General features: G+C 37.7%; 11 protein-coding genes and 3 long non-coding RNA genes across 17 annotated transcripts in view; 7 read left to right on the top strand and 7 right to left on the bottom strand.

Annotated features, from left to right (window-relative positions):
* Positions 1-694, top strand: part of LOC110861027 — a 1,038-nt gene extending 344 nt beyond the window's left edge. Inside the window, exon 2 of the mRNA XM_022110140.2 lies at positions 192-694. Coding sequence (XP_021965832.1) covers positions 192-624 — 433 coding nt within the window. The 3' untranslated portion in view covers positions 625-694. The remainder of the gene's footprint in view (positions 1-191) is intronic.
* A 693-nt stretch (positions 695-1,387) lies between these two features.
* On the top strand, positions 1,388-2,657 carry LOC110861111. Its single transcript, XR_004837467.1, has 2 exons — positions 1,388-1,579; positions 2,106-2,657. It is a non-coding gene; the product is annotated as an uncharacterized LOC110861111 (long non-coding RNA).
* Positions 2,658-3,702: 1,045 nt separating this feature from the next.
* LOC110861026 (myoneurin-like) lies at positions 3,703-5,281 on the bottom strand. The gene is made up of 3 exons (XM_022110138.1): positions 5,022-5,281; positions 4,667-4,937; positions 3,703-4,113 (listed from the first exon to the last, which is right to left on the bottom strand). The coding sequence occupies exons 1-3, from the start codon at positions 5,279-5,281 to the stop codon at positions 3,703-3,705; spliced, it is 942 nt and encodes a 313-aa protein (XP_021965830.1).
* A 3,977-nt stretch (positions 5,282-9,258) lies between these two features.
* Positions 9,259-13,235, bottom strand: LOC110861030 (nucleolar and coiled-body phosphoprotein 1). 2 transcript variants are annotated; one of them, XM_022110143.2, is made up of 10 exons: positions 13,076-13,235; positions 12,726-12,760; positions 12,456-12,650; positions 12,078-12,395; positions 11,633-11,792; positions 11,445-11,552; positions 11,280-11,372; positions 10,422-11,197; positions 10,045-10,140; positions 9,259-9,959 (listed from the first exon to the last, which is right to left on the bottom strand). In XM_022110143.2, the coding sequence occupies exons 3-10, from the start codon at positions 12,648-12,650 to the stop codon at positions 9,717-9,719; spliced, it is 1,989 nt and encodes a 662-aa protein (XP_021965835.1). In that variant the 5' UTR covers positions 12,726-12,760; positions 13,076-13,235; the 3' UTR covers positions 9,259-9,716. The 2 variants fall into 2 exon arrangements, with proteins under 2 accessions (XP_021965835.1, XP_035716751.1); XM_035860858.1 differs by having other exon boundaries at positions 12,726-12,757.
* A 9,590-nt stretch (positions 13,236-22,825) lies between these two features.
* Positions 22,826-25,490, top strand: LOC110861032. Of its 2 annotated transcripts, XM_035860841.1 has the most exons (4): positions 22,826-23,178; positions 23,239-23,297; positions 23,386-23,488; positions 23,853-25,490. In XM_035860841.1, the coding sequence occupies exons 3-4, from the start codon at positions 23,408-23,410 to the stop codon at positions 25,266-25,268; spliced, it is 1,497 nt and encodes a 498-aa protein (XP_035716734.1). In that variant the 5' UTR covers positions 22,826-23,178; positions 23,239-23,297; positions 23,386-23,407; the 3' UTR covers positions 25,269-25,490. The 2 variants fall into 2 exon arrangements, with proteins under 2 accessions (XP_035716734.1, XP_021965838.1); XM_022110146.2 differs by having other exon boundaries at positions 22,826-23,297.
* Positions 25,364-28,290, bottom strand: LOC110861036. 2 transcript variants are annotated; one of them, XM_022110151.2, is made up of 5 exons: positions 28,065-28,286; positions 27,815-27,895; positions 27,495-27,745; positions 26,988-27,231; positions 26,239-26,789 (listed from the first exon to the last, which is right to left on the bottom strand). In XM_022110151.2, exons 1-5 carry the CDS (start codon positions 28,153-28,155, stop codon positions 26,449-26,451), a joined length of 1,008 nt encoding a protein of 335 aa, XP_021965843.1. In that variant the 5' UTR covers positions 28,156-28,286; the 3' UTR covers positions 26,239-26,448. The 2 variants fall into 2 exon arrangements, with proteins under 2 accessions (XP_021965844.1, XP_021965843.1); XM_022110152.2 differs by lacking the exons at positions 26,239-26,789; positions 26,988-27,231 and adding an exon at positions 25,364-26,080 and having other exon boundaries at positions 28,065-28,290.
* A 1,514-nt stretch (positions 28,291-29,804) lies between these two features.
* LOC118439517 lies at positions 29,805-30,993 on the top strand. The gene is made up of 3 exons (XR_004837466.1): positions 29,805-30,178; positions 30,263-30,356; positions 30,886-30,993. It is a non-coding gene; the product is annotated as an uncharacterized LOC118439517 (long non-coding RNA).
* A 2,633-nt stretch (positions 30,994-33,626) lies between these two features.
* On the bottom strand, positions 33,627-36,077 carry LOC110861038. Its single transcript, XM_022110153.2, has 6 exons — positions 35,944-36,077; positions 35,534-35,824; positions 34,838-35,052; positions 34,660-34,776; positions 34,495-34,595; positions 33,627-34,026 (listed from the first exon to the last, which is right to left on the bottom strand). Exons 2-6 carry the CDS (start codon positions 35,816-35,818, stop codon positions 33,689-33,691), a joined length of 1,056 nt encoding a protein of 351 aa, XP_021965845.2. The 5' UTR covers positions 35,819-35,824; positions 35,944-36,077; the 3' UTR covers positions 33,627-33,688.
* A 292-nt stretch (positions 36,078-36,369) lies between these two features.
* LOC118439509 lies at positions 36,370-39,120 on the top strand. The gene is made up of 5 exons (XR_004837461.1): positions 36,370-36,618; positions 36,710-36,784; positions 36,968-37,225; positions 38,286-38,432; positions 38,501-39,120. It is a non-coding gene; the product is annotated as an uncharacterized LOC118439509 (long non-coding RNA).
* Positions 39,121-39,234: 114 nt separating this feature from the next.
* Positions 39,235-40,056, top strand: LOC118439515. The gene is made up of 2 exons (XM_035860897.1): positions 39,235-39,458; positions 39,594-40,056. The coding sequence occupies exons 1-2, from the start codon at positions 39,269-39,271 to the stop codon at positions 39,971-39,973; spliced, it is 570 nt and encodes a 189-aa protein (XP_035716790.1). The 5' UTR covers positions 39,235-39,268; the 3' UTR covers positions 39,974-40,056.
* Positions 40,057-48,697: 8,641 nt separating this feature from the next.
* On the top strand, positions 48,698-54,220 carry LOC118439513. Its single transcript, XM_035860892.1, has 6 exons — positions 48,698-48,871; positions 49,378-49,669; positions 50,161-50,504; positions 50,913-51,181; positions 53,202-53,497; positions 53,575-54,220. Exons 1-6 carry the CDS (start codon positions 48,746-48,748, stop codon positions 53,718-53,720), a joined length of 1,473 nt encoding a protein of 490 aa, XP_035716785.1. The 5' UTR covers positions 48,698-48,745; the 3' UTR covers positions 53,721-54,220.
* LOC118439512 lies at positions 53,768-56,649 on the bottom strand. The gene is made up of 2 exons (XM_035860891.1): positions 56,418-56,649; positions 53,768-55,979 (listed from the first exon to the last, which is right to left on the bottom strand). Exons 1-2 carry the CDS (start codon positions 56,457-56,459, stop codon positions 54,327-54,329), a joined length of 1,695 nt encoding a protein of 564 aa, XP_035716784.1. The 5' UTR covers positions 56,460-56,649; the 3' UTR covers positions 53,768-54,326.
* Positions 56,650-58,134: 1,485 nt separating this feature from the next.
* Positions 58,135-59,902, bottom strand: LOC118432973 (zinc finger protein 425-like). The gene is made up of 4 exons (XM_035860808.1): positions 59,843-59,902; positions 59,740-59,772; positions 59,380-59,425; positions 58,135-59,040 (listed from the first exon to the last, which is right to left on the bottom strand). Exons 1-4 carry the CDS (start codon positions 59,845-59,847, stop codon positions 58,633-58,635), a joined length of 492 nt encoding a protein of 163 aa, XP_035716701.1. The 5' UTR covers positions 59,848-59,902; the 3' UTR covers positions 58,135-58,632.
* A 746-nt stretch (positions 59,903-60,648) lies between these two features.
* Positions 60,649-65,959, bottom strand: LOC110861025. The gene is made up of 2 exons (XM_035860821.1): positions 64,745-65,959; positions 60,649-64,677 (listed from the first exon to the last, which is right to left on the bottom strand). The coding sequence occupies exons 1-2, from the start codon at positions 65,957-65,959 to the stop codon at positions 60,649-60,651; spliced, it is 5,244 nt and encodes a 1,747-aa protein (XP_035716714.1).
* Between the last annotated feature and the right edge of the window lie 2,212 nt (positions 65,960-68,171).

Below are 68,171 nucleotides of genomic sequence, written 5' to 3'. Positions count from 1 at the left end.
AAGTTACGAAGGTTACGAGATTTTGCAAGCGTCGTAAAAGTTTGTCATTGAAAATCAGAGGCTTGATCACTTTTTTTCTTAGTAAGTAATATTTTATGTACGATACTACGGATACCAAGAAATAATGAATATCCTCAACATACATATGTTTACATGTTTGTAGTTTTCAATGATTCTTAATGTTTTTGCAGTTGGCAGGGCTTCGAGGGTCAGAATTACACTGGTCGTGTGCGTTTTACGTCGACCAGTGGCGCAGCTATGAATTGCCAAGAAAAATCCTTCAAATATTCCCCAATTAAATCCCTTCGGTACCTCGGCCAGTTGGAAACGCTCATGCCATCAATTTCAGTCAACAGCGGGTCAAACGATAGCGACACTGGTGGCATCGAACGCACTTTTACGAACTTAGCAGCCAACAATTTCGGCTTCATCCCCGCCCACCTCGTCCTCACGGGGGGGTCAAATTGGACTGGATTTTCTAACGAAGATTTCACTGGGGAATCGACCTGCTTCTCGACATCCGAGCTGCACGTGGGTATCAGTCCGCACCCAAGCGTTGTAAGATCCTTGTTTCAGGGGTGCGATGCAAAATATGGGAGCGAGATTTACGAGTCGGCAGAATGATGCACATTTAATTTTATGACGTAATTCTCTTTTGAAATCAATGATTTATAAAATTTGTTCGGGAAGTAAAAAAAATTACGAAAATTTCTAAGTCGTTTACATACATACATACATACTTGTTATTGTTCGTAAATTGCATAGGGTGACGTTCAAAGATTATGTAATGGAAAAATCACGATTTTTTAGACTTCCTCCACCTCCCTTAACATCATTAACGTGTGTGTATCATTGGGGCCTTATACCTCCCTCGTGTTATATAATTTATGAAGTTCCCCTAATATGTTAAATCATAACCTACATATTCTGCTTCAAGATATGACAATAGCTTTTCACATTTTTTTAAAAGAAAGCCATAGACTTTTACGTTTTGAAGAAATATTCACATGCATTTCACGAATCGCGTACGTGACCTATGCCAAAAAAATGTGTCACCAATTTGAAGAAAGCACTGATAAGATAAGTTCACAAATTTGTGACCACTTTACATCATTATTGTTACATAATTTGTTGTTCGAGATCGACTCAGGTATGTAAAAAACATTACCGAGAACTTTACTATCAGTCGCGTATCGCTATCAAAAATATTAATTAATTTACCATGTCAGCACTTAAGATTTAGTAGTTGAAACCATATTTTCCTCCGTTACATAAATTTATAAAATTTAGTACCTCTATGCTTGAAAACTTATAAACCAACTCCCACCTGACCATAGCGACCAGTCAGTGCCCCCACTAAACCACGCCACCATGTTCCTCCGCCTTTTCATCTTTGCCGCCTGCATTTATCTGGCACCTGGCTTCGTTCAAGAGATAACATTCTACTCAGGGTCTGACCAGGAAGGTGACGCACTACGGATCCGGAGCAAAAAGGTGGATCTGTCCCCGTACCATTTTCACCTGTATGACGTCAAATCTTACTGCGCCACAGGACGATAGGGACTAAAAATATTTAAATGTAACATCACAAACTTGTGAGGCCAAAACTTCATTGAGGGACTTGCTAAATTTTTCATCATATGCAACAATTTTGCAAGATTTGCTAGATTACTTTTACTGGCAACAATGGGGTCTCCCAGCTTATGCTCCCCTACTTTGGCCAAATCAGTGTCCATCGATAATAAATTGAATTAATCTGAAAATTGCAAAAGACATTGTCTGCCAGTGCGCAGCTTGGTGGAGATTTGTACATATTTGCATCGGAAGAGGCGAAAACGAGCAATACGTTTGGAAATTGTAAAATTTGTCACCTTGAAAGTGCGGTTTATCCTCTCTGGATGCAATTAAATATCTCGGCTAAATCTTCGAATGGGCAGATAATATCTTTTGTAATTTTCATATGCATTAAATTCGTGATCGATGTGAACTAAAGAGTTTCGTCCAAATCGGAGAGCATAAATACGACTGGGGGGTCTCCCTTGTAAGTATTTCGTCCGTGTGAACAAATGCACATAATTACACAATTAATTTCGATATCTTTCCAGGTGGGAAGGATTCAGCGCGACAAATTTCACTGGAAGACTGACATTTTCATCATATGACTATAACGGAACTATGACATGCGGCGATTTTCCGGAAGTTTCGAACGAATTGTCGCTAAGGTATTTGGGCCCCTTGGATGCAGCCAGGCGATCCTTGTCGATCTACAGTGGAACTAATGACAGCATGTCGGGCGGCACAGAACGGACTTTCACAAGCGTGGCAGCCAACAATTTCGGCTTTACGCCCACCTACCTCGTTATCACTGGAGGGTCAAGTTGGACTGGTTTTTCCAGCGAAGATTTTTCCGGACTGTCGACCTGCTTCGGAAGAGCACAGCCAATTGCGGCTTTCCCACTGGCTGGACAAGTAATAAGATCCGTTGCGCAAGGGTGTGGCTCTGATCTGAAATATGACAGTGTGAAGTACTATGCTGATAATAGCGCTTGTGGGGATTGACAGAAAATAATGTGTATGCATGCTTTCAGTATTTTCATGAAAAATTATGTTTCTGAATAAAAAAAGAGATTTGATACGAAATAAAATTTGATTGTTAATTATTACGTATGTACGAAGTACTGATTTTTTAAATAAAATTTCCAATTCTTAGTACTTTAGTGATGAATATGTATCAGAGACTTATCTTTACAGTATCACCATGTAAATACACTTTATTAAATTATTTGTAAGCATAGAAATGTATTCGCAGAGAATTGAAGTGTAGATGTTACACGCAGAATGTCTAGTACATATGCATGTACATACATATGTGCATATGTTGTATGTACGAGAAAAATGCCGACACCTCATGAAATGCGTAAAAGAACACCTACATAAATTGATAGTAACAAGAAAACATAATCTTCGGTGGCACTACCCATTTTAGAAAACACATTTTAGACGCTATAAACCAAGACAATGCAATGGAACGAACCTCAACCCCACATGGGTGTCGTTAATATAACTTAATCGAATATAATTAAAGCAAAAGGACAAGGAAAATGTGCAAATCATATCTATGAGAAACTAGATCAACGTTTTTGTCAGTATCGCAGTTCCTTCATTGCCAAAATATAGGCACAAATTGCTGTCATTAGTGAACACAATGTACGAATATGTACAAGCAGTCTTTTAACTTTTGGTGGAAAAATTAGAAATTTTTAGTTTTAGTCACATAATCCTTATTAAAACCTTCTTCGTATTCGTACGCTTACATACTTAAATCAATAATCTGACAAACTCCTACAAGAATTTTGCAAAAGTCGAATAAAGTTCAGGTACAAAATTTGTACAGACTACGGGTACCTTTTCATTTGGTGAAAAGTTTGTAAGCTACTTAAATAATTTTGCAACATTTGCGGATTTTAACCTTAACAAAAAAATTCAATCTTCAAATTGCAACACAACGCATTCTCCATCGATCTTGGCAGCTTATGTCGTCTCCGAAGTGACGCCATGGACCCCTTTCAAATGCAGATTTAGCGATATCTTGTGGGATTTTTGGTAGTTGTAATACGCGAAAGAGAGCAAAAATATGTTTCGAAGAGTGGTGCGAGGAATCGAACCCCGCGTCTCCCGTTTCCCGGACGGACACCTTTACCACTAGGCTAACCGCCCTTCTTCACATCTATCACTCTCTTTTACAACTACCAAATTCCACGTATTCTCTCCTACAATCTTGAGGGCGAACCGTTTTCCGCACTGGTCGCAAACGAAGGGCCGCTCTCCCATGTGTACCTGGCGGATGTGACCCTCCAGGATAAAAGGGTACTGAAATCCTTTATCACAGTGGGGACATTTGTGGGGGGTGGGGACGACGTAGCCTTCAGTGTGGACACGGGTCACATGTGTATCCAAATTTTTCTTGGACTTGAAGCCTTTTTCACACTGGAGGCAACGGAACGGTCGCTCTTTCGAGTGAGATCGCATGTGATCCTTGAGTTTCCCTGGCCGGAGAAAACGGACGTCACAAAGCTGTAGATAAACCAATTCGGGGATTAATTTAACTTCTGACTGACAATGAGTATGAGAATGAAATATTAAATTCATTTAAATTCATGACAAACGACAAGAATAGATCGGTCAATCACGACACGAAAAAATTGGTATTCGCCATTTCTTCGTATCCTTAGTACCGTAAAATAGTTTATGTAGACAAAACAAGGCGTCAGGTTTCGTAAAAATCGTAAGCGTAGTAACGCGTTTTTCGATGAAAAAATCTTACGACGCTTACAAAATCTCGTAACCGTCGTCTCGTAAGTTATTTTATGATACGAAGAATACTAAGGATACGAAGAAATAATGAATACCTCTATGTAAACTTATTTACGAAAAAAAAGATATGAAAATAAAATTTGATGTCTCATTTACCTTGCATTTGTACCTTTTCACTCCCTCGTGAATCATCTTATGTACTTTGAATCCTTCCTTGCTTGCAAATGTCTTACCGTTTTTTCAAAAGAGTTAAAAACTTATTAGGCTACTTAAAAAATTGTATTAAAAAATCTAACTAATCAAGTCAATACCATTCATCACAAAAGAAGGGGTCCTTCCCATGCACCCAAACCAGGTGGGATTGTAAGCTACCCGATGATGCAAACGTTTCGCCACATGTGTCGCATTTTGCTAGTGATTTGCCCTCGTGCCGATCCACGTGGACCTTAAGATCGGCAGGAACATGAAATCCTTTCCCGCAAATGTGACAAATATGCGGGGCAGGACCGTCTGAATGGACGCGTGCAATGTGACGCACCAAAGTAATCTTGTCGCGATACTTTTTGTCACAGTGGGTACAACTCTCCGTTTTTTCCTTAGGATGAGTGTGGTTACGAAGGTGTCTGGAATATGAAAAAAAATATTAGACGAAGGGACACATTGGTTTTGAAATTTCAAAATATATTTCCAACAACAATGGATTTTACCTCTCCAAGTGCACCTTGCTGCGACACGTTATCACACAAAGGTGACACTTGAACTGGTTAACATGCGTTTGTGTCGTTAAGTGTTTCTGTAAACGCTCCTCGTCTTCAAATCGGTCATCGCACATGTCGCAAACTAGCGGTTTGACCTCTTCAAGGTCATGCAGTTTTACATGTCTCTCAAAATTCTCCTCGAGACAGAAACTCTTGCCGCATTTGACACAAGGGAACTTCTTTTCTCCTTTTTCATGGCGAATTACCATATGACAAGCAAGGTCATTTTGGCGACGACACCTTTTCTTGCAAATTCGACACTGATAAGGACAAAGGTCATGGACACGCTGCATGTGGACGTCTCTCTCCTTTAACACTTGAAATATAGCGGAGCAAGAGGGCGCCAGGCAAGGAATACCGTGGGCACGAGAGACATGAGTGATTAGCGAGGCTTCGGTTTTGAAAGATTTGGGACAGATGGTACATTTGTATGGGCGGATGATGACCTTGTATTTGTCGTCGTTTATTTCGTCGTCAGAAGCTGGGATGTGATCCCCTTTTTCGGGAGCTCAGTCCTGGTCCTCATCGTCGTCAGAGTTATATTTCGTGTCGTCATCTTCGGCTTCTGATGATGATTCTGACTTTGAAGGTGCAGGTGATTTTTTAGTATGGGTTCTTTTCAGCGGAACGACAAGAGTTTTCTGTGCTGTGCTGGCAGTTCGGGGTGAGGATCGTAAGGTCGTTTGGACGCGAGAATTATTGGGCTCAGGCTTGATGCGTTTTGATGTTTTTAGTTTTGCTGGGGGAGAATCACCTCTTTTTCGTTTAGTTCTAAAATATGTATAAATTTAGATGGCAGATTAGTAAATATTTTTGATTTGCGTGTTATGATAGCTTTTTATCAAATTTTTAATAAAGCTTTACCGACTTTGTTACCTGGGTTTTACCTTCTTCTTTGTCGATTTAGGTCTCCCCCTCGACCTCTTATTTTGGGTAGAAGGAACAATACAAAAAGCGTCATCGTCGTCGCCATCATCGTGGAATAAATCGCATTTCTCGTCATTTATTTCGCCGATATTTGTCGGGGAGTAAAATTCCAATACAGAATACAGAGAACCAGAATTTAATACAGACATATTTAAGTATTTAGTTATCATACAAAAATTATATAATGTCAACTAAATTCTTTAAGCGAACGTTCATGAATTATGTAACGAAAAAATCGCGATTTTCTAGACGACATGTGTCACATGGGCACTCGTTTCATTACATAATTTATGAACGTTTTCTTAGTTAATAAATGTAACATTTAAACAAGTTTTCCCAAAAAACTAAAAGAAAGTAATCAATATTGTAATCGTATTATCCACAATAGAAGCCATGAAGGTCTTAAATGTCGACATTTTAATGAAGTATACCGACCCAACCTGAATCCTCAAGCTTCTTAACGACCTCCCAATCGCTCTATTCAACCTATTCGCATGACATTCATACATCCGTTTGAAACACTGCGAGAGATCATAAATTTCCGCTGGTGACTTAAAGCAGGCCTTCTCTATGTTGGTCAGTGTAATGGTCACAATTACCAAAAACATCCTCTGAGGGAATTGATGGAGTTCCTTGAACGATTTTACTATAGCGATGTTACACGTGATGTGAAAAAAGCATAAAATCGTGTTTAAAAGGGGCCAAGCATCTGGCGCGTATATTTGATTTTCAATGCAGTTGAGAACCGCCAGGATTTTGTACAAGGTGAGATCAATCTTGCGGTACTCGTACTTCCTCGGAGGTCTAAATTTGCATATGTGTGGAAATTAGATTAAAGTATGTAATCAAGTGCAATTATTTCTGCCAGTCACCTCATTTTCATATTTTGACGCATTCGCGTTTATTTTTGCTTGTACGTACCGAACAATGTCAGTCAACCAGTAGCGTGTGGTTAAACAGAACAGGATTATTTGCATGATTCCATAAAATGTGGCAAACATTCCTATCGCGGATGTCACCATTTCGAGAAAGGCAAAAGCGAAAATTCCTGGTAAAAAATTGAAGTGAAATTAGTATTTATTGCATAAAAGAAGGTGAAATTGAACCGGAAATATATTTGGCAAATCGTTGCAGACGTCAACGCCGCAGATAAATCTGAGTTCCTCTTCTTGCAACGCGTCTCGCCCCCCATGCACCACCAAAAAATTAGTCGGCGCTGACCTCTCAATTGAATTGGATCTTGCTATTAGTTATTAATTGCTTCAATTACCTATCCATGAGTCATAGATGAACCCAGGAATTAATTTAGCAAGTAGAAAGCGAGGTCCATGTCGATCCTGAAGGTGTTCAAAGAACTGGAAAAATGGAAATATGTGGGTAATTACCACGAAAATGGTTAAAATTGAGAGACCATCGTTCATTTGTGTTCCCTCGAGTCTGGTATCTGTGTGTAATTGGACAACAAATACACACAAATTATGTACATGTTCCATGCTAATACAATTATATATGGTGTCATTTAACATTTTACTTTAATATTGAGGTGGTTTATTTATTATGATTACAATTTCTAATTCGCATTTTGATTTAGGAGCACATTTGCGCAAACAGTGGAAATATTTGTGCGGGTCACCTCAAAGGGTCAAAAAATAATCTGGGATGAACATGGTTTGTGCCCCATTACATAACTTACGTTTCAGACGCTTATGCAGATGATACACTAGGTTGAAAAACGTAACAGTGTCCCGAATTTTCCAAGCAGTCAATGTCATGACAAGAAGGCCGTACACGCGGGACAAGCTATCCAACAGAAATTTTGCGGTGGCATCCGTCCCCAACTTTTCGTAAGAAACGGTGCACATTTGCACCACTGCCCCCACAGTGCAAACGGCATTCAATCCCAGAATGGAGGCGCACACAGCAAGCTGTACCTTGTTCTTTGTGAATTCAAGGGAATCAGATTTTGTGTCCCAAACTGTTGGTAGGAAGCAGAACTGTTGACACGTCCGAAAAAATACATGCAGTGAATTTTCCCAAGATTTTAAGCTGTCAAAATTTATCCATTTTTTAAAGGGATGTTTGACCACAAGTTGATTGAAAATTTTGGCCATTTTTGTGAAGAATAAGTACGGCGAGATATTGTTTTGCAAAATTTTTATGTGATGGACGCAGACGATCAGAAAATAAATCATGTTCTAAGACGATATGCACTCTCAAAATAAGACCAGTATGCATTTTTAGGCGAATTTGGTAGTTATTGAATTTGGTAGAATTTGGTAGAATAGACCGATTGCAATTCTTTTAGTACTAAAATACGCTTTTTTATCGATTTCCTATTCTTTATTACAGATAAAAGCAATGTCCGCATATTATGTACATATGTAGGTCTGAAGGGTTTGATGTAATAAAACTGATCAGATATAAGTTTACGATTTGATTACTTAGGGTACTTCAGACAGGAATTATTTATTTTCGCCGATGTCCTATTTAGATTGATTCGAGAAAATAGAATTTATATTCCGCAAATTTTCTACAATTATCTGGGCTAAGGATTAAAAGGCAATATTTAAGGATTTTAAGGATCGGATGTATTTAAGGATTAGGCGATGAATTTCATGAGTATGCACATACATATGTACCAAACATAACAAATTTTTGCCTTGAATGTGCTAAGCACATATTCATGTAATGTATGTATGTATGTATGTATGTATGTATGTATGTATGTATGAGCATGGGTGTGAAAAATCAATGTGACTTTTGTATGTATGTATGTACTTGAGTAGGTCTTTCTTTATCATAGATAGTGTATTAATAATTTTATTATTTACTATTATTATTTTATTATTTTAAAGTCGAAATGTATGAAACTACTTATTTCATGAAAATAATGCCAATCTAAAATTGAAATCGATTTGCTTATTTATATTTAATGTAAAACTGCATCTCTCAACGCGAACGAGTTTTGGACTCGAATCATGCTAACTCAAATATGCATACATTTTCCTGCAATGTTATCCCGTTTAAACGTCTTGCTGCAGTTAGATGGGGGTCGAATTATAAACACCGCATGTTCCACGACGAATTAAAGTTGCATTAAATTATTTATATTTCCAAAGGAAAGGAAGAAATTATCCCCAAGGAAATCGAGATGAGAAGGTTCCCTTTCCCTTGTCGCGTACGTAGCGTTGACAAATAATTCCACAACGAATACATTTAACTCCGATCAATAATGAACAACGCGATTATAATAAACATGTATTTTTTATGAACACTTTATTATGGATTACCTACATACTAAAAACATTTCATGTCAAGTTCACATTAAAAATTACGAGCCTCTTAAATATCAAAGTTATACTATTAAGTAATTTCATAGTTTGATCTGTATTAATAAGTCAGGTTGACAACAAGGCACCGTATCGCTGATCGTATAACTTAACTTCAAGGTAACTAGCTTTCCTAAATTGTTCCTACAACTAATTTTTAATATTTAGCTCGCAAAGTCAATTTTTCCTATAAAATAATTGCAACACAACCAAAAACAGCACGCTTGTAAATTAAAAATAATAAAATTATTGCAAAACCAACATTTTCAATACTAAAAACGCTCCACACAGTCAGCTAAAAATTATAGGGTTTAAACCTCTCAATTTATACGAGAAATTAAAAATATTTCGGAATTTGGTAAAATTTGGCTGCAGCTTTCTAAAAAAACTAATGCCTTCTTCTCGCCCTGGTCTCATATTCGAGCTCTTTCTGCTTTCGGAGTAAATATTCGCGATCGGATTCGACTTGTTGCGCTGTCGGAGGTCTTTGGCATCTTTCCGAACTTGAATGTCGTTCCAGGGACGAGCGTCGTTCTTCCCGATGAGGGTGATGATGATGTCTTCTATCCTGTCCGATATCTCGTCGGTCTGGTGCCGGTCTTCGATCAGGGATACGTTGTTGATTACTGGTCTAAACAGTTAAATATAATAATTTTAGTAATTTTCAATAATTAATTTATAGTATATATACGTTAAATTATTCATGAATATCTTACAATTGTGCAGGGTGGATTTCGTATAATTCGTCCACGATCCGTCACCCTCATCGATTTAGCTCTGGGACCGAGACATGCTTCTAAATCTTGTTGGAGCTGTGGTACAAATAAAAGTAATAACTGATTAGTTAATTTTGATCTTTTGGTATATAATTTACAAACATTTACGAATCATTTGGATCCCTGTACTGTGGGAGATTGTATGTTATTTTTGTAAATTGTGTAAATTTGTAAACAAAATTTTACTTAAAATCAAATTATGTAGATCAGGTAGGAAATAGTATTGACACTTGAAAAAATTAGTAGCATAAATTTTTCAAAATATTTCGTTTCCAATTTTTCTTCAAATTATTAGTAATAATTATTAGTAATATTACCTTTCTCTTCACTAATTCTGGATCTGGTCTTCCACCATTAAATGTCGGTTTTGGTTTAATATCTGACTTATTGTGATATGATTTCGGCATGGGTATCACTTCATGAAAGAGATCTTTTATTACTGGTTTGTGCTTGATTGGAGATCGAGATCTTGGATTGTGCGACGATTTATATCCTTCGCCCGAATTGGTTGATTTCGAGGACGACTTAATTTTGTCATCTTTCACTAAATAACTTGGCCTTGATAAACTCGTCTTGCTGCTGGGGACGGATCTCTTCCACTTGTCGTCATCGTCGTCATGGTAACGATTTTCAGATTTACTGGGTGGGCTTAATCTTGATTTTTTTGAGGGAATAATACTGTGTGACTCTGATTTTCCAACGGGGATCTTGTACTTTACCCCGGAACTTGTGTACCCCAGAACGGTGTCATCAGTCTTTTTTGCATCCGAATCGTCATCATAGGTTCGAAATTTTGATCTGGTTTTTTCTTTTCGAAATCTGTCCTCGTCGGAAGAGGAGGAAAACAAGCTCAAACTATCACTTTCTGACAAATCTTCTTCAATTGGAGGAGGTGTAATAGTTCGAGTACTTGATTTCGAGGAGGAAGGTTGACCAGAAGATTTGTCTGATTTTGGGGGTGATTTTCTTCCACTATCTTGAGAAGTTTTAGAGCTTGCTGTTTTGGTTTCGGGTAGTTTTGAGCTCGAGACTTTTTTAACGGAGTTTTCGCGAGGGATGGATTTTCTTGGACTTTTTTCTTTCTGGGGTTGAGCTGTAAATGTGCAATTTTTGATTACAAATTGTTATCCACATAAATTTAATTAATACGGAATAATTAAGGCTGTCAAAATTACCGGAAGTAGCAGCTTTAACGGAGTGAGTATTGTTCATTACTATGTTTTCACGAGGCATGGATTTTCTCGGACTTTTTTCTTTGTGGGGTTGAGCTGGAAGTGTACAATTTTTAATTTATTTGTATCATCAAGTCAATTTAAGTGTAATTAAATTTGCAAAATTACTGGAAGTAGGCGCTTTAGCGACGTGAGTATTGTTCATTTTACTCTCAGAAGATTGTATTCGTTCCTGTGGTAATTTTTCTGTCGTTAGTAATCGAATGACGACGGGTTCTAGGAACAAATCATAAAAAAGTATTTCAAATATGCTCCCCTCTTCAAAAAGTTTCCTTAACAATGATACTTTTACTCACCTTTTTCCACAGTTGGGACATTTTGCTTAATTTCGAACGTTTTCTTGAGAAACTCCTCCCTGTTCTCGTCCTTCTTGGGGGCGGAAATTATTGATGTTTTCTTCACCTCCACTTCCGGTTTCTTTCTACATTCCGGGACAGTTTTTAATTTCACTTCGGCCTGAAAAAATAATTAATTTGAATTTTCTACGTATCAAATTAAAGATTATAATGCATGAAGTTTATTTGAAATGCAGGGCGTATTATTTTACCACGCAACGTATTTAGTTAAAAGTTTGCCAAGTAATTTTACGAAATAAACACATGGCAATTTTCTCTGACACATGTTTTAAAGTAAAGTAAACTTAAATTCCACTTTTCTCTAACAAAACTTTTTAGCAAAACTTCCCAAATTATATTCTTGTGCAAATTTGCCGTGAGTACGCCCAATGTATAAATTGTTCACCTTAATTTCCTCCTGCTTTTGTACCGATTTAATCTCAATTTTCTTCTGCTCCTCTTCCGAATATCCAGCCAGACCTCCCAATCTGGAAAAAATGCTGGGTTTCTTGCCAATATTTGAGCCCCCACCGACCAAAATAATCGGCTTCGCACTAATTAATCTCGTCGCTGTTGGACTAGTGTAGTCGGTTCGCCGCCCTGGTCGCGATTGTGGCGCCGACACGGCGACGACTTGACTCTTGACTTTATTGTGGGTGACCGGAGGTGACGATGACGTATCTCGGTTTTGGTTGGTATCATCCTCGTACAAATTATATTTTGACTGGAAATAAATTAATATAATTATTTGAAAATCATGATTATTATTTAATTAACTCTTTACTTGTTCATGGACTTGTTTCGCGTGCTTCAAAATCGCTATGATGTCCCCCATCGCGACAATCCCCATATCTTTTAAGCACTCCTTGCTGATATCCAGCAGCATGTTGGTTCTCATCCGGTTCTCGTGAAATATCAAGGCATACTTTGACGCAAAGTCGGCCGGAATTTGGGCATCTTGGAAGAATTTGAGCCACATCTGAACCAAAAAGTGACAAATTTTCATTAATAAATGATTGCAATTAATAGGCAAGTGTTTTAGCAATGTGCATACTTTTGTCCCCTAGCTGTTCGGTAAGCATCGACCTGCTGAACATCAAAATCCACAATTATTAACAAATATTATGCAAATCACACTTATTTAAGTAATTTTCATCTCTAAAATAATCCAGTCGTGAAATACAGTCTATATTCCACGACTGGATTATGCAGTACAGATAAGGTCATCTTAAACTATCAAATTCAGAATGATATATTAATCTTGTAAATCAGAATAACCATGAAATTTTAGAATACCAATTTTAAAAGGATAAATTAGAAGTATTTACATAATTTAAGTTCAAATTAGTATCTTTGTTTAATTAATCGTTTTTTACTCAATCAAAAAATGGGTTATCATCATACCTCCTTTCAGTCCGACCTTTGCAAAATCCTTTTCGTCGCCTTATCCAATTTAGAGAACACTTTAAAAATCAAATTTGCGTTAAAAACAGTTTTGCGAAAAGAATAACAACAAAAACCAGGTGACTGTTTTCAGACTTTCACACAGTGCACAGTTGCCCAAATTCGTCCTTCACTCGCTCGTTGGAGGTTGGGGCACAAGGAAATTGAGTACATTTCATGATTACGATTAGGAGTGGCAATCCGTCGGATCGGATCGGATTGTGACGGCTTCGGATTGATCCGGTTCGGATTAAGCAGGTGTTCGGATCGGATCGGATTGTAATCCGATAATTTGATAAAATATATGTATTTTTCGGGTAACTTGATACCCTGCTTCGTCATTTAACTCACAATGCGATGGTGTGAATTGTAACCCTCCAATTTGGTTGAAATTTTGAAATTAAGTGGTCCATGCCAATACAACCAACGTGTCTTCAGGCAGTTTGTGCGATGGTCAAAATTTTGAAAAATATTTGTGGTTAAAGTTTAAAAATGTGCAATTTTGGGCACTGGAAGAGAATGGAAGTTCAGTTTGCGTCCTCCGCCTGGTGAAAATCGCCAGTTTTTGAACTTTGACCTAAGATATTTTGCCAAATTTTGACCATCTCACAAGCTGGCTGAAGAAACGTTGGTTGTATTGACATGGACCATATAATTTCGAATTTCAACCAAATCGGAGGGTTGTTGTTGTTGTTAAGCCTTTATTCACGTGTCAACAGAGATCAATTCATAACAAATTGGTTTACACACCATGACACAAGTAGAAATATATATTTTTTAAAGCATCTAATCTAACTAAAATAAAAAAATAAAATAAAAAGACGGGTAATATATATAATCAAGTGATCATAATCATAAAACAAAATACAATTCCATGTTAAAAAGTCCGCATTGTGGCCAATATACAAACAGATAGGATATGCTCATGTTCTTATCCTACTCCATATTGTTTAAAATTACTTATACATAACCCGTAGTTATGGTTGAAACAATTAATTGTGTGAACTATTTCATTGTATTGACTGCATAAAGGATTCAAAATTTTCACTAATTTGCGCATTACTTTGCCATAATTAACAAAATTATTATCATTGCTATTTGTTACGATTAATTTGCTCTTGAAAATGGGAACACAGTTAGGACACGACCAGGTTTTAGACACAAATACGTTGCAAAAAGATTTGTCAGTAAGTTTAAAATTGCAGTTATTTCTGTGAAAGAAATTTAAACAGTATACACATTGCAATACTCCACTATTCGCACAAGATTCGGCAAGGTCATCTTGAAAAAGTACAGTGTAGTTTGTTCCATTGTGTTTAAAAGGAGTTGAGACGTCGATGATTTCCTGTCCGCAGAGGTGACAGTCTGGTCCCAAAGCTTGGTCGTCGTCCCAGTATACGAAATTAAGTAGGTCGTAGATTTCGCTGTTTTCCTTATCTGCCATCCCGCCTATCAGGACTATTGCGTTGGCTGAGGGATGCGCGAGTATTACGGCTTCATCGACGGTCATCAGTTTTGTCATATTGTGATAGGGCCCGACAAAAAACCATACAATAATCAGTGAAAAGGTGAACCATAAATGAACAGATATCTAAAATAAAGGATCGGATCTCGCCTTAAGAAGGCACTTTACGTGCAACAGAGCGGCCAGCCCGCAGACAACCGCACGGTCTCAAACTCCGACCGAGTACTTGGGGGCGTAGAGGGCACTCCGTGTATAAGCGGGAATCCCCTCAGAAGAAGTACGGTGGAATAGAGTGAGCAGAATTTTGCATCTGGAACAGTCCACTTCAGCAGGAACGGGGGGAGGTCGGCAGTTGGAAAATCCAAAAGTTGCACAGAACGGTCAAACACGGTCGAGGTGAAAAAATTCATCTACCACTATCTTGTTGGGGTCAATAGGGAGAGGATGACACTAATTACAGCGTTGGGGGTGTCGAAAAAACCCCAAATTTTTTATAACAAAAAATAATAGAGAGAGCAGAAGAGAATGTGTTGCTCTCAAGTTCTTTTTTGCCACATGTTCACATAACGGGTTACACTTCACACCATCGCATTGTCAGTACCGGGTACCCGCCTAGGTAATTCATATTTTTAAGCAATTCATGAATCATATTGGAACATTGAATTGGAGCTGAAATTTATCAACTTTCCTCAACCAGCTCGGCACGAAATTTGTTATTGAAGTTACTGTCTATAATATAAAGTAACAAAGAAATAATACCAACCATGATTTGCTACAAATGAACGATTTATGAGCCTAATTTGATTATTTAGTGATATTCCAAAATAACATTAAACAATTAATTCATTTAAAAAAAAGACCCCATCAATAGCTTTTAAAGTTAATCCATTTAGGATTTTGTGCGTCTTTCAATATTCAGAAATACCCTGAAAATTTCTGTCCTTTATCTTAATAAGCAATAAATTGTAGATGAGACCTTATAAAAATGATTTCAATGACTTAAGCAATTTTAAGCAAACATGTTTAATTTCTGCAACCTGGTTAAAATTCAAAAAATTAGCGTTTTAAAAATTCCGACTTCGGCTGAATCTTTCAGCCGAAATAAGAATTTTCCAGGCTGAATGATTATTTAAAAATTATTTAAAAATGATTTAAAAATTCCGCGACGGGTAAAACATGCGCATGCAAGATATTGTTCAAACTATTGTGGATTCTATAACTAAACCGGATAGATTTGATTTTTAATTTCAACCCACCACCATTGTTAATCATGGGTACTTGATTTTGGAGTGTAGAAAATCCATCCCGTTTACATCCAGAAATCACTATATCGAATTATGAACTAGTGAAGTGAGACCCAGTTTATACGCAGTGCTAGTGTGTACATTTTGGGGGAATGTGAAATAAATTCGCCAATCCGAAATCCGATCCGAGATCCGATGACCAGTTTCGGATTGATCCGATCGGATTAAGCAGTCAATCCCAATCCGCGGATTTCGGATCGGATCGGATTTTCTCGGATCGGATTGCCACTCCTAATTACGATGCATGCAAAATATAATAATTTCATGTAAAGTAAACTGTAAATATTTCATTGTTCTCTTCTTGGTTGTTGGCAATGCGAGGAGGAAGTAGCATTCACATTAATAAAAAAGTTAGTAAACATGCCCGTTATTTCTGCATGGTAAAATTTAGGTATATAAAACAAGCTTTAATACATACTTATGGATTATTCCTAAAATTGATGTTCTAACGATTTACCATTTCTTAACACGTCAATTAAGATAATCCTAACTCCAGTTTTGTTTCATAATATTCATGCATATGTCCGTGTACTTTTTTATAATTGCTTAAAATAAATGTGCTAAATTGGAAGCGCCTAATTACCTATCACCTATTACTTCATGTATGCGTACTCTATTAATTAGCTGACTAATACAATACGTGGCTTTTTTACACAAATTTATACTTTCCAATTTCTGTCATACATATAAATTTAGGTGTGTTTGTAGCAGATTATAGAGTAAATTATAATTAATTATATACGAGTTGTACATACATACATACATACATACATACATATGTATGTATTTTTAATTGTACAAAGAGTCAAGAGCCTGTAACAATATGTACCTATGTATATGTTCATTGTGCATGTTAGTGGTTCTTTTAGCATCCTTTAATGTACATATTTGTGATAGGATTAAACCCTTCTATCCTACCCTGGAAAGGGTAAAATTTCCATGAATTCCATGCGCCACGGGCAGCAGAGCCGTGTAGAATGTTAGCAATGCATAGAAATATAGATTTTCTTATCCATGCAATAACTCTATTAATTTGTATTTTACAATGCTATTTAGTGTGGTCTGACAGTGACCGCGGAGGTTGAGGTCTAGCCTTCTGGACCACTTTTTTATTACATTTCTGCACGTTTCAGGACATTCTAAGACTTTCCGCAAATTTCTAGGACACACGGTACGCAAATTTATAGGACACACGGGTACGCAAAATTAGCCTAACCTGCTCGCTTCGCTCGCTATAACGATACGGAGGGTAGAATTTCGAAAATTTTTCGAGTTTTTTTCAGTGAAAAACTAAAAGTCTATGAAACGTGCAAAAAATGCGAAAAAAGATTTGTCCAGAAGGCTAGAATCATACCGAAAATTTAAAATTGAAATGCTCCTTTAAAGCACACGCATCGTCTCAAAAAATCTCACGAAAAAAACAGCGCGAAAGCTTTTTATCTATGTGCTGCAAGTTAGCCGTGGCCGAGATGCAATTTAGCCGTAGCCGTGGCCGATGCAAGTTAGCCGTGGCCGTGGCCGAGATGCAAGACAGCCGTGGCCGTGGCCTTGGCTGAGCCGAAAAATCTCAAATCACCCCAAAAATTTCATTTTACCCCAAAAATTTCATTTTACCCCAAAAATTTCATTTTACCCCAAAAATTTCATTTTACCCCAAAAATTTCACTTTACCCCAAAAATTTCATTTTACCCCAAAAATTTCATTTTACTCCAAAAATTTCACTTTACCCCAAAAATTTCATTTTACCCCAAAAATTTCACTTTACCCCAAAAATTTCATTTTACCCCAAAAATTTCACTTTACCCCAAAAATTTTATTATACCCCAAAAATTTCATTTCATCCCAAAAATTTCAATTTACCGTGAAAAGAGCATGCCATCTACAGGGCATGCTTCCTTCATTTTTTACGCAGTGTAAAAAAGAGTCAGTATGAGTTTGTGAATTGAGGTGTGAACGTGCGTGTGTGCAAGTTGCAATTTTTAGGTTGAATCGAATTACAAAGTTAATTGTTGCAACTATTGTTTTTGTCTTTGATTAGTTGGAATTAAAGTTGATTACTAATACTTAAAGTGTAGTAATGCCAATGATTTATTTAGTATTTAATCTGTCGACCTCGGGTCACATTTTTTAAGTTAATGAGGAGAAACTTTCCTACGGGTAGTAGCCTTTCAACATTTGGTGACCTCGACGTGATCGAGTGTCGACAAGAGTTTAAATATAAGTTAAGTGAAGTGACGTGACCTGTGTTTGAAGCCCTTCATCCAACACCCTCGAGGAAGATAAGGACGAGTGTGGAAGTAACGGATCGACAGGCATATTTTGAAGTATTTCGAGGACAAGGCTGATGCAATCAGGATTTGCCGTTTTGGTTCTTTCAGGACCCGACCCAGAGTATTCGGGGGCCGACCAGGTGACAGTTTTCCTCTTTCACTGTGACTGGACGATTTGTTGCTGCCGGAAGTGGCCTGACTCCCCCCATTTTGACGAGGAAACTTTTATATTTCACCCGTTTTGCCTCTTTGAGGGCCACATTCTGAGCATTCGGGAGCGGCTGAGGTCATTTTAGTTTAATTTGTTGATTGACGCAAAATATTAATTTTGTCTTTTGCTGACTTTTCGGTCGAGAACCACAATGGAGTTACTCAGGCAAGCCAGAGGACCGACGAGAGGATCCATCACCAAGACCGTGAACGATATGGAAGCGGAATTGGCGAATGAGAAACCAGACCGTCATAAATTAGGAGTCCAGATAAAGAAGCTGGATAATCTTCAAGTTAAGATGGCTGAGTGGGATTCTAAAATTTTGGCAGAAATGCAACTACAAGGATGCACCGATGAAGAGTACACTCAAGCAAGCACCGACATCGAGATTTAGGATGACAAGATTCTCGATATTAAATTGAAGGTGGAGGAATTCCTAAATCCCCCATTTCAATTTCCCCAGATGAGAGAAGGTAGTCCAACCAACAGTGTAATGTGGGGCTACGATTCAGTAACAAGTTCTACTTGAAAAAAGAAGAATTTTAAGTTGCGAAAATTACAAAAGAAGTTTTCTGGCGAAATGATGGACTGGCTTGGGTGGTGGTCTCAATTTAGCAAGATTCACGAAGATGACGAGATTCACACGACGGATCAATTTCAATATCTTCACCAAGCCATGACCAAAGGTACAAAGCCATGGACCCTGTTGAAAGTTATCCAATGACGGCGGAGGATTACCCTAAAGTTATCGACACCCTTACTCAGCGAATTGACAAGCCCAAGATTCTAAAGCAAGTATATGTTCGCGAAATACTCAAGCTAGTAATCCGAAATTCTAAGCAAACTAAGAAGATACAGTTATCAGTTCTTTATGATAAACTGGAAGCTCATCTACGTGCCCTTGAGTCACTCGGTGTGACACATGAACAAACAGCCGAGTTCCTGTTTCCAATGATCGAATCCAGCGTCTCGGAAGACATTCTCGTGGCATGGCAAAGGAGTCCACTTTCCCGTCAAGATGGATCGAAATGCGTCCCAGTGAAGACCGAATCAGATTTCCTGATGAAATCAGATTTCCTTTCCTGAATTTTTAAGAGGAAGTGGAGAGTGAAAGTCAGAGGGACATGGTGCGAGCAGGATTTGAGACGATGAAGATTAAAAAGGAGAAGACCGCAGTACTGGAGAAGAAAGAAGATCTTCCCACTGCTGCAGGGTTATTTTCAGGACAAAGTAAACAATGCGTTTTCTGTTTCAAGACCAACCATCAAAGTAGTGAGTGCCACAACGCAGAGAAGATGAGTTGGGACGACTCAAGAAAGAGTCACGTTTTAAAGAAGAATTAAGTGTTCCTCCGGTGCATGTGATTTGGGAAAGCCGACTGCAAGGTCAAGATCAAGTGTCTGATTTGTGGAGACTCCCATTTCAAGCCGATGTGTCCCAATCAAAAACCGCAAGATGAAAATGGCAGACGAATCGAGTTTGAAGTCCAACTGAGCCTACTCTTTCGGCAGCAAATGCAAGTCATGCATGTTGAGATGATCAATCCAACCTTCATTGCGAGTTCTGCATGGTGGGAGGGACCAGATTGGTTGAAAGGTCCAAGAGACGAATGGCCGTCTGGTCAAGAAGAAATTAATGAAGACGATGTTAGTACTGAGATGAAGAAACCAGTGATAAAGATGCTGGTCACTTTTAATGCGACACTCCCATGGTATCTTCAGATGTCTGCCTCCTTCTACAAAAACATTCGGATCATTGCTATGATAAGAAGATTCATCCGGTGTTTGAAAGGGGAAAAGCCATCTCCGACATTGGAACGATAGGAGATTTTTGAAGCCAAGAAATTTGTTTTAAGAAAGATCCAATCGAATCTTTTTCCCCGACGAAGTCGTGCTTGAAGGAATTCCAGTCGAGAAAGATGGATCGACGACACTTTAATGAACACAAGCGTTCTCATGCTAAAAATCATGGACAACACAATTCTAACTCATATTTTAAAAAAATAACCCACCACAACAACGAAGTAATTTGTCACATTTATCTATAACTTCACGAGCTAATTTATAACCACCATCGAATAATACTACCATAAAATCACTATCCAAATTATACACATTGTTCACATGAGATACGGAAGCTACTTTGTGCAAGAATAAACCGAAACGGAAAAGTAGTTTTTATAATTTGAATATCATTTTGAAATTTAAGGCAAAGTTAAGCAAAAGTCACTACAATAAATTATATAAAGCTTTTAAAAAATTTAAAGAAAGTGAAAAATCTTTAATTTCACTACATTTAATCTCCATATTTTTGTTCAATTTGTGCTGTCTTTCGGATTAAATTTCTCCAATCCAGCAAAACCTAATTTTAAATTAATTGGTGATCATTTCAATGAAGCATTGAGAAAATTAAGTTGGCATATATTTTTTAAACAGAATGGAGAAGAAAGAGAAACAATAAACCCTGCAAACGAATGTAAATAAGTAGCGTCAGACCGATTCAAGTTTCCTTTAAAGTTTCCGTATATGACCTCGGCCTAACGGTCATGAGGTCAAAAATATTAACGTCCTTGAAATCGCAGTCAAATTTCCTTTAAAATGATACCCCATAAGACAGTTATGTATTTTTTTTACCTTTGACCTCGTCCTTAAGGTCACGAGGTCAAAAATTTTAACGCCACTGAATTCGTGATGAAATTTCCTTTAAAATGACACCCCATATGAAAATTAATGTTAAATTTAATTTGGACCACACCCCCTGGCGCTGTGGGGTGTGGTCCGACTGACCCCATTTTCGAACTCGACCGAGAACTAAAAATTAAAAGCACAATGGCGCAAACGGGGTTTGATTATGTTGACTCGTTCTGGAGATATCCTGCTTACGGACGGACGGACGGACAAAACGATCACAATAAGTAGCTGACGCTACTTAATAACCAGTTTTAACCAATTTTGTATAACATCAAAGAAATTAGTGAACATCAATAACCCAAGATGTGATTTACAATCTAAAATATTTGTGAACCCGGACGTTACATCTGATTTTGTTCAACATGTAAAGTTAAAAAGGAAATTTTCGTATTTAATCCCAAACAACACCATAACAAATTGTAAACAATGGATTCAAAAGCATAATATCGTCATCAAAAATGCAGATAAAAATGTTGGTATATGTATGTATAATTTTGAAACAAGATTATGAAAATGAAATATTAAGGCACTTAAATGATGAATCCACATACTCCCCGTCAACTGCAGCCCATTACACGAAAAGCAGAAATGATTTTGAGGACCTTGTAAAGCATCTAAAAATTAAATTTAATAACGGTACCCAACTTCAAAATTTAATAATTCAAAATGACCGGCCATGTAAGTTCTATATATTGCCTAAATTACTTAAAACCTTTGTTAGAATACCACCTGGTAGGCCGACAGGTACATGTAATGCATTATGTAATGCAGTAATGTAACCAACAGAAATATTAGTGGATTAGTCAACTTAATTTTAAAACGAATAATGAATTTAATTCCATCGTTAATTCTTGACACTCGACATTTTTTATTATTCTTAAATAACCTTGTACTGCCTAAAAATAGAAACTTAATATTATTTACCTATGATATTGAAAGTATGTATACAAATCTTGATGTAAACTTATGTAAAAGACATTGTCTAAATAAGTATTTGAAATTTAAAGGTAAATCATCGGTACCATATAAATTTTCAATTTCAAAAAGTTATGCTTGGATTACAATTTTATTAAATTTAAAAATCTGTACTTTAAACAAACTAAAGGGATTGCGATGGGAAATGCAGCATCGGTGAGTGTTGCAAATATTGCTGCGGAGTGTGAATTATCTCCACTACTTGATAATTGTGAATATATATTTTTCCATGCTAGATTTGTAGATGACGGTTTCATGATTATTGATTCCACTGATATCGTTGATTTCGATGTATGGTGCATGAATATTTTTTCACATAGTAATCTTAAATTCACATTAAACCATAGTACAACAGATATTTGCTTTTTAGATGTTAATGTAAGTTTATCACACAATAGCAGAAAAGAAGCAACTTCATACTTTTATAACCTTTTGTAAAATAAGTTTTATATAGTATTTAATTCATTCAATTTTTCGAAAATAAAATCTCTTGGTAATTTATTCATGATCGCATATCGCAAATTACCCTCTATAACTTGATTTCCAATAATTTTGTTTTACCTATACTTGGAAAGAATCTTAATGTAACTATCCCGCGATAAGTAAATTAATTTTTGGGGTAAAATGAAATTTTTGGGGTAAAGTGAAATTTTTGGGGTAAAATGAAATTTTTGGGGTAAAATGAAATTTTTGGGGTAAAATGAAATTTTTGGGGTGATTTGAGATTTTTCGGCTCAGCCAAGGCCACGGCCACGGCTGTCTTGCATCTCGGCCACGGCTACGGCTAAATTGCATCTCGGCCACGGCTAACTTGCAGCACATTTTTTATCTCATTTTCAGAAAAACACCTGTTTTTTGTTGGGATGACGACGAGTTTTTTTTTAAATTAAATACGAAAAGCCTGTTCTGTCGCCGGTCAATTCCTTTTAACTATCGGTCTTATATCTTTTCACTGTTTTTGACTCTCCTCCTTCAAACCCTGGAAAAATCTGGAGTGCATGTTTTTAAATTGGTTCTGACATACAAGAGATAGGATTTTTTATTTTGATATAAATTCCCAGAACTGTGAACTGAGGAATGAGTAAAAATAGTCTGATGTTTATTTTTGGCCCTACAGGGGACGAGACACGGAATCCTACCTGATTCAGGTAACCTGAATACAAAGTCAAAAGTGGCCACCTTCCATTTCTCACTTGCACTTTGTCCAGAAAGGGTAGCGGTCCTATTTCCAAGTGACTTTAACATTGTTTCTCTGCAAATTCCAACGGTAATAAATACTTTGCATTATAATTTTCTGCTTTTAGCTTTATCTAACTAATAATTATTTATTTCTAATTCTGTCAACCAATACATAGATTTATCAAGAATCTTTCCGAAATGGATGCGGAACCACGAGGTCGACGGAGAGGTCGCAATTCTCAACCACCCCAGCCACACCTCGCCGTCACTCTACCAGAGGTGAGAGAGTTTAATTAAATTAATCCAAATAGGAAATAAGAGACGTTCATAAATTATGAAAATCACGATTTTATAGACCCCCTCCCCCCTTTTACATTATCATTGAGCCTTTGACCCCCTCTCGCGTTACATAGTTTATGAACGGCATTTATTTCAACTTGTTTGAACAGTGGCCGCGGAAGTGTGGCGACAGAGAGATAAAATCCCCACGGTTATTCGATGTTCCCATCATCTCCCCATATTTTATAAACCCCTCCCTCCCCTATCCTACAATATTAATGTCCCCACAGCTTCCTCGGCCACTGAGAGTAAATTCACTTTTTCCACAAATTCACTATTTTCCTAAAATTCTATTCATTTCCAGATCCTCCGTGAAATAATGTCCTACGTCCCCACCACCGACCTTCTCAACAACGTCACCTACGTTTCCCGTGGGTTGGAGGAAGTCGCTCGAGGAATCCTACTTTCTCGCCAACTCGTCGAGCTCACCCCGACCAACATGGCCGACTACCTTGACACTGCCAACGTCCGTTCCAACCACCACAAGCGTGTCGTCCTTTCCAAGTTCAATTTCCAAAATATGCCCCCCGAGGAGTCCACTCTTTTGGAAACTTTCACCTCCTCCGCCGCCGCCTCCATTACCGAGCTCCACCTGGACTACTTCCCCCACGAAAAGATTTCCCCCCAAATCCTCTCCTTACTCACAAACTCCCCAAAGTTAAGATCTGTCAATTTCTCTCCAGACGAGTTTCACCTCGAAATGCTCAAACCTCTCGTCATGCTCCCAAAATGGGTCAAGTTTCCATCCGTCGTAAAACTCGGATTCCACCTCCCTACCAATCTGTACCTTCTGAACGGCATGGCCGTCAACATAGCTCGTAACATCAGTCGGGAAACGATTCATGGAATCTTGTCACTGTTTCCGAAGTTGAAAATATTCCAGGGTGTAACCTTTCGACAAGATTTGGTGGAATATTTTCTCTCCGGAGATTTACCCTTCGAGGAAGTCTCCCTCAGATTGGATAATTCAAATCCAGACCGACCACTGTCAATCGTACCCGCATCCCTTTTTTTGACCCGGCTTGAATTTCAAATCGATACTTTTAACCGGTCGACCGATCACTACGCAATTCTCGCCGCATTTGCGGATAGACTGGAAAAAATGAAAATTTCCGAGGTGGATGTCATCCCGTCGAAATTTCGCAATTTAATGCAGGCCACGACAATCACGCTGCCCGAGGTGTTTCCAAAGCTAAAGTGTTTGGAAATATGGATAGGCCAGAATAATTTTCGTGATGTGGCCGGCCCAACAGATGCAGTAGCCTTGAATTTAAAGTTTTCCGAGTCAGGGGCAAATGTGGCCGATTATTCGAAGCAATTTCCTGCCTTGGAGACATTAGTAGTTTCAAGATTGGATTATTTAGATACAGATGAGGAAAAGAAGGAGTGGTTAGAAATCAGTGCGGGATTTTTGTACAAATATTTCCTGCATGGGGAATCCCGCACGATGAGAGATATCCGAGTTGAGCTACCCCCCAAGAATGTCGAGAGGTTTAAATTGCTTCGACACTTTAAGGATAACGCAGTTTTTGAAGTGGTAGATTCTTGCGATTTTTTTAGAAAAATTCTCACCACGTTTCCAAATTTGAAGCCAAGGTGGGCAATATATGATCGTTACGATGTCGAAGGTGGAGCTGGCGCGGGTGGGGGATTAAAAAAGTTGGAGGGGAAGTCACCCGAATTTGAGGTAGTGTTTCTGGGTAAAAAAAAGTGCGGGTAAGAAATGTTTATTATAATTCTTGGAGTTTGTGAAGTGCGAAAAAAATGTGGAAAAGGTGCTAAAAAATGAGACTCTTGAGGTTAAATGTGTGCTAATACGGGAATATACCTACTTAGTTTCAAGTACAGATATATATTTTTTAAATTATACTGACATCAATATTTATGAATAATTACAATGTAACTTTTTCGAAAATAAAGAGAGGAAAATAATTAATAATTATTTAGTTACGTAACAAATCTCGCCATGTTTCTGGTATGCATATTACGTTTAAGGGACATTAATACAAGGCTCCTGAGCTCTTGAACATTTTTGATTTTTTTAACCTTAAATTTCTTAAATATCCCCATCAGTTACACATTACTTTTAGCAATTCCTTCAAGTGCAGAATTTCGAGTAAGCTTCTTCTTCCGACACCGGATATTCCTAATTGTCCTCGTGATATTGTTCTTTAACGGGGCGATGTCTTTGCCCGCTTGAGAAAACGTGGAAGAATGCGTGGCAACAATTTGAGTCGGTGGAAGAGTCGAATTTTTCGCAGTGTCCCTTATTTTATGCAGGGCGAGCTGGACTTCACAAAGTTTTGGATCCGGGGCGTGATTATGAGTTGCAATCTGGGTCAGGATTTCTGGATTGGTAACACTATTTGTCGTATGGACTCGTACGGGACATTTATGGTGACGGTGGTGCTTGCATCGCCAAATCTTTTTCTTGGCTCCATTCCTTTCAAAATTGAACAAATATCCACCTTTGCTAATCATGGGACGATTCTTACACGAGGTCAAGGTGACGATAGGGTCAGATCCAGAATTCTAGATTAGGGTGAAAAAGGTTTATGAAATTTTGTTAGTCTTTGATTTTTTGCATCGTTTTGGTACATTTCTTGCACCGATGACTATATGCAAAGAGTTTTTTGAAAGATATTATGCTTGCAGAAAAAATAATTCAGTACAGTAATTTCACGCAGGTGTTATTGTGTCAACGGCAAATACTGATTATGTATGTACATAATTTTGGGTTTATTTTATACGAAAATATTCCAACCAAAATTAATAATTTCGCCAATCATAAAATGTGCAACCAATTTACATATTGATTTCGTTACACTTCCACAGAAACAAGATTGTACGTAGTATCGGTATGCATAAGATTACTTTTGCTCGAGTTTCTTAACAGCTTATCATGACACAGAAGGCTTTTTCTCCGGCACAGTTAATTCTTTTCCCGATAAAAGCTGGTCACTAGGAATTTCATCATTTTCTTCGAAAACTTGGCCAATTAAGAGGGTTTGGGGTCCACCTTTTTTCCTTAAAGCGCTGAGGTAGTTATTGAGCTGGACTTTCGAGGGGGCCAGCACTCCTTCGTCGGTCAGACATGAGATAATTTGGTTAGGTTTGGTGAGCCCACTATTGAAGAGCAGGTCGATTTTTAATCTGATTTCTTTATGGATCCCAACCGTTTTAGCGCCCTCGTGATTATGCTCTTGCTTGGTCTCAAATAATTCAACTTTCAAAGTATTATCTGCGTATAAGTATGTGAAACGTGGGTTAGTTTTGCATAAAAAGTAAAACAATGGGAGCATTCATTACGAGTTCATTATATAATTTTGAAAAAAATGCTAACTAAATACAAGTTCGCAAATGAATTTGCAAGTCAATTTTTTTTGCTGACATTGGAAACTCGTAATAGATACCCCCAAGAAAAACTTGATATGCTTACTTCTTTTGAGCAGATACATCTTGCGTAAACAATTGTTGATTTTGCAATTGTAATACAGCTTGCGACCGTCGCGGCCCAGTCGTGTCGACTTATATATAAAATGCTGAGCATTTTTTATGTGTAATTTCGCCTCGTCGATGTTATTAAATATTTGGGTCCTCTTCCATTCGTGCATGCGTCTGTGCCTCTTTGTGGGGGGTTGTTCACCTGAGTCTTCGGAATTAGATGGACAATTTCTTAGTCGCTGAAAATTTGACATTGTAGAGTTAATTGTTTCACGAAATGACAATAAAATGGGTGGTAAAATCCAACATAAAATTTCTATGATTGGGTTGGATTCCTTTATATTTTCGTTGGATAAAAAAATTAAACGCGACCATTGCACATTTCATGATTGGCGAAATTATTAATAATTTTGATTGGAAAAAAGTATATTTTCGTTGGACTGTTAAATTGGCACCAGCACCATAATTTTGCAGAAAAGTGGACATGATTGTATTAACTTACATTGCTTTCCTCTAGTCCCAAATTTTTGGACGATGACGAAGGGAGAGAATCTGGATCTGCTTGAAAGCTGTCATCGTCACTTCCGGTATCAAGGTCTTGAGGAAATATGACGAAATCGGGGTCATCGTCGGGCAGCATTTCTTCGTAGGTGTCGGCGTCTTCAGTCTTGATAATTGTGTCATCTGAAATAATATCAGGATTTGTTACTTCTTCTTCCGGTGAAAGAGCGGACCGAAGAGATCGTCGTCGACCTGGTAAATACAGAAGTTAGATAGATTTAGACTTATTTTTTTATGAAATTTTGAAATTATGTTAAATACCTCGCCGCCGAGGTCTGGAAGATTTTGGATTAATCTTTTCATTTTCATCTTCCAGCGAAATTACTGCAGGAGCAGGAAATTCTGTGAATGGAGAAGTTTTTCTTTAAATTGTTCGTTTATAATTATGCATTATTCAAAATAGTTCAAACGTCATTACTATATAATAATTAATATTTATACAATATATAAATATATTTTCTATCTTTAATTAATGATGAAAAAGTAATATTTAGAAGTAACTTGAATTTACCAAAATTAACAATTTCCGAAAAGTGTGTCCATTTCGCCAATTTTGTAACGATATTTTCCAAATAATCCACCCTCGCGAGGAGCCCTTCCATAGTAAATTTGTAAAAATTTTCAATTGACTTTATTTTACCAAAATATTTATTGAAAATGAAACATCAAAGTTTGTGTGCATTGGATTTTGCGTATTTTTAACTCGGTCCCACTTCCCACTTTCACTCGTCTCACGTACAACGGGCTCGTTATAAACTTTGCATATACCGAGCGATGCAAAAAAATGTGTATGTTTAAATGCATAATGTGTATTACAAATAAAATGAGTTGGTGAAAGCAGAGTTATTTGGCGTATTAAAAATGTCTAATTAAGCAATATTAAATACTTAATTCTTTACGTATTTATGTAAATGCTCATACAAATCTGGGTGAAAGCATGCGATTTGTACAACTTCGAATTTCATTTTCCAAAACAATACATTCTACGGTTTTTTACCATGTGTATCTTGATAAGTACATAGATATGTATGTGTCAGTATGTAAATGTGTTTATGGTAATTTTGGTACGAAAATTTTCAATTTGCTTGCATATGTATGGATGTATGTACATATGTATGTATGGAAATATTTAGATATTTGTAAGCAGAAATACACACGTACAAACCTTTTACTTTACATATGCAAGGGGTTTGCATTTTTTGTCAAATCTTCATACATCACATAAGAAGAGGTTAAAAATTAGAATTTAAAAATAGGAAGAATGAATATGTATATATTTGTAAGTCTACATATTTATAGCCCACAAGTTTAATTGATTTCCGGCATGAAAGTGTTACATGATTGTATAGTAATAGTAGTAGTAAACCTTACTAATCTAACCCAAGAATGCTGTCCTTTAGCGAAGGGTCACATTTCCATTCTTCCTCCACATACCTCGCTGGAATATAAACACATATGTACATAAAAATGCATCCAGTTATGAAAATGGGTTAACTTCCTGGTCTTTGCCTTGTAAAAAGGTATCTCATCTGAAATATATAACATGCGCAAATTTCCCTCGTTCCAACCCTTCCAAGCAGTTTTGGCCCTTTATGCGTATGCATTCCCAAGCGTTGTATTATTAAACATAGTGTTTCTCACGGGTTCGGGTCCTTACTTCGGGTTTCAGGTTCGGGTTCGGGTTCGGGTTCGGGTTCTGCTTCGGATACGAAATTTAAGAACCCGAAACTTTCGGGTTCGGGTTCGGGTCCGAAAATTGTCATGTCAAAATTTCGGGTTCGGGTCGGGTTCGGGTACGGATTAAGAACCCGAATCAAACTTTTTTGGATCGATATCACAAAAAGATATTAGAAAAATTGTTGAACTACATGTGCTTCAGCGGTTGCAATACTGAAGTAAGTAATTCCAATTTCTAGTTGTCTTAAATTCGTTTAATTTCAATGGTTTCCAAAAAGGTAAACGATTTACAAGAGCCCGATTCAATTAGTGTTATGGTGCGAACTATAAAAGAAATCGAATTTTTATCCTAATTTTGCTATGCAATTACCTGAATCATACCTAATTACATAAGTAATAATATTGGAAACGTCAAACTGGAAACAATTATCCAATTTTGGACTGATTTTCAAATTTCTAAAGGTCTCGGAAAGCCACTCTGGGGCAGTTTTTGAAATATTATAAATATTGTTGATTTTTAAGCTTTTAAATAATTTTAAAGTACAAATTCAGCCCATGCCTTAAAATTAAAAATATTTTCGGGTTTTCGGGTTCGGGTTTCGGATTTGAACCGCCAGTTCGGGTTCGGGTTCGGGTCCCTGCAAACGGGTACGGGTTCTTCGGGTTCGGGTTGGCCTCGGGTTTCGGATCATTGGTACCGGGTTCGGGTTCGGGTTTCGGATTTGCAAGAACCCGACCCGTGAGAAACACTAATTAAACATTTGATTTCCTGGAAAGTTATGACTTCACTAATGTCCCATCCCAAGTAAAAATGAACTTGACAACTGGCTTTTCATAATAGCATCACGACTTCTCACCGTCCAGTTCTCCCTTGAACTTTGTCCAGCAAGAAGGCGAGTGATTTTACCAAGTGACTCCTCTAACATTGTATATCTGCAAATAGCCCCGGTAATAAGTATTTCGCACTACATGTTTTTTATTCTTGGCGTTATCAAGTAATCATTTAGTTCATTTCTAATTCTGGTAATTCAGATCTGTCAAAAATCATCCCAAAATGGATTTGGAACCCCGAGGTTTGGAAGGCCATATTTCCCAACCCCCACACCTCGCCGTTGTTCTACCAGAGGTAAGATTTTGGGTTAAATTATTAAGCAAATTAAGCATTTATCTAGATATTTCTGTTACTTACAATGGAACCTTTTTTCAAGCTACACCGGGATCAACTAGCGAGTTTATGTCAAAAAATCAAGCAGAAATTATTAATAGGAGTCACGTGACAATTTTCTTCATTGGTTCCTTTGAAGAGAAATATTTAGCGATTAAGTTCAATTTTTACACAAATTCTCTTGGCTCTTCCTCCTTGGGGCGAAAACCAGGGAGGAGTGCGAACTTTGACCCCCAATATTTTTCTTCAAAGAGGCCATTCAACGGAAAGATTAGTGTCATGTGACTCCTAATTTTTGGCTTGATTTTTTGACATAACTCGCTAGTCGAGCCAGGTGTAGCCTGAAAAAGAGGTTCCATTGTTAGTTTAATTTTTTCTAATTTACATAAGTTGATTCCACGAATTTCCATTAATTTCCGATATTTTCTTCGAATTTCCAACAATTTTAACTAACTTTCATAATAATTTCTCAACATTATGTAACTTCCAGATCCTCAGCGTAATCCTGTCCTACGTCCCCACCACCGACCTTCTCGACAGCGTCACCTTCGTTTCCCGCGGGTGGGAAGAAGCCGCTCGAGAACACCTTGTATCCCGCCCCCTCGTCGAACTCACCCCGTTCAACACGGGGGAATACCTCGACCCGACCAATACCCGGTCCTACCCCCACAAACGTGTCCACCTCTACAATTTCAACTTCCCCCAAATGTCTCCCGAGGCCTCCCATCTTATTCAAACATTCATCTCCTCCTCTTCCACCACCCGCATCACTGAGCTCCACCTGGAATACTTCCCCCACGGGGGGGAACCCATTCCCGCCCAAATTCTCTCCTTATTCTCATCTTGCCCCTTCTTAAAATGCGTACGCTTCTCCCCACAAAAATTTACCCGTGAAATGTTCCTCCCTTTTGTCATGCTCCCAACCCTTGTCACATTTCCGAACATTACTAAACTCGGGATTGACCTGCCTCAAAGGCTGTTTTTGGGTAAAATGTCGCTCAACGTGGTTCGTACAATCAGCCAGGAAACGATCCTCGGAATCGTGGCATTATTCCCGAATTTGAAAATTTTGCAGGGTAAAACCTTTCCACAAGATTTAGTGGAATATTTCCTCTCGCAAAATTTATCCATTCAGGGAATCTCACTCAGATTGGATAAAGCAATTAAAAGACGACCACTTTCAATCGTAACGCGGTCAATTTTTCTGACCCGGATAGAATTTCAAATCGACATTTTAAACAAATCTAAGGATCACTACGTAATTCTGGCCACATTTTCGGATAGATTGGAAAAACTGAAATTTTCCGGGGTGAATATCATCCCCCCGAAATCATGTACTTTAATTCGCGCCACAACAATCACGCTGCCCATGCAAGGTGTTTCAAAAATTAAGGTGGTTAGAAATTTCGATTTGTCGGCACTATTACCAAGTTGAGGCTGGGACAGGATATTCCCCCAAAGTTCCAGGGCTTAACTTAAAATTTTCAAAATCAGGGAGGCGTGTCAAGTATGCCAAGCAATTTCCCGTCTTGGAGAAATTCGTAGTTTCGAAAGTTGAATGTTTTTATGACATGTTAAATGATGAGGAATGGTTTGAAATGTGTGCGTCTTTTTTATGCAAATATTTCCTGCATGGAGAATCCCTCACGGTGCGAGATGTGCACGTTCCGCTACCTCTGAAGGGTATGAAAAGGTTTAAACTGCTTACTAAATATCCGGATTGTCAGGATAAATGCGTTACTAATATGGTAAGTTGCTCCAAATTTTTAAAAAGAATAGCGACAACGTTTCCAAATTTGAGGACAAATTTGGAAAATATTTGGAGGAATGACCCCATAATAGAATAGGGGGAGTTATAGTTTATGTGCATACATGCATATCGTCGCTGTAGATCCATAACCTGCCAAGTTCAAAACCAGTTGGAAGCATAAAATGCCAAGTTGAAAACCAGTTGGAACCATAACCTGCCAAGTCTGTTTTGGGGTGTATTGCGATTTTAGTCTATAAAAATTTGGCATTTAGCTAGCGATAAAATGGCTATTTCAAAAAAACTATTGACCACCTAGTTCCGGAGATATTAAAGATCAAAAACTGACAAAATTTATAACATTTGGCTTTCTCTTGCTCGAAAAACTCGTGGCAAGATGGCTAATCTATGCGATCTAGGAACTGTTTAATGTTGAATGCAAATTTAAATTGCATCCAAACAATTTCAAATTTGGCATGAACATGCATAAATATATTGTTAACCATAACATGGCATCAATTCCCGCTCCGATCGCTATAAATTTTTCAGGAAAAATCAAAAACCGTAAAAAATTTGGTTTTATATTTTTCCTGAAAAATTTATAGCGATCGAAATGGGAATTGATGCAACATTATGATTAAGAATATATGTATGCATGTTCATGCAAAATTTGAAATTGTTTGGATGAAATTTAAATTTACATTCAACATTAAACAGTGAAAAAATCAATTACTGCGATTCCTTCAACCAACAATCATGTGGTTCGGGTTTTTACGCTCTCCTGAAAAATCACGAAAACAGACTTGGCAGGTTATGGTTCCAACTGGTTTTCAACTTGGCATTTTATGCTTCCAACTGGTTTTCAACTTGGCAGGTTATGGATCTACAGCGACGATATGTATTTATTTATGTATGTTACACGGCAGTAAGGAAAACAATGACATACAGTAAATTTGGTGTAAGACCTCGTGTACTTATTTTAGGGAGGAAAAATCCTGGTAAATTAATGTTACGAAATTGCATTTATAATATAAATAATCTAATTTCTATTATGAAAATTTGGTTAATTTTGTTACGAAAATTTAATTAATTTTAAATAAACATACTGTCAAGACAGTTTTTATTATGAGAATGTATGTATGCAGGTAGTCCAATCTTTGTTATGAAACTGGGGTTAATTTTAATTAAAGCATTGTGTACATTATTGTTACATGAGTTAATAAAAATAGACCAAATATGTCATATCGTGTATGCAAAAAATCCGCCACAAAATTCATATGATATACCGTTGACCGTGACCACTGCCCCTTGAGGACCAAATACATACATACATACGTTATATCACGTATTCCAAAAAATTTAGATTTGTCCAAATCCTTGAGGTTAATGATTCGAAATTTTGTTAATAACTCATCGACTACATACATACATAGTTAAACTATGTACGTAGTCGATGAGTAAACTATAGTTTACACTTACGATCGCAAAGGAAAACTCAAGTTTATTACATATCTATGTACCGTACACATCTGAGTAATTGTGCATCTTACGGAAATGCATAAAAAGCAATGCCAACATAATTATAGTGTCTATCTCTAGTTTTACACTCGTTCCAGTCTTTTGTGTAAAAGTGATTTTTGTCCACTGCGCTATAATACTCGAAAACGGGGACAGTGCCAGTCTCAGGATTCGGGTAGACGTAGCCCACGCTTCCTTCGTACTTTGCAGTGGTCATCCCTTCATATACAGAGGGGACGGTTGTGTAAACGTTGTCGTGGTCGGGTTGAATATAGAAACGGTGTAAGGCAACCGTGCGAGGGGGTCGGGGAGAAGTTTTTTGGTGAAAGAGTTTGCAGCAGACTCCAATATAGGTGTAATGTTCAACTAAATAAAATTTAAAAAGTTAGAAAGTTAAAGAGGAACAGTCCATGCACATATGATTAATAATCATGATTAGGATTAATCTGGATTAGTAATCCGTAATCACGATTATGGATTAATGACGTTCAATGGAATTATTCCCGGATTAATTCTAATTCCAGAAAAATCGGGATTATGGATTAGGATTACTCTTGGAAAAACTCTCATTGCCGGATTAGGGATTAATAATCCATAACCCGGGATTAAAATCCATAACCCTTAATTAGGATTATCCCAGCTCTGTGCGTATATTACGTCATCAAAGAATACCGAATTTTACACCACACACCCACCCCTTCCCCATCCCACTCATGTTAAAACGAGTATGATCGTTGACCAAAAACCACCCACCCATCTTTTTGATGCCGTAATATATGAACGTTCCTAGTTAGATTTTAATTGATTTTTAAAAGCATTTTTCAAATTAATTACCCGAAGTTGTGTGATTATTGTACATGCTGTTGGTTCCGGTTTTGCAAAGGAATCTGTGCAAAGGAACGATGTTCTTGGAATCCGTTTTAGTGTTACTTCCCCTAAAGGCAAAACCCAATTTAAAAACTACAATTGAAATTAATTACTTTAAAATTTAATTAAAACCGAAATAACGCGTCAAAAATGTTTGCCGTGTGGATGGCATTGGCGGCTCTTTCCTCGGCTTGGTGTCGCAGGCCCAATTTTACGAAAGGGTTTAACGGAAGTATTTCTTCTTGGTCGCTAAATATTTAAACAATTTTACCACATTTTTAAATTACAATTATTCATTCCCATTAATTACCTAGCCAATGCATAAAGTATCTTTGTGACAAGTTCGTCATTTCCGGAAACCAAACCCTGATGCATTAAGGGCATAATTGTGCTAGTTGTCATAGGAACCGACATTTGCTCACACCACTCTGCCAATTCAAAAATTTCATAGTCCTTTGCAATCTGAAGCAATGCTGATACGTCTTCCTCAGTTGTTTCAGAACCGGGGGTTCCGTTATAGACCCACTAATTAAAGTACAGACGTAAATTTATTGTAAACTTGATTGAATTGAATTGAAGTACATACATGTAATAACGTAAGGGAATATTCATAAAATATGTAACGGGGGAAGGAGGGGTCGGGCTGTTGCGTTACCTATCAAACTGCGTCACATGTTAAAAAGTGGGTGTAACCCGTTACGAGGGGGGAACGAAGGATAGAAAAATTGTTAATGTCGCATTACATATTTTATGAACGTTTCCGAACAATGACCGAGGGGCCGTTCATAAATTATTTAACACGAAAGGGGGAGGGGGAAGGTCAAAGGTTCCAATGATAAGCACACGTGACACATGTTAAGGGGGCGATTGGGGTTTATCGTGATTTTTGTTAAATAATTTATTAAGGGGCCCCAAGATTAAAAATTAACTCTAACCTAGCATTATGCACATTTTCCATGTAAGGAACATGCTACATCGATCAAAATAAAATTATTTAATTACTCACAGCAAGAAACTTTTTGAAGGAGATCAAACTTATTTTACTGGGCCACTTAACCCACTCAATTTCCTCTTCGTCCATTCCCTTATTCCCGTCATTTTCCAGAGCTTCCAGAAGTTTTGGGGCTTTTAGTGCTAGAAGCATTTTGTGAAGGGAGATCCACCCACCGGCATCCTCCGTTATGCGGATGACTAGGTCATATTTCGCCTCCGAAATTATGAGTTCATTCAACATGGAATTTTTTGGGAGTTGCGACAATTTGCCTAATTGGCTGCAACCGTCTTGATCCATTTTGACCTGGAGAATTACTTGTTTTTAATTTATTTTAAATACTTTTTTAAAGGATCAATATGCATGTACATAAAGGTTAAAAATAGTTATTATGAATACAAATGTATGTATGTATGTATTACCACCTTAGTAATTTTGAAGCTTAACTTTATCACAAAAAATTATTGTTAATTGCAACAGTTGCGAAGGCAGACTAAATTAAATTTTATTCAGCTGCCACATTAATTTGTACATGCAAGGAAAGATCCAACGGTAACAGCTTTATAACGAGCAAGAAAACTTGTATACATGACTTTATTAAATGTGCATATGTATGTATGTATGTATCACTGGATTTGGATTAAAGAAAGGAAGGATTAGCCATTCTTCAAATGCTCATGGGTTTTGCTAGGAGCTCATGAAAATCCACATTTTTTGTTACTAGCTACATACATACGTATGTAGTCTTCATGAGGAGTTCATGAGGATTTATTTCATAGACAGAGTAATTTATTTTGCATCAACCTTTCAATCCTAAAGATCTCATTCAGTTGCTCTCTCATTGCATCTTCGTCACTACATCTGCTAATTTTTTTGTACGAATGGAACGATCAGCAGATATAGCAAACTATTGATTTGGTAGCAACGTTTTGATCCCTCTCCAACAATATTCGACTTTTAAAAATTACGCACCATCTCTCAAAGTAGCGGAACTACGCAATTTTATAATTTAGAAATGACTTGGCGTGGCAATCTTCCAAGCCTTGGCTCAAGTTCTAACTATAGCCAACCAACATCTTCGTGGAGCTGTCAATTTACTGGTCAGTTATAAAACTTAAATTAATTATTAATTATTCGAGGTCCTTGCATGCATTATGTTAAAAGGGCAAAATCGTAATTAACTTTATTTAGTTTCGGATGGATACCGGTCAGCGACACACGACTTTGCGACAGGTCAATGGGCATCTTCTCACACGCCTGTTCCAGGTAAGACAAACAACTTAAGAGAACGTTCATAAATTATGTCACGCAAAAATCCCGATTTTTCAGACCTCTCTTACACTAATTGCACATGTCACAAAAAATGTTATCCTCCTTCAGCATGCCATAATTTATGGACATCTGCTAACTTACTTTATACTTTTGGTTAATCTAATTAATATCCATTAGCATTTCAAGAGTTTCAAAGAGACGTAGCAGCCGCAGAACAAAGGCAACAGCAACTATCTGCCACTACAGCTAAAGAAATTGAGAAATTAGCGTGGGAGAAGAACAATGCGAAAATTTTGACCAATAGCTATCAACAACGAGAATACTTAGCGCAAGGGACACTTTTGTGGGATAAGACTTCTCAAGAGGAATGCAAACAAGATCGGATTGAATCAAGCTAAGAGTTTTGTGTTTCTCAACTAAAATCTGACGCTATAGGTGAGAAAATAACAAATACGAATACAAAAGGGTGATTACGTAAGTGTAAACGTTTTTTTTTGTAAACGTAAAATCCACCGCCCCAAAAGTAAATTTCCCGTAAGGCTGGGGTGTCTAAGCCTTGAGTAAAAAGAGAAATTAAGATTTTGAAGAATCGACTTCGTCGGAAAACTCGTGTGCATCAGCTGACCGAAAAACAGGAAAAAAATCTCGTCCGTGTTTGCTAAAAATTTTATTTAAATTTTCTGTTGAGGATAGGAGTGAGTTATTGCTGGCAATTGACGAAGGACTATTTTCCGTAGAAGTTACTAATTGGTTCGAAGAGCATACTACACGACAAATGCCGAAAACAATTCATGCAAGTTGGTGCTTCCCCGTGAGGAGAACTTTTTTAAACAGTTTATGGTGGTGGGTGCAATGTCGGGTCGTGGTCTCCTCCTACTTATCAAAGTCACGTAAAAAGTGAAGATATCTGCAAAGTATTATGTGGACCGTGTATTGAAACCACTTTTAGAATAATATTTTCCTAAATGGTATGGTAAATAAATAAATAAGGTGATTTTTCATGATGACGCAGCGTCTTCTCAGACGGCAAGATAATGCAAAGGACCTTGAAGCTAGATTTGGGATAAAAATCATTTCGAATAGTGAAATACCTGTACAATCCCCCGATGTAAGTCAAATGGGCTTTTGGGTCGGATACGTGAGAAGAAAAAAAATTCTGCGGAGACCGAATTTTTTAGACGGAGTTTGGAAAGAGTTGAAATGACTGTTTCAACTTCAACTTCTGAGGACTGTGGCGAAGGCAATTTTGGAAGTACTTCCAAAATTGCCTTCGCCACAGTCAATTCAACTCTCTACTTAGAGAGTTGAATTTTTGCACACACCAATCTGAGGATAACATGCTCCTCTGTTCAAAATTTTGACCCGCTACGACAAACCGTTTCGGGGTTATTCAACGACAAAAACGTTTACACTTACGTAATCACCCTTTTGTATTTATTATCATTAGTTAGTAACCACTTTTTGTATTTTTAAATCGTTTTGTAATCTAATTTAGTCTCCCTTGATGGTGGCGGAGACAATGAAATAGATTCCAAATTTCGGGAACGTTCTGCAAAAATTGGCGAGTTGTTGAGTTTGTCAGCCAATATGCAGAAAGAAAGGGAAAAATTTATAGATTTGGCAAAGGAAATTCAATCAAATGGTACGCAAATTAATCTGCAACAATTAGTTCAAAGTTATCTACTGAAGAGTTTTTTTGTTTGATCAAAGGCAACTTTCCAAATACGATTGGTTTACAAAGGAATTTGCCTGAAGTCAAGGCATCAACTTCTAAAACAAGTTAGTATGTATAACTAAAATCAAATAAAAATCAATACGCCGTCGCAAATAAAAATTAAACTCTTTCTACAAGAATATGTAACTATACACCTACTGTTCATGTGAAAAAAGTATGGCCTCAGAAGTTCTAAAAGGTTACCTGGCGGAATTTGTTATTTTTTAAATAGATTTTATCCATTACCAATTTATACTTTCGCCGTGCGTCACTCAATAACATATTTGGGATAACAACAATTAGCCGGGTAATTATTGCCCAATTAAACAATTATCCAAGTATAAACCGGGCGTTATACAAATTTGTTCCGGTGTCAAAATTCAGATTTGCCAAGAAATTATGTTATGCACATGTTAGCTGCAAGGTAACCTTTTCGAGAAACTTGGCTCGGGGAAGGCCATACGACAAAATATATCTTGGAAACAGAGCTACATTTCTTATCGTGTGGGGGAAGGCTATGCTTTTTTCATATGAGCAGGAGTTTCATACATAATTATCTGCATATCGTCGTACTAATTCAGAAAAGACCTAAGTGCAGTGGATGCTTTATTCAGAAAAGACCTAAGTGCAGTCGGTGTTTAATTCAGAAACGACCTAAGTGCAGTCGATGCTCAATTCAGAAAAGACCTAAGTGCACAGAAAAAAAGCAAAAAAAGACCTATGTGCAAGTATGTATTTACTTGTGGCTAAATCGCGCGATATATATGAAAAATCATTTTGGCAAGATGGACGACGGGCGTGGGGTCTACCCCGGAAAATCTTTCCCCCTAAGAGATCTGACCCCTGAAGCCATGGCGTACGTAAAGGACAGCGAATTGTACAATATTTTCCAAGGAAATGTTACTAAAAGAGATAGTGGTTTGGGTTGGAATTATGCTGGCGTTGATTGGAAAGGTAAAGTGTAAAATATTAATATGCTTTTTTACATATTATTATTTATTTTCTAAAATCGATATTTACTGATTTACATATTTATGGTTATAAAATATTCATAATTCTTCTTAAATCCTTCTTATTTTTTACATTTAGATGCCTGGGAAGTTGGTAAACCTCTCGTGAACATGGGGGTTAAGAAAGGGCTGCAAGCTGTAGGAGTGCCGGAAAACGTTGCCAAATTTGGTGCCAATGCAACCACTAATTTAGCAGGAGACAAATTAAAAGACAAGAAAATAGATGTTCTGGAGGTAGCAACGAGGGCAGTTTATGCCACACACGGAGGTTTGATCGGAGCCGTTGTGTGTGCACCTTTGGGTGTCCCAGGAATAGTGATTTGTGGAGCTGGTGGGTCCTACGTTGGAAATAAGATGTATGATAAGATGCTTGAAGATTTTAAGAAGCATGAAGAAATGTTGAAAAAAATTCCAACTGAAAATTCCAACGGGAACGATGGAGCAGAGACCGGAAATTGAATAGGTTTGGAGTTATCGCAATAAAATGCAGTAAAATTAAGGTTTCGTTTCATTAATGCCTTTAATTAAAATCCTTTACTTCAAAAAATTTTGAAAATTATTGCATAATTTAAGATGAGTAATTTCTAACATAAAATTAACTCTTGAAAAATATAATTAATATAATATGATTTATTTACTATTCCACATTCATTATAATGAATGTTTGAATTTTTATATAAGAATTCAAACTTTGTTGTAAGTGCCACATACACGCTGTCCCATAAATAGTGTGACACCTTAATTTTTCAAACATAAAGCTTCCCAAGCTACAAAACCTGCATAAAATATCGAGTCTCCCTTAGCCTCTCATAAGCACCAAACTCACCGCTTGATCGACCGTGGTTCTATTAAATTGTAGCGCGGTTGACGCCTCTAGAAAATTACCCGCCCCACCGAATTTTATTTTCGTTGGCTGCATCGATTTAACAATTCTCCGCAAGTATTTATTCCTCCCAATTTTATCGATCCGTTTAAATGTGTCGATCACAGCTACGCTATCATTGTACAGTTTTCCATACGTCGTATACATCCCGCCATGGACGAGGCAAACGATTTCGAGGACGAGCGTCAAAGAAAAAAGGGTGAGCGGGAGCGGCATCACGCTATGAAGTGCGATACAGCTGTACAAACTAAGGATTGCCAAGGAGCACATGGTGACCATTAGATTGACCAGATTTCCACGGACCAGTTGGTTATGTTGGGACGATAAGAGAAACGTTGTCCGGTAAAGGTGAAGATGCTTCTGGTAGAAATTTAGAGATTTTGTAAGGGATCCTCTGCAAATGGATTTTTTACACCTGCAAAATTAAGAAATACGGGTATTCATGGTAACAGATAAAAATTAAATGCTGTTTCACAGTAGAAATTCATATTTTGAATCAAGTCCATCTCCAACCACGTAATTGGGATATTCATTATGAGTTCGGATGTCCGCATCACAACATAATTTTGAAAACAAAATTGCCAACTTAAAACCTTCCAAGCACAAGTTCGGAAATGAAGCCAACTTTTTTGTGAACTCGTTAACATAAATTCGTTTTCTTGCTAACGTTGTTGACAATGAGAACTAGTAATGAATACCCCCACTGAGATCTTTTGACCGCTAAGGTTAAAGCGGTGCTTACTTTTTCCATAAATATTCATATTTCATTATGAAATATAGTTTTAATGTAAATAGATTCGTTTAATACGGTTGGACTTTAACACATCCATATTTCGTCCAGACTTACCCCGCTTGATAATCCGCCACGCACACCGCTCCAATAAATATGATGAAAACGCCTGTAAACGGAGTTAGCGCAAAGCCCAACCCAATCGCCCAGCTGTCCAAGAGATGAAAGATCACTCTGACCAACCAATCAATGCAACATGGATTCGTAACCACGCTATGGGTGCAATCTTCCCGCAATGAAACGAGTAATGGTCGTGTACAGGGAGCCCGCCAAATTTGAACCGACATTAGAACGGGATTTACCAGCGGGACGGAAGTGGCAGCGTGGATGATGAACTTATGAAAACTTCCGGTAAACATCTCTTTGAATTCTGTCATCCAGTAGAGCACCGTTAGCTTTGGATTTTTTGTAAAGTTTGCGTCAAGTCCTGTTTTAATAGCTTTTTCGAGCTGTTCGCTTCCTACAGAGGAAGAAAAATTGATATCAAGTTGTCAGAGTTTCAGGTGCAAGTAACGACTTGCAAGAAAGTGGTTTCTCACAGCTATTTTGACTTGCAAGAAATGCAAAGAACAAACAGCTACTTCCCAGAACTATAAAGAAATAGTTCATAGGGCGCGTGGCTTGGTGACGCATATTTCTTGCACTTTCTTACAGTTTCTGGCACTTTGCATTTCCTGCACTTCTTGCTTTGCATTTCAGGAAATTTAGCAAAATTTTAAAAGAAAGGCAACCAAACATTGTAAGTGGCATACTTATTACCAAACGTCTGGTAATAAATTATTTATATATCAACGTACATATGTACATACTTACCCTCAAACTCTTTCCTTTCAAAGTAGATCAACGTATTAAGCCAAGCCGCAATTTCCCCCTCCCTGCTAAACGACATCCTTCCGAACGAAATTCCACAGAAAACTACGATCCAAATCAGCCCGGCTACAACGTTAGTTCCGAACATAGTATCTGATCGTCCCTCCAATAAAGTTATTCCCAACCGAAGGCTCATAACAGAAAAATATATAAAAATCGTCACACTTAAGAAAATCCGGACCGGACTTTTTAGCCAGGCAGAAGGAACGAATAAGTTAACCGAGGTGGGTGTGGCTTTTGAATTCCATTTCACTGGATTGCTCCCATACCAGGAATTCACCCAGAGACATTGCCTCGCGTAGGGTATAAATTCGTGAAACTTGACCATCTCAACGGGGTCAATAATGTCCTTAATTGGCATTGAAAAACTACGCCGTAATAAAGGTGAACTGTGTCAACATAGACGTAGGCAAGACATTTTAATGTCACTCATTCCCATAAATATCCAGATGCCTAAACATTAGTTATGGTCTCCTGCTTTAATGGGATTAAATTGATATTTCAGTTTCGAGAATATGATATCCGTCCTCAGAGAATCTCGGAAATTATAGAGTCGAAATTTTGTAAATATTTACTATAAAACCGATCCGATAACTTGGAAGTTTCCAAAGATTATCATCGGATGGAAATACATATTCGACTAATTTAACTGTGTACATACATCTTAAACATGTTTGTTGTAAACGTCGCTAATTTTGTACCCAAAATATTACATGTAGGTATCCAAGAGGTAAGAGTTTCACAGTGGAACGTTTCCCCGAGTCGAATTGATGTTAACCTAGAACAAAGTTAAGAAAATATTTACCAAGACAAAACAAACAATGCATGGGCGAATTTATGTTGTACACACTAAATAACTTGGAGACACATCGCCAGTGACGATTCGTACCCGCGGAGACACTGTAATGCTCTATTTCTAATTACGGACCGGCTTGGCCACCAATGGAATGGATTGATAATAAGTCGAAAACTCATGTACCCAACAGACATGCCGTCATTATGTACATACGTTAAAAAATTGAACATTTGTATTACCTGAATATTTGGGTTGGTGGTAAATCGTCGTCGGAAGTTTGGTAGCGGACAAGTCGAGGGAAGAACAACTCGCTGGCGGACAAGTAAATAAAGAGGACAAGTCGAAGAAGAATATTTGGTCGAAAATATGGAATTGTCTTTTAGCTTTAAAATTTACACTCAAATTAAATTGTGTACAAGATTGACAAAAATTAGGTTTCTTGTTTTTTTGAAAATTTCCATGCGTTATTCCATCTACGCTTTAAGCATGGGACATCGCTATATGTTGGGGCAAAAGCAGTTGAACATTGTGCGATAAGCGCCTGAATAATAAGTTCTTGCTTGACTTATCTACAGCGTCGTTATGTCTTTTATCGACACGCGTAACTCTACCTAAGAACTTAAGTTCTTAGGTAAAATGCTAAGTAGCATTTTAATGCGACACATTCTACAAAGTCATTTAATTCGAGCGTGTAATAATCATACCCCGGGTATTTATTTATTTATGACTTTTTCATTTCGAGCACGTCGACCCCCATACTTTGTAGGGTTGTTTATCAACACTACAAAGTAATATTATTTTGATTAATATATTTTGATTAATATATTTTGATTAATATATTTTGATTAATATATTTTGATTAATATATTTTGATTAATATATTTTGATTAATATATTTTGATTAATATATTTTGATTAATATATTTTGATTAATATATTTTGATTAATATATTTTGATTAATATATTTTGATTAATATTATTTATTTTGACACTCGACCGTGGAGTTACCACGGTCAAGTGTTGCTCACTTGAAAATACTTCAGTAATCTGTTAAGAGGGATATGAGAGCTTTCACACAAAATTCTGAAACGTCTGTTTCAGACTCCTCCTACTCCATATGTAGTGCTCTAAAATAAAATTGGATTCGACGAAAATGTCCGACTACGACACTTTTCGCTCCCACGCGTTACCCTACTACGAGTTGTCCAACTACCACCCTACCCGCCTTCGAGTTATCCAACGATGATTTACCCGTAACCCGAATATTTAGCATACAATGTTTCGCATATCTAAGTGGTAAGATTTTTTACATCAAGTATCGATTTTTTTAAATAACGACGTCGCACGTGTTTGTTATTTAAGTTTTCGACTTATTTTCCATTAGTAACAAAACGTCTCTGTAATAATTATCCAAATATAGCGCACTATAGGGAGTGCCTCCGCGGGTGACGATTTGCCTCTTAAATTATTTAGCGTGTAAACCAATTAACGTTGATTAACCACCCAAAGCCCGAATAAATAATAAAGCTTGCATAACAGTTTTTTTATAATTATAGAAAATTATCGGTTAGAATGTTGTCTATGTTGGAGTTTAAAATATCTTTCTCTATGTAGATCAGTAGGGGTTTCTTCGATTTCACAGTTTTCATAGCGGGGGAGAAACTACGGGATAATGACAAGTGAGTCCTAATGTTAATTAATTTCACTGAAAATTACTGAAAATTATGCTACCTGGCAATGATGCACGACACTATATACAAATGGAATTATGACAATAATAAAATTCGGGTTTATTGGGAAACAAGTGGAGAATTTCACGAGTTACAAATTGCCGGTGACTACATATGGTAAAGCTGAATGTGGACTTCCCGGACGAGAGACACTTTCAGGCCACTAACACAAATTACTCCAGGTTCACTTTAGTTCATACCACAATAACTTCACTTCAAAAGGTTATCTAACCTTTTAAAGTGGTGAGTTCCTCTAGAGGAACTCGCCACTTATGTATAATACCACTTACACAATAAAATAGATTCGGGTAAAAATAACTTTAATCATTTAAAGTCTTAAATTGGTGCAGTGCTCCGACTGAGCTAACTACCAGCACTTACAACTTCAAGTCGCTTTGAATACATAAATAGTCCTCTCTTCAGAATCTTCTTGCATGCAATTACGCAAATTTCAAGGTTGCACACTAATAGGTACAATTATTACAATGCGTAAATCACTAATATGCATACATAAAAAATATTCATTTGACAGTAATACCAGCTTTTAATGGCAACGGACCTGTCAAAAAAGTACATTTTTACCAAACTATTCTGTTGAACTGAATGAGGGGATGATACCTGTCGTAATGACCAGGTATTTAGGAGAATGCCCTTGCCATGAACGATTTAAGCTGTAATAAGCCTTGAAAGTGGGTCAAATAGGGACATAAGCAATTTTAAATAATGGGATACACTTATGCTTATCTATTTGTGGTTCATGTTTTTTAGTCAATCAAATTGTTATTAAGGTCCAAATCCTATCTACAAAAGGCGTTAGGACATGGTTTTGACGAATTCATACCTTAATTGAGGGATGGTTTTTAGTTGTAGAGATTTCTAACATTTTTATGTGAAAGCCCATGTCTCAAACTATAGGTAAGCATATCTGGCTTCCGATTTTATGTACTCTGCGAAATGAGGAAAGGTCAAATTTGGAGAGGTGTCCTTTTTTAGTTTTCCAAACCAGTGTTCTTATAAAATGGCGTTGAACAAAATATTTTTTTCTGAGGTCCTGGTGCAAAAATCGCCTTTGCGACTATTATCAAGGGACTTAGCATGCTTTTCACTATATAAAACCACTTTTGTATCATGCTTATCTTTTAAGTCCCTTTTGTAGTCTAGCTTCATACTTGTCTTAATGGAATGCTCTCTTGAACGCAACTCCTCGACTTTTAAGGCCCCCACATTTTAGGACTTTGATGCTAAAAATCCCTAACGTGGTTTTTATCCAAGGTAGAAATTGTATGTTGCATTGTAAGTACTTTTGATAAAATTTTGATAAGTGGTTACACCCCAGGAAATGAGTTTCCATCAAACCCTATAAAATTTTTACAAAAGTTCTCCTCGAAATTGAAGCGGAACTTTAAATTTTTTTAACTAATCAAAACGCAGTAATTTTATTATTTTGTCACTTGTACCTTGTAGGTAAAATAGTTCTGCAGCAGGGAACACAAAAAAGTTATTAAAATTTGTTTTCAACAAAATTTGACCATTATTTTCCTAAATTAGTTCACGAGTTTTTTACTATTCCCCGTCAGCTGATTAGCTAGGGTCCTTCTCCAAAACTGTTTACACAAAATCTTCACTGTTTAATTTAATATTACTTGAGACACTTAGAGCTTTGCCCTCAATCTTCATTTGACCTAGTGGGTCCGCTTTAAAGGTCAGCAGGTCAATTTTCCTGTGCACGGTCCGATTGATCACTTTTCATGAAAACGTATCAGCGACGATGGAGGCCCAACGTTATGTAATTCATTGTGGATTCTTTTATTATTACATGCAATGATTATCTAGGGTTGTAATATTAACAATCATTCACCTATGACCTCTTAGGTTATCATGCTATATGAGTAATTCAGTTTGGAAAGTGTTTTTTTGGCTCCTTCAAACTCTGGGGGCACTGGAGGGGGCATTTATAAAGCTATCGGCCCAAAATTTAAAATATATCTTTTTGAGAGTATTATCTTGCAACTGACCAAAAATCAGTTCAAAATTCAACTCCCCGCCAGAGATATTCAACCGCGAATTCGTCAAAACCATGTCCTAAAGCCTTTTGTATTAATCCTTGAGAATCATTCATCCTTGAGAAATTTGGTAAAATTAGTCAAAATTTAGTAAATATTTGGTAAATTTAGTAAATATCTAGTATCTAGTATCGATACACCAGTGTACGGTAATATTTGTTGCGTACTTATCCATATGCATTTGCATACATTTTATGTGCATACAAATGTACATCCATGATTTCAAAATTATTTAGCTTCACTCTTCAAGTACATACGTACATAAATGTTTACATGAAATTGACATACACAACATGGTTATGTACATACATACAAATAATTATAAACATGATTGTTCCTACGATTTACGCAAGAATTGTATGCGTCACCAAATAATTTATTCCAAATGTTTGCAACGTGTTTAGTTTTTTTTTCTGTCCAAAATTCAAACCGGTTTTTGTCTTTGAAGTTCATACGCCCCAAGCAAACCCACGTGGTGAATTTGTTCCAAAGTGTTTCAGAAAAAACGATTCACCTTAAGGATACAACAGCGTAAATATGTGCGTTACATAATTAAATCGGGTAGTTATGTAATTTCGATACGCGTGTGATGGGGAAAACCTGTACCCAAATTATGGACAGATTTATGTACATCCATCTTTGACTACACTGTTAAAAATCTTGAAGAGTTACAGATACATACATATGTATACTCCAGACTGGTATTGATTTGGTAATAATTTCTTACCGGGTTGGTATTAGTTTGCTTTTGAGTGGCAAATTTTTCATTATCACTACAAGACTAAACGCATGAAATGCGTGTTATTAAATATGTACTCCAGTCAGTACTGATTTAATACCAGATCTCTAAAAGGGTAGCACAAAATGAGTACGAAACACGCCTTCCAAAAACCTTAAAGATGATTTTTACCATCAAATTTAGCAATTGACAAAAGTTAGAATATTAATCAACCACCTAAACTGACACGTTTATGAAAACCAGTTTAATTCCCATTAATAATAAAGAAGTGAAATCCATCCTACACTAATTAGCTCAACCTTACTTAATCATCAATAGTGGTAGTTTGTGCATGTATGTATGTAACGATCAAGATTCGGGGTGGGAATGTAAAGGTATCAACTAATGGGAGTAGATATGTAGATAACTGTAATTACCATAGCTGTAGCTGTGGGTAACTATGAACCTCATTTTAATATATATATAAAGAATGCAAATTATGATTTATTTCGCACCCAATTCATTATAAATATTTGCATAATAAATTACCTAGTAGAAACGGGTTTGAAGATACTGATTGTCATAACAGGAGGAAAGATTGTCCAGGCGAAGTACCTGAATTTGATGCCCATTCGATATCATAGAGTACGGAATGGGTAAGTGTACGAAAAGAGAACCGGCGCACCGAAAAATTTTCGGCGGCGATTTTTCCCATCGACGGCGGTCCGGCATAAAATCGGCGGCGGCGATCCGGCATAAAATCGGCTGCGTGAAGAGCCCTGCTCAACCTAATGGCAATTTGCATACATATTCGGGCGAGATAGACTTAGATAACTCCAATAAGTTGTACAATTAATAATTGTACAATGATAATTGTCAATTATCATTGTACAACTTTGCAAATTTGTACACAGGTAATTATTCAGTGCATTAGCATCTTATGTTTTACACGTATATATTTAGATAGGTAGTTAGATACGTTCGGATAAAAGGCTTGAATATATCGAAGCCAGTACAAGTTGTATGTAAATAACGATTTGCGCAACCTGTTTATTGAACTGGTTCATCCTTTTGCATAATTAATGCCATAATGCATGCATCGATGATCGGGTTGCAGGTATCTAGACGAACGATGAAGAATTACACATGTATCTGTTGACCTCCCCGTGTAATTGTAACCGCAAAAAGGACCATGTTTTTTATAGGTTATTAAGATTTATGATCATGGACGATAAAATGCTTAGGTAAGTAAAAACCCAGATTGTCATCTTCGCTACTGGTTTTTTTAGAAAGTAAGCATTTGGGTAAATACTTACCATATGTTGTAAAATTTTTATTCAGTCCTTGTCAGAATCTTGTCTGAAAAGAATCTCATTCACCATGAGCACTCGTACAGCGTTACTAATTGCGCTATATCTACCGTTATGGTTGCTTGTGCCCCCTTTAATTTTGGCGTGGCTTCCTTTCCTCCTTTATCGCTGCGTGGTCAAATTTATCGCGATGATGGTAAGAAAGTAATTAATTTTTCGTTAATGGATATTGATAAGTTTTAACCTCCATGCTACATATCAGTTTATTTTCAGAAATATTCAATTGCGTACAAAATACACATATGTAGCAGGTCATTTTCCATTGCGTACATACCAGTTACACAAATGTTTGTAATTTCAGAATTACAGATGTGTAATTAATTATGTGTAATTCTGTATATCGAGGATTTAAAAAAATATGGTAGTAAATGGAAATTTATCAAATTATATTTGTAAAATGCGAGGGAACGTAAAATTATTAAAAATACATGCGTATACAAATGCATGCACTTAATTGGTAGGCAAACTTTTGGAAAAGCGTGCCGTAGACGATTGATAAAAACTCGTTATACAAACGTGGATAATTTGGCATGGAGGTTAAATTCTCAAATTTTTTAAGTGTGTAATTCACCGTGAAAAATGAAAAACAGAGATTTTTTTTTATTCCTAGAGAAATTATTGATTTTCTTGTTTCATAAATAGTTAAAACCAGATCTAATCGCGATGCTGACACCGGGTGACACACGATTTGCATGTGATGGAATCCACACGAGTCCAGTGTGCACGATCGTGACAACGCTGGAATTGGAAGGGGACGTAGATCCGGATCATATCCGGGAGACTTTGAGGACTCAGATTCTCGACGCTACGCACGAAAATGATGATGGGAGATTGTTGTATCCGGAACTGGGGTGGACGATAAAGTATTATTTGGGATTCCCATTTTGGACTAAGGCCACCTTACTGGAGGATCCAGTTCGAGTAATTGCAGAAGGTGATTTATTGTTTACTAATTATGTTGGGCATACTGGTCGATACAAAATATAGCATAAGTAATTTAGCAAACAATCGGGGTATTCATGTTTGTATTACAACATAATTTTTACATAAATTTTCGAACTACGTAAATACTAGGCTTGGGGAGGTTCCAGTTCGCAAATGAATTTTCAGCCGAAATTTTTTTGCGAATTTGTATTATTTGCTAGCGTTGTTAAAGATGCTAACTCCTGAATGAATACCCTTAGTAACACACTAAATAAAGCAGGACTATATCTTGGGTAAAAATTTCAAAGTTATGTAAATATCTGAACAAGGTCGTATCGTTTCTCAGCAAAAATGTTTTACGAAATCTCGAAAATTTAGGTAAACTTGGCAAGGTATGCTGATTTTCAGTTTGCAAAATTTGCGATTTTGCCTTGTTTAGGCCCATTGACTTGTTAACATTTATTGTTGCTCCTTTTAGATACGTTTAAATTTATTTTGCAGATCTAACTCAGGATCAACTAATCGAACTTCAAGCCAAGTTAACATTTCAACCTTACAAATTAAATGCACCCTTGTGGGAGCTGGTGCTCGTTCGTAAGCAAAACAATTCCGGCATTGTACCAACTTCCATCGTGCTATTTCGATTTCATCACACCATATCCGATGGCACCGGGATCTTTCACCTCCTCTCGAAGATGATAATACCCCAAACTACCGAATTTACCAAGCAAGTATCCAAGAAAGCGGGGAACTTAGTGCCAATTCGGTATTTGGGAATGCCGTACGACTTTGTACAGACTTGCCGTGAGGGATACCAAAGTGGATGCCTGGCTCCAGATAAAAAGGTGACTGCTCGAATTTTTATGCGACAATCAGCGAGTAAAATTTTTCTTAATAAAAATTCTACTTTAAAAACTTTCCAATTATTCGAGTGTGTATCACCGGTCTAAATAACTTAACAAATCGTGACCCCGCGGGGGTACGATAATGTTTTGTTATTGTTTGGGCAGCAATGATTACAGAGACATTTTGTCACCACTGGAAATTGCTCAAAAACTCGTATCAAAAACACGTGACGTCGTTATTAAAAATTCAATATTTTTTAATGTCTCGTTTTTTTGGTACATGATTTTTGACCTATTTTCCGTTGGTGACAAAATGTCCCCGGAATCATTGCCCAACGTACCCCCGCGGATCACATATTTAGAGTTACATACGCATTTAGAGTTTATGTATCTCCTTTTAATCTTTAGTATTGGACTCATGTCAGCGATGCATTTTCACCTTCTGAAGCCATTTCCCACGTGCGTTTTCACATGAGCGAGCCCATCCCGTTTAACACAATTCGGAAATTGGGGGAACGTCACGGCGTGACTGGAACTGCGGTTATGCATTCGGCAGTCCTTGGTGCTCTGCGAAGCTCATTTTTTCCTAACAACGGGGGACGAATTCCTTCCACCATAACAGTGGAGACGACCGTTAACCCACCCACGGAAAGGAATCGATTTCTTGGAAACAATGTGTAACTGATAAACAAGGTTTCCCAGCGTATGCTCACCAATTCTGACCAAACTGGTGTCAATTGATCACAGATTTGATTAGTATGAAATTTGCAAAAAGACACGATCTCCAAATGGTTACGTTTGGCGGACAATATTTGCACTCGTTGAGGAAAAAACGTGCTCTAATAGTAAACTTGACAAATTTTACACGTTCCAAATTTACTGCACGTTTTCTTCCCTTCGGATCTCTGCCAAACCTGAGCAGTGAACATTGGGTGATAGTGGATTTTGCAAATTTCGTCTTACTAGGGATACCTTTTCTATGATAGCTGAAAAATGAGTTCTAATTTAACTTTTCGTATGCACCATGATATGTTTCGATTAGAAAGTGCAAAAATTTTTCTGCAAAACCAATTTGCTAATTTTTTAATGGCCTTCAAAGTTTGCGAAAGTGGGGGCGGAATAGGCGGAGTAGGAGTGTGTGGAGATGGGGGCGGTCGTGCCCCTCGCTATACACTACCACCACCCGTGACGGTCATTATGATCTGCGTGACCCAAGGAAATCCATCAGCAACTCAGCAACTTATATTTGATAAATTTAGTAACTTATATTTACTTTAAATTTAATTAATTGTAAGAAAATTTAGTTGAGTGAATGAAAAAAATTGATGCATGTTCTTCCCCGACATTGGCTCTATTGACAAACTCGGCTTCAGTTAAATATTTGGTTATTTTTCGCGACACAATTCTATGTTTAATCTTAAAATTATGGACCCAACTTGAACTAGCTTTGAATGGTAAAGATAATTCTTTAGATTTTATAATTCCCCAGCGTTTTAAATCCACTTCACCAATGTGTATTAGAGATTCTCTTGCAAAATTAAATCTTTCGAGCACAAAATTTTCTACATCTTTTAACTTCTTCAGTTTGTTGTCATTCTGGTGGATGTATGTCCTCATCCGAGAAATTGTTGCATAAGTTGTTATTTTAGGGAAACGTCGTCTAGTTTGAAACAATTTAATTGACTTAACACTGTTGTAAACTTTACAATCTTTAACATCTCTTCGAGATTATAATTATTATGTTCGATACTTTCAATCTCCCATTAATGCGATGACGATTCTTCGGAACTTGTGTCGGTTTGAGCAGCACTGTCACCGTAAATGTCAATTTCATCGTCACTGGCAATTTCCAATGCAACGAGCGTTTCAAATTACGGGTTTCAAAATTAAGTAAATTTTCGATTAAAATCAGTCCTTCACTTGCTAAATCGTTAAGATTTAAACCACTATCAATTATAGGTACCCTAGCGGTGTCGTATTTTAATTTTGGTAATTCTAGTAATAATTCGCAGACTTTAGTGATTCTCGCCATATTTAGAGTGGTAATTGCTAATATGATTATTTAATTGAACAATTTTCAGAAAATTTTTAACAACAGAGAAAGAGCAGATGGCTAAAATAACAATAGGATTTAAGTATTTGGTGCGCAAACTGGGCATACTGATCTTACCACTTCGCACAATGCCATCAACATGCATCAATTTTTTTCATTCACTTAACTAAATTTTCTTACACTTAATTAAATTTAAAGTAAATATAAGTTACTAAATTTATCAAATATAAGTTGCTGATGGATTTCCTTGTGTCACGCAGATCATAATGACCGTCACGGGTGGTGGTAGTGTATAGCGAGGGGCACGACCGCCCCCATCTCCACACACTCCCACTCCGCCTATTCCGCCCCCACTTTCGCAAACTTTGAAGGCCATTAAAAAATTAGCAAATTGGTTTTGCAGAAAAATTTTTGCACTTTCTAATCGAAACATATCATGGTGCATACGAAAAGTTAAATTAGAACTCATTTTTCAGCTATCATAGAAAAGGTATCCCTAGTTAATTAAATTTGTGATCAATTGGCACTAATTTGGCCAAAATCTTAAAGCATACGCTGGGAGACCTCCGAACTTATTTAGCAGCCACGTGACAACATTAGACAGGACGTGTCAATGATAATGATAAGTATGCTTTGACCGGCAGAACGAACGGCATGTACACCGCCCCCATTGGCGAAGAGGACGCTGTAAAACGACTACTTCGCACCCAAGATGCCCTCACCACCATGAAGGATTCGACCTTCTCCGTAACGCGAGCCCTAGTCGTGCATGCCTTCGGTAGCTTCCCGCGCCCCATTTGGAAACATGTCAACAAATATAATGACGCGTATGAAAGAATGTTTATCGGGAATCTTCCCGGTCCTGAAGAAAAACCGAATTTTGGTGGGTATTTAGTCAACGAGATGTCCGTCATGGGTGGATATTGTGTCACCCTTTTAGGTAAGTCCTTAAATAATTTGAACTTTTGAAACAAAAATTGAAAAACATGACCTCGAACCAATTTATGACCATGGTAGGACTTGGCGTGGGACTAATTACCTTTGGGGATACGATGAGAATTGGTGTCTTTGGAAATCGGAACCTTCTTTCTCGCTCTGGTCAAGCGGAAGAAATCACACGTGCGTTTATGAGAGAGTTGGATGAGCTGCAAGTTATGCAGTGAATTGCAATAAAGAATAAATGTAGCAGGCAACTGGAAGTCCTTAAATGCAGTATTTTTATTGTATGTAATTGTAAGATAAGCTCATTCCTACATGGAAATATATACGCAGAAATACAATATACCTAAATATGTACATTATTTGTACGCCATTTACATTTATTGTGGGTTCCTTTTTTCCATAAAGTAGCTTTACTTAACAGAGCTTTATAGATGCCTCTTTATAAATAATATGTAAATATGTAGCAACTATTACCCGTATAAAGTACTACATATGTAAATCTATAGAATGCATTCACTGGCAATAAGTATTTAACTATTAAAAAGATACCATGTGTAACGTACAAAATTTTCTAATTTGTGAGATGTATTTGCATATGTACATATGTATCTGTATTTGTAAATATGTAAATAAATATGTGGATAAATTTAAACTGGGGAAACTATTTGTTAACCACCAAAAGTGAAGAGTAAATATAAACAACGACAATTATTGTACTGAACTTGCTCAATTTTTCGTGCCGATCTTACAATTAAATTATTAAGCATACCCCTACATCCGAATCTGATCACATGAGAAGAATTTTAACTACATAATTTAATCCTTCTTTAAGCAAAACTTAACAAATCCCTGAACATTAAATCTACTTCATAAATTACCCCCATTATTCCAATCATCACTCCGGCCACGAAACACACCCACCTAACCCTTGTTTCTGGCCTCGTTCCTGTTTTCCCTACGTCGGGAGGGGTGCCACAAGGAGCATTAAATATCTTGGCAAAATCCGAATAAACGCATCCCTCCTCACTAAAAATCTCTAAGGACACCCCCATTTCGACAAACTTTTGGAGCCTCGCCCCCCTCACGACCGCCTTTCCTCTCATGACCACGTGGTAATCCAGGTTGGGAAAAATGGTGGAAATTCTCTCATAAAAATCCGGCACGTCTTCCTCCCACCCCCATAAATCATCTCCCCCACGCCGCCACTTCATTACCATACTTCCCACATCGAAATCCCCCGAAGGAAAGGAAATATCCAAATTCCTTAAGGTCCCACACGGCGCGACACCCTCCGCCAAAAAAGTTTCATACAAGAGAAGCATGGTCGTCTCAAAATGCAAATTCTCATCGGGATTAAGGTCGCATTCCTTAACCCAGGCGAGAATCGGTTCCCGCGACAGGCGCACGATTAACCGCTCCAAAACGGGAAATTGTTCTTTATACACTAACTTAACTTCGTCCTGTTCAGTCTCAAAATTTAAGTGCAGACCAGGTCGAAACCAATTAATTTCGTAGCAATTATAAAGAACTTTTTCTCTCAAAATTTCGAAAACTTTCAACCTGGGGAGAATCGGGATGGTGCAGAAATTCTCGGAGACTGAATCCGGGTAGGTGTTGTCCACCCCGGAAATGCACACGTGTTCGAGCTGAGGCGCGAGGAGGCGCAATAAGTCGGATCCGTTGGTTGCATCGGAAATTGAAACGTTAAATTCGAACCGGGTTATGTTATCAAAAGTTGGCGCGAGGGGTGCTTTAAATTGGAAAAATCGTAGGAGTGGACCATATTTCTCGATTTGAAACGTTCGTATGAATGAGATTGAGGTGAGGTGGGGTAAAATGGGATCGTCTTCTTGAAGCAGCCCGCTGCCAGGGGTGTCGATCATTTTGAGGCTTTTCACGCCCCTGAACACCGTTAGAAGTCGGGTGGTCAGCGAGATAAAGTTGTCGCATTGGGGGACTTGATCTTTACGAATGAGGTCGGACATGTTAAGGGTCAAAGTGGTCAGTTTTTGGGGGTTAATGCTGGTGGCGGGAAGTAGGTCGTCCCAGTCTTGATCGGAAGAAAATAGTTCTTTATGATTGACCAAAACCATTTGGAATTCGAGACAGCTCAGGTTTTTGAAAGATTCATAAATCTTGGCCGAACGAGACGCCACGTGGCGGAAAGAGCTATCGAGGAAGATATTGATACTTAATTTTGTCACGGTGGTGAAATTTATGGTGATAAATAGCTGTATTTTTGGTAATAAAATCATCTCCGCATTTTCCTCGGGTTGAGAGACTACAATGTTAAGACGTGTGGGGGATAAGTTCTTAAGGGGGATGAGGTCCTTGGAATCGGTGACGTTGTTGTGGAGGTGGACATCGACCGGATTTCGTATCAGGAGATGTCTCAGGGCTTCCTTTTCCCACGTGGAGTTGACGAGAGAGATCGATTCCAAGTCGGAAGTGAGCAAGAATTCCATAATTTTGGAAATTATCTGAAACGAGTATAATTTTTTGGGACGAGTTAGAAAAATGTATCAATAATATGTTTCTTCATTCAAAATTCATTTAGTATTCAATTTTTCAAAATTTTAAAATCAATTTTTATTCAGTAGTCAGTTTTTATTCAATATATCTCAAATTCACCTTATTTGACGGATTTTTCAATGTACACTCATGTATGCATTAAGCATAGAGTGAATAATGAATAAAATTATTCATTCATTCTACATGAATGTGAAATGAGTAAATATTTATTCCATATATCTATGTACACTCATTCATTTAAAATTTTTAAACAAATTATTCACTCATGCATTTGTTGAGTAATGAATGAATAATTTATGCATGTATTTATTTTCTAGTAAAGCAAAAAAATATGAACGATTCCAATTATTTGCAATTTTTTTCAAAATCATGAAGAAATTAATTACCTCAGGCAAACGCGAAATTAAGTGGTCCATAGAACTTTCCATTTTTATGAGTGTACAGTTTTGCAATGTTTTTATGAAAAAAATCTTCAAACCAATGGAATGTTTCACAAGGGGAGAAATAAATGTACTTTTAAACTGAGTATGTAGTCACTTTTCTAATATTTTAAATTGTTTTAATATTTTTGAGTTGACACGTGAATTTATTCGGGTAGTGCCCTTTCGGTAGATACTAAGGGACTGGTGCTGTTTAATCATTTGAGAAGGGCAGTGACTAAAATAACTAGTTTAACCTTCTCGTCATTTGCTATGAGTCATCCACACTCTTAATAATAACGCGACCCTTTTGAAGACTACATGCACTCCAATTGCACACTAAAAAATCCGCTAGAGTCACATATATAAACTTGTACTGGCATTGACTTGGTAGTAACTTCCTACCCAACTGGTAGTAGTTTTGTTTCTGACTGGTAAATTTTTCATTGCCACCATCCTATTACCAAACGGAAGTGCACTTTCTTACGGTTACGGTAAAGTCCGGCCAGTAATATTCAATACCATGGTATTAGAAAATTAGAAAATTATATTGCAGGTGTAAGAGTGTACATATGTACTCTCCATTCGCACACAGTAGAACTTTTACAGAAATTGAGATTTCTGAGAAACTACGGCACAGCCAGTCTCAAATTCGGTCAAATTATGCTGACGGGATACTTTGAGACTGGCAGTGCCGTAGTTTCTCAGAAATCTCAATTTCTGTAAAAGTTCTACTGTGTGTGAATGGAGAGTATGTATGTATAAATATACATGTTGAGTAAACTGTGTAAACTAAATTCAGACAAATTGGTGAAAAGTAAAGTTTACACTGGAGTTAGTATTGTTTATCTAATATAGAATTGAGAGTGCATTTATTTGCCAAAAGGGTCACATAATTTTTAAGAGTGCATCCCTAAACCAAATTCTGTGAAAAAGTTTATAGAAAAATATGTAGGTTTTAGTTTGTTGACAAAGATAAAATCATCACTAACATTGTGAGTCACTGCATAAATGTGTAAATACTTATGTATATGACTGATAAATAGATATGTTACATATCTATCCGAGTTTTTACGATCCTAGGATAGGATCGGTTCCGGATTAGCATCACTGGATATGTATGTATGCATGTGTCAGTGTAACGTAAAAATAATATTTTTTAAATGATCCATTATTTCATGAGAGTTTTTTTGTCTCACCATGTAATTTTGTATACACAATAACAAAATAGGAAAGTTATAGTAAAGTCATGAAGTATAAATAAACGTAGATATTTATTGCATACATTTGCCAGCACATAATAACTCGATTTCATGTGATCTGTTCACATTTACATATATACATATGTATCACCCATGGCTTCATTGCAGTATTAAACAGCACCGTATTACCCCGTACTAAATGATCAATGTACATATGTACGTATGTATGCAAGTATTTGCTGACTGGATACTTTTCTATCATGAAACCCCTCAGCTTAAGGAACTTATGTTCAAAATTTCAAATCTCTATGTCAATGCGTTCATGAGTTATCGGGCCAGCAGACGGACAAAACGATGTTATAAATAAATAACTCACTCCTTAATAATGTGCTTTCTAAAGTTTAGTGCAGATTTAAGCAGCCCATGGTTATCTCTTGTCTCACAATTCATTTATTTATTGAATCATTCTGGTTAATAAAAACCATGCAAAAACTAAATTATACATACAACATACATACATATTTATTCTTGCATAATCAAAAAACTTGTACACTCAAACAACCTAATATTTAATATTTTATGGCTGAATTCGACCATGTTTTGTCTGCGTTTTTAGAATGATTTTTAGAATTAGAATGGCAAGGAAGATCTCTCAACATATATTCACAGAATTTGACCCAATTAGTATGAATCGATCACAAATTTAATTAGTATGTAATCAAATTTTGCAAAAGACAGTCACTTTTGGCGGAAATATTTTCATCCAAAGAGGTGAAAAAGCGAAAAAAGGTGAAAAATTTACTGCGCTTTTATCCTCTTCTGCTGCAAATATCTCTGCCAAACCTAAGCATTTACAGTTAGTTCCTTTTGCAAATTTCATATTAATTAAATTTGTAATCAATTGACACTAATTAATTTGTTCAAAAATTTTGAGCATACGTTGGGAGAACTCGAATGAACGTCATTTAAAATTGACAACTTTAAATAGAATTATTGGTAAACGTGTCCTCAGTCGGTGCGGGGGCAGAGGGAGAAATGGACGATTTTGAGGGATGGCCAGCTTCCAAATGTTCGTCCAGATCTCCTTGATCATCGAACAAACTATTGCAGTGGGAGCAGCGGTACAGAATTTTAAGATGGACGCTGTTCAGATGTTCGACCAACTGCAGCCTGGTATCGAACTTTTCCGAGCATTGGGGGCAAGGAATGTCCGTCGTCTTCTGGTGGGGTAACATTTTATTGGGGCCCCCAAAAAATCTTGCCACGCTGGCCTTGTTGTGGCTTCTTTTGTGCTCGATAAAGTAACCTCTGGAACGGTACTTTCTCCCGCACTGGTCACAACAGAAGCGCTTTATCTTCCTTTCGGTGACGTTGGAAGTTTTCGAGGTCTGAGAAAATATTTACGAAATATGTATAATGAGACAAATCATGCAGACCTTGGTAACATTGTAAAATCCGTAAATTCACAACTTTCAGACCTTTGCAAAATTTTACAAATATTTCTAAAGAAAATTAGCTTTCAAATTTTTTGTAAACTTATTGAGGTCTAGGGCGTCTCTTTATTTGAAAAAGTTTGTCAAAGTATTTTACAAAACGTACGGATTTTACGAGTTACCAATGACTGCGTGAATAGCGTTAATTAATCGTTAGAAAGTATAGAAGCAAAAAGTTGCAATCCTTAGGCATACATCTCATTAAAATAATAATTAAATATAATTCAGTGGTACCTGGGGAAGTCGAGAATCTTCTTTCTCCATTGTAGGTAAGGCCGACCTGAATTAGAGAACATTTTTGTCAATTTTATTCATATAAATACCTGCCTTCTCCTAATAAATTCTAAGCATATTGTAAATTTCATATTAATATTTATAAGAAATATTGTAAGCCTAACTCAAAATTCAAAGCATGGTCACAATATTTCAAATGAAGATGAGTTTTACCTCGAAAGCTTGAATTAAAGAAATATTAAATGATATCTAAGTATATCTTCCGAAAATCATTTTACAGTCTATGAATTAATATGAATTAGTTTAAAAATCAGTTTTTGAATTCCGAATAATCAGTTTAAACAAAATTCATGCACTTACCAGAGTTTGGGTGTGGTCCGAATATCAAATTTTCTATAGAAAGGTGAATCTCTGTAAAGTAAGGATGCCTATGTTGATCTGGCCGGCTGAAAACTTGTATTACCTCATCGCTGGCTGACTCCAATTTTCAATGCCACTGTTGAGATCCGACCAATCTACCCGATTTAGCTTTCACTCTCAAAAGAAACAGGATTTCGAAGCACAGTGAAAAGAACGTAGGAGATGTAAAGTTATACAAATCTATTTCTCTGATTCCAAATAGCTTGAAATCCGCAAATAAACTGACGATAACCCTTTGGCTTTACTCTCAAATCCATTTATTTCAACGAGAAATCAACTATATGGACTAAACAATTATTAATCAAATATTTTTAATTAAGTTTTTGCGGAAGAGGAATCTTAGCTCTCCTTAACTTCTACACACCGACCACTAAAAAATACTTCCCACTTCTCTCAACAGAACCCACGCGTCCCTTTTTCCTCACTATCCCACTTACACTCTTATTTCCGCATCCCTCACCCACTCGATATTGAACATACCATTTTTCATGGGCATCTTATGTTCCATGAAAATGCTATTCTATAATGGCATATTATTAATTTTATAATTAAAATTACAGCATACTAATAACTCTACATATCATTTGACAACTCCTAACTACTATTAAATTCAAAATGTATCGAGAAAATTACTCAACGAGTAATTTGATAACTCCCACACATGCCAATTCCGTTTTCATACTGATCATAAATTAATGACTAAAAATTTAACAATATTATTATGCTATGCTTTTAACATTCCTCCCACCATCTTTTGAGAGCAGGACTCAAAAGATCAACCACATACAAGTCTAAGAATCTGTAACTAATTATCATATAACCAAGAACAAGAAATTGTACACTGCACATTCACTTTGAAGCACTAAATCTGGACGGCTCGTTCAGTAGTCGTCCAAAGCGCGACGTCTTAATCGGCACGTTAACTTTCACCGACTTCTTGAAAGCTCCGGCTTGCTCGTTCTTCTGAATCTTCGTAACAGGCGTAATTTTCTCTACTTCTTGAGTCACCACTGGAACTTCGATTGGATTGGAGATTTCCAATGGGAATAATCGCTGCAGTGGTCGGATAAGATGTCCATGCATGGTCTTCACTTTGGCCACCCGACTTTCTCCATCACGCCCCACCATCAGCTCGATGACTCGTCCCATATCCCACATGAGTCTTTTCTTGTTGTCGTCGCCTATGAGGACCAAGTCACCAACTTGGAATGGATGGACTTTCTCCTGTTTTCCTCGCTGTACCAATTGACTGAGGTATTCTTTTCGAAAACGGACACGAAACTCTTCCCTCAGACTCTTCTTTGCTTTATTGTCTTCGCTAAGTTGATGACCGCTCAACTCTTCAACTTCTGGGCACTCTACGTCTTGAATCTCTCGTAGAAACATAGAAGGGGTGAGAGGAATCAGGTCTTCTTGATCCTCAGTTACATAGGTAAGTGGCCGGTCGTTAATCACGGCTTCGATTTGACACAGGGAAGTGTGAAGTTGATCCTGAGTTAACTTGCGATTTTTGAGAACTCTTTTCAACAAGTCTTTGATGCTCCTAATCAGCCGCTCCCACCAGCCACCCCACCAAGCTGCACTAGGGGGATTGAATTGCCACTGGATTCTGTGCACTTGAGTCTGATTTTCAATCTTCTCCCAGTTTAAACTCCTGAACAAATTGTCGGCGCCCACAAAGTTGGTGCCGTTGTCACTGTAAATCTTTGTTGGTCGCCCCCGTCTGCTGATGAATCGCCACAATGCCATCAGGAAGTCTTCGGTGCTAAGCGAAGTGACGAGTTCCAAATGTACACATCGATAGACAGCACATGTGAACAATACCATCCAGCATTTGGTCTGGTTTCTCAAAATCATAGGTCCGGCCAGATCCACTCCCGTAATTTGAAACGCTTGAGCTGTCTTGACACGGTCTTCTGGCAAAGATGCGGGAGGTACACAGGGTTTCTTGGTTGTGAAACGACGACAGGTTACACATGTTGACACCACCTTTTTGATGGCACGTCTTCCCTGTAAAATCCAGCACTTTTCCCTTATTCTTCCCATCAAAAATTGCACCCCTGCATGTTGATTCAGGATGTGCTCTTCTCTAATTAGTTGCTCCACCAATGGATGTGAACTCGGCAATAACACCGGATATCTGAAGCCAACTGAATCCTGACGGTTTTGCAACTTGGTTTTCACACAAATCAGTCCATCTTTAATTTCAACACGTAGTCCGCCAATCATACTGTCTCTCGCTTGCAAGGTTTCCGATTGCACAAATCTAAACATGGTCTTTTCAGCCTGGATCAGCTCCCACCGTTTGAGCACTCCAGTTTCGCTATTCTGTTTGGCAAAGAGCTTGACAATTCTCGTCCACAAGGCCACAAGTCGCACATTCATGTAATAAGACGAGTATCTTCTCAAATACCACGGAGCCTCTTGAGATGTCGAGACGAGTTTGACTGTTGTCATATTTTTCTTCTTTTCTTTTAATACTTCATCTTCATTCACCTCTGCTTGTCCTGATGGCCAGGTTTCAGATGATCCTCGTAACCAAGTTGGTCCCTCCCACCATCGAGACTTGAGAAGTTGGGCAGGGTTGCAGCCCCTGGAAGGGAGATCTGCAGGATTCATAACGCCTGGGACGTGTCTACAATTTTCCACTTTGGTTAGCGAACAGATCTCCTTTACCCTGTTGCCTACAAAGGTTCCCCACTCATTATTCCTTTGAATCCAAGATAAGGCTGTCATAGAATCCGTCCAAAAGTATGTCTCTACTCCATCCATGGATAAGGCTTCCACCACCGAACTGTGGAGTCTGGCCGCTATTGTGCATCCCAACAGTTCCAATCGCGGAATGGTCATCTTTTTAAGCGGAGCAACTCTCGCCTTGGCTTGGAGGAGTTGTACGGTAACCCCTTTCTGATCTTCAACTCTCACGAAGACTGCAGCAGCATAGGCAGCCCCACTGGCGTCTGAGAACACGTGAAACTGTACTGATTTAACCAGTTCTGAACGAAATGCCCATCTTGGTATCTTGACCTCAGCTAGCATTGACGTCTGCCTCCACCATTCTCCAAATTCACTCTTTATGTCCAAAGTGTCGTCCAAATCTTCATCCCAGGTTTTCTTGCTTTCCCAAGTCTTCTGTAGCATCAACTTTGGCACTAGCGTAGCCGGACTCAAATATCCCATCGGGTCAAATATTTGTTGTACCAAGGACAGAATGACTCGCTTGGTCAATTTTCCTTGAAGTTGAAGTTCCACTTTTGGGATGTCAACAAAGAGTTCGTCTTGAACTTTATCCCACTTTAATCCGAGAACACGGGTTAATTGCTGCTTTGCATCCGGAACATCTACTGCCGTTCTTTCCCACTGGCGGAGCTCCATTTTTGCATCAGCCATTATTGATGTTGCATGAGTCCTGAATTCTTCATATTCTTCAATCGAATCCAGCGACGTCACACAATTATCCACATAAAGAGATTTCAAAAGAACTGTTGCTATTGGCCGTAACTCTTCTTTTACTGACTCAAGATGAAGTTCAATTACAGCTCCAAGTAGGAAGGGGCTGCAATTTGCACCAAACATCACTCTCCTATGGCGGAAAAGTTTGATCACATCTTCTTTCCACCACAGGAATCTCAAGAAGTCCCGATCGGCTTCTGCCACTTCAATCATCTGGAACGCCTTCCTGACATCGGATATCACGCCCAGTTTTCTTTCTCGGAACCGTAGTAGTAACGATGGAATCAGCTCCAATAAATTGGGGCCTTTCTCCAGACAGTCATTGAGAGAGGGATTTCTTCCAACCTTGCAAGAAGCGTCAAAAACCGGTCGCACTGGGATTGTAAGGCTCTCTTCTTTGATTACTGCTCGATGTGGAAGATAGTGACACAAGGTTGAATTGTCTTCTTCAGATACCGCCTCAATGATCCCCTCCTTTTCCCAATCGACAAAGATCTGATCATAAAATTTGTAGTTTCCATTGGCTTTTAATTTTGCTGTTGTTCCGATTAGTCTCTTCTCCGCAACCAGCTTGTTGTCGGGAATTTTCTGAGCTCCATCTATCCATGGTAATGTGACAGTATATCTCCCTTCTTTATTTCTGGAAACAGTACTCAAGAAATGTCGTTTCGTTTCTTCTTCATTCTCTCGCTTCGACTTGTGCTCTTCCGGATCTTTAATTCCGATCGAGTCCAGATTCCACAAGCACTGAACGGATGCTTCGCCGTGGAACAAAGAAATACACGACATAGCCACGGTGTCATTTGTGTTGATATTGGGAACAGGTCCACTAAGAGTCCATCCGAATATGGTCTCGACTGCGATTAACCCACATCTCAACTTTACTTGCTTCCCGGTAACGAGCTGTCCCCAGTAGTCAATGAGAACCTCGATCTCCGGGTTATCAACATAAGAATCTTGGTAGTCACTCAACCAGATATTCTTTTTACGCAAGGCTTGAATCCATGGTCCCGCTGGTACTCTTGGAATACTTCCGCAAATCTTTGCAGCTTCCCGAAGTACAAGAGTCTTCTTAACATGGCCATCCAAGGACTTCAGGTCAACAGCATATTTATTGATCTTCTTCACATCGGTCACTCCTCCGCCAAACAACACATTTCTCCCCCATTCATGTCCAATACACTTGCTTCCAATCAGGCTGATGGTTGCAGCTCCACAATTGCTGAGTTGGCTCCCTTCATCATAGATAAGTCGAACACTGGTGACGGCTTTGGGGCCACATGCTTTCACAACAAGAGTCTTTAACAAAACATCCCCTCGGCAGGCCATTGGCAGCGGAGGTTCTAGTGGTACTTGATGATGCCTCAAGCTCACTTGATTTATCCACGACTGACCGGAGCGGACACATCGCCTTGCAATGTTTGACTTCGCAAGCAACACAGTTCCATTGGCATGTGCAATCACGAGCGAAATGTCCTGGCTTGAAACACACCAAGCACAATTTATTCTTCTTGACCACTTCTTTCTTCTCATTTAGCGTCATATTCCCGGCCTTATGACACACGCTACTTTGATGGCCAGATTTCTTACAAAATACACATTGTGACGTTGAGTGACCACTGAATAGCCCCGCACCAGTAGGATAATCTGATTCATATTCTGGTTTGGGAAATCTAGAAAATGTCTTCTTCTGCTTGACAGCTTCCTTTTTCTTTTCATCTGTTTCAAATCCACTCTTGGCCAAAGATCGCTGCCCCTCGTTTTCAACTTCTTTCTTGAGAAACTTAAGGAGGAAGTCCAATTCACTTTGGGGTGGATTTGACTGGGATCCGTCATGTCCGTAGAACAAACTTCTTTGCCACGCCACAAGGAGGTCCTCGGGAAGGCTTGACTCCACCATAGGATATAAAAAGTCTGCCATTTGTTCGTGGGACACATTGAGGGACTCCAAAGCCTTAAGATGAGATTCCAGTTTGTCATACATTTTGCACAACTGGAAGTCTTCTTTGCTCTTTGCGTTTTGAATCACCATCTTCAATAATTCTCGAACGTACAATTGTTTCAATAACTTTGGTTGTCCAAATCGCTCTTGAAGTGCCGCTATCGCCTTGGGATAATTTTCTTCAGTGTGTGGATAAACGTCCACCACATCTCTTGCTCTGGATCCGATGACCATTCCCTGTACCAAATAGTCGAACTTATCACTATCAGCCAGTGTGTCATCTTCGTGGATCTTCTTAAACTGCGACCACCAACTCAACCAGTCCTTCATATCACCGTTGAATTTGCGTAATTGGATCTTCGGCAGTTTAAAGTTTCTTCGTTTTGACTCTCCGTTGAGCGATGTGCCCACCGAGTCGTACCACGCAGCACTATTCGTTGGACTTTGAGAACCTCCAGGCAGCTGGAAGGATGGCACAAACATTTCTTCAGCCTTCACCTTCGTGTTCCTTATCTTGTCCTCATATTCTTCAATGCTGAGACTTTCTTCTTCGTATTCTTTTTCGGAACAACCGTCGGCTCGCATTGAACTCAAAATCTTGATATCTACTTCGTTGATCCTTGTCAGCAACACCTCCAACTTCTCTAATTGACATCGAAGGGTGTGACGATCCGGAGTTTCTTTCGTCAGCTCTGACTCTATCAGGTTGATGGTTCGAGTCACCGACGACCGGATGGGTTTCCTCTCAAACTTGAGCTGCTCCATGGCCAAACCTCAAGAATAGTAAATCCAAAAGACAAAATATATTAGAAGCAATTCGCGTGAATGAACCAAATTGGTCAACACGACCTCAATCACCCCCGAATGCACGGGATAGGGCCCACAAAGTGGCAATACAGGTAAATTTCCACAAGAATTAACTGCTGCTTCCTTCCGCCAAAGGTCGTCTCTGCTCCCAGTGCGGCTAGTTCAGGTCGTTACAATCAAAAGGAAAATTATCACCTCGTACACCCCCGAATACTCAGGGTGGGGTCCTCAAAGAGGCAATTCCAATGAATCCTCTCCAAGCGACACGGTCTCACCTACTCGAACACAAAATATCCTCCACGTCCAATGGCACCAACAACGACAATCCTGGCAAGGTCGCCAAAATGTTGAGATCCGACCAATCTACCCGATTTAGCTTTCACTCTCAAAAGAAACAGGATTTCGAAGCACAGTGAAAAGAACGTAGGAGATGTAAAGTTATACAAATCTATTTCTCTGATTCCAAATAGCTTGAAATCCGCAAATAAACTGACGATAACCCTTTGGCTTTACTCTCAAATCAATTTATTTCAACGAGAAATCAACTATATGGACTAAACAATTATTAATCAAATATTTTTAATTAAGTTTTTGCGGAAGAGGAATCTTAGCTCTCCTTAACTTCTACACACCGACCACTAAAAAATACTTCCCACTTCTCTCAACAGAACCCACGCGTCCCTTTTTCCTCACTATCCCACTTACACTCTTATTTCCGCATCCCTCACCCACTCGATATTGAACATACCATTTTTCATGGGCATCTTATGTTCCATGAAAATGCTATTCTATAATGGCATATTATTAATTTTATAATTAAAATTACAGCATACTAATAACTCTACATATCATTTGACAACTCCTAACTACTATTAAATTCAAAATGTATCGAGAAAATTACTCAACGAGTAATTTGATAACTCCCACACATGCCAATTCCGTTTTCATACTGATCATAAATTAATGACTAAAAATTTAACAATATTATTATGCTATGCTTTTAACAGCCACAGCAGTATTCGTGCTAAACTTTATGAAATTTTACTCATTTCATCATTCAAAAATTCATTCAATTCAAAAACTGGAAAAAATCATATATTCATTTAAAATTTAAGAATTAATATGTATTCATTTATTGTTAAGTTATTATTCACTTTATTTCAAATTCGCATTATTAGATGAATTTCTCAATATATGTACCATAGAAACTTAATATTACCTTATGTATTAAGCAAAATGGTTAACTTAAAAAAATTATTTATTCATTCTTCATGAATGAAATATTCTTCATGAAATATTGAATAAATATTTATTCATTCAAAAATTTTGAAAAAAAAATCGCTCATTATTCATTAATTTATTGACTGCTGGATGAATGACGCTCTATTACGCCTAGGGGTGAGTTATCAGACGCCTAAAAGTGTCCTCTGCATGCGTAACGGAACCGGGATGAAATCCTCAGATATAGGTAGATATTAAAATTATACCGGACCATTGTAAAAAGTTGCTACCGATATAGTAAAACTTTAATGCCGAGCTACTACACCGTATTACTTATCAGCACCACTTTTTTAGAGTCATAGATGAATACGGCTTAGCATTATTTTAATACTGGATTTCTAAGAGTGTAGCTATTTCTTGTGGGCAAAACCTGCATACATAGTTACAACGTAATCACCAAAGTCACCGTGTTGTATAACAATTGCGCCATAAATATCCTCCTCGTGTCGCCATCGACGCAACCTAATCCTCCCACATTAAATTTCAATAGGGCGCAACTCGCCACCTGTTTCTTCCTATGTTTCGACCCACCCTTTAATTTCCACCATCGTAAAAATTCCTCCGACCCACTCAGCAAACCGGCCATTAAAGGCAGCACAAAATGCGCCATGGTAACAATCGTGGTAAAAATCGTGACCGCCAAAAATGTTAGCGGCACGGACAAAATTTCCGACATTTTTACAACCAAATAGCTCGTGCCTAACGCACAGATGAACAGGATCAAAATTCCGACAGGGATAACCCACGTTAAAGCCACGTTCATCACGATGGTCACGATTTGAAGTTGACGATAAGTTAATAAACATTCATAAAATGGTTTCCGATGAGTAAAGAATTTGAAATTTTGTGAAATTTCGCTCTGTGAGTGGTCCATCATGGATTTTAAAGA

Source organism: Folsomia candida, unplaced genomic scaffold (genome assembly GCF_002217175.1).
Source record: "Folsomia candida strain VU population unplaced genomic scaffold, ASM221717v1 Fcan01_Sc037, whole genome shotgun sequence".
Lineage (NCBI taxonomy): Eukaryota > Metazoa > Arthropoda > Collembola > Entomobryomorpha > Isotomidae > Folsomia > Folsomia candida.
This window is presented reverse-complemented; position numbering and strand designations above follow the sequence as displayed.

Excerpts from the sequence above, each read along its gene's own strand:
- LOC118439512 (XM_035860891.1), bottom strand. The coding sequence starts at position 56,459 with ATGGAAAGTTCTATGGACCACTTAATTTCGCGTTTGCCTGAG. Across the intron at positions 55,980-56,417 it reads TAATTTCGCGTTTGCCTGAG|ATAATTTCCAAAATTATGGA; the intron begins GTAATTAATTTC and ends TACTCGTTTCAG.
- LOC110861036 (XM_022110151.2), bottom strand. The coding sequence starts at position 28,155 with ATGGAAGGGCTCCTCGCGAGGGTGGATTATTTGGAAAATATCGTTACA. Across the intron at positions 27,232-27,494 it reads TGGGACTAGAGGAAAGCAAT|CGACTAAGAAATTGTCCATC; the intron begins GTAAGTTAATAC and ends TCAAATTTTCAG. Across the intron at positions 26,790-26,987 it reads GATGTATCTGCTCAAAAGAA|ATAATACTTTGAAAGTTGAA; the intron begins GTAAGCATATCA and ends ACTTATACGCAG.
- LOC118432973 (XM_035860808.1), bottom strand. Across the intron at positions 59,426-59,739 it reads CGGACCACACCCAAACTCTG|GTCGGCCTTACCTACAATGG; the intron begins GTAAGTGCATGA and ends TCTCTAATTCAG. Across the intron at positions 59,041-59,379 it reads AAGATTCTCGACTTCCCCAG|ACCTCGAAAACTTCCAACGT; the intron begins GTACCACTGAAT and ends ATATTTTCTCAG.
- LOC118439515 (XM_035860897.1), top strand. The coding sequence starts at position 39,269 with ATGAAAAATCATTTTGGCAAGATGGACGACGGGCGTGGGGTCTACCCC. Across the intron at positions 39,459-39,593 it reads TGCTGGCGTTGATTGGAAAG|ATGCCTGGGAAGTTGGTAAA; the intron begins GTAAAGTGTAAA and ends TTTTACATTTAG.
- LOC110861038 (XM_022110153.2), bottom strand. The coding sequence starts at position 35,818 with ATGGATCAAGACGGTTGCAGCCAATTAGGCAAATTGTCGCAACTCCCA. Across the intron at positions 34,596-34,659 it reads ATTTTTGACGCGTTATTTCG|GGGAAGTAACACTAAAACGG; the intron begins GTTTTAATTAAA and ends TTTTGCCTTTAG. Across the intron at positions 34,027-34,494 it reads CAATAATCACACAACTTCGG|TTGAACATTACACCTATATT; the intron begins GTAATTAATTTG and ends AATTTTATTTAG.
- LOC110861026 (XM_022110138.1), bottom strand. The coding sequence starts at position 5,281 with ATGGTAATTCGCCATGAAAAAGGAGAAAAGAAGTTCCCTTGTGTCAAA. Across the intron at positions 4,938-5,021 it reads AGCAAGGTGCACTTGGAGAG|ACACCTTCGTAACCACACTC; the intron begins GTAAAATCCATT and ends TTCATATTCCAG. Across the intron at positions 4,114-4,666 it reads GTAGCTTACAATCCCACCTG|TCAGAAGTTAAATTAATCCC; the intron begins GTTTGGGTGCAT and ends ACTCATTGTCAG.
- LOC110861030 (XM_022110143.2), bottom strand. The coding sequence starts at position 12,650 with ATGTGGCTCAAATTCTTCCAAGATGCCCAAATTCCGGCCGACTTTGCG. Across the intron at positions 12,396-12,455 it reads CGAAACAAGTCCATGAACAA|TCAAAATATAATTTGTACGA; the intron begins GTAAAGAGTTAA and ends ATTTATTTCCAG. Across the intron at positions 11,198-11,279 it reads CGTTAAAGCTGCTACTTCCG|CTCAACCCCAGAAAGAAAAA; the intron begins GTAATTTTGACA and ends GCACATTTACAG.
- LOC110861025 (XM_035860821.1), bottom strand. The coding sequence starts at position 65,959 with ATGGAGCAGCTCAAGTTTGAGAGGAAACCCATCCGGTCGTCGGTGACT. Across the intron at positions 64,678-64,744 it reads AGAAGAATAAATTGTGCTTG|TCAAACATTGCAAGGCGATG; the intron begins GTGTGTTTCAAG and ends TTGCTTGCGAAG.
- LOC110861032 (XM_035860841.1), top strand. The coding sequence starts at position 23,408 with ATGGATGCGGAACCACGAGGTCGACGGAGAGGTCGCAATTCTCAACCA. Across the intron at positions 23,489-23,852 it reads TCGCCGTCACTCTACCAGAG|ATCCTCCGTGAAATAATGTC; the intron begins GTGAGAGAGTTT and ends ATTCATTTCCAG.
- LOC118439513 (XM_035860892.1), top strand. The coding sequence starts at position 48,746 with ATGAGCACTCGTACAGCGTTACTAATTGCGCTATATCTACCGTTATGG. Across the intron at positions 49,670-50,160 it reads AGTTCGAGTAATTGCAGAAG|ATCTAACTCAGGATCAACTA; the intron begins GTGATTTATTGT and ends TTTATTTTGCAG. Across the intron at positions 50,505-50,912 it reads GCCTGGCTCCAGATAAAAAG|TATTGGACTCATGTCAGCGA; the intron begins GTGACTGCTCGA and ends TTTAATCTTTAG.